General features: G+C 40.1%; 3 protein-coding genes across 3 annotated transcripts in view; all 3 read left to right on the top strand.

Annotated features, from left to right (window-relative positions):
• Positions 1–11,356: 11,356 nt before the first annotated feature.
• mmp2 (matrix metallopeptidase 2) lies at positions 11,357–27,459 on the top strand. The gene is made up of 13 exons (XM_030048323.1): positions 11,357–11,763; positions 12,148–12,374; positions 13,592–13,740; positions 14,369–14,497; positions 15,111–15,284; positions 16,040–16,213; positions 18,107–18,280; positions 18,631–18,786; positions 19,125–19,251; positions 23,379–23,512; positions 24,224–24,383; positions 24,721–24,830; positions 26,286–27,459. Exons 1-13 carry the CDS (start codon positions 11,608–11,610, stop codon positions 26,387–26,389), a joined length of 1,974 nt encoding a protein of 657 aa, XP_029904183.1. The 5' UTR covers positions 11,357–11,607; the 3' UTR covers positions 26,390–27,459.
• Positions 27,460–27,745: 286 nt separating this feature from the next.
• Positions 27,746–44,206, top strand: lpcat2 (lysophosphatidylcholine acyltransferase 2). The gene is made up of 14 exons (XM_030080040.1): positions 27,746–28,341; positions 28,760–28,902; positions 31,563–31,780; positions 32,535–32,647; positions 33,289–33,349; positions 33,852–33,910; positions 34,950–34,984; positions 35,374–35,428; positions 35,874–35,956; positions 37,305–37,430; positions 37,903–38,056; positions 38,199–38,297; positions 40,760–40,901; positions 42,194–44,206. Exons 1-14 carry the CDS (start codon positions 28,231–28,233, stop codon positions 42,370–42,372), a joined length of 1,578 nt encoding a protein of 525 aa, XP_029935900.1. The 5' UTR covers positions 27,746–28,230; the 3' UTR covers positions 42,373–44,206.
• A 6,613-nt stretch (positions 44,207–50,819) lies between these two features.
• slc6a2 (solute carrier family 6 member 2) overlaps positions 50,820–72,089 on the top strand; it is a 44,235-nt gene continuing 22,965 nt past the window's right edge. Inside the window, exons 1-4 of the mRNA XM_030080029.1 lie at positions 50,820–50,910; positions 51,344–51,819; positions 53,864–53,995; positions 58,544–58,781. Coding sequence (XP_029935889.1) covers positions 51,525–51,819; positions 53,864–53,995; positions 58,544–58,781 — 665 coding nt within the window. The 5' untranslated portion in view covers positions 50,820–50,910; positions 51,344–51,524. The remainder of the gene's footprint in view (positions 50,911–51,343; positions 51,820–53,863; positions 53,996–58,543; positions 58,782–72,089) is intronic.

Consider the following 72,089-nt stretch of genomic DNA (forward strand, 5'->3'; position numbering starts at 1 on the left):
TTGGCCTCGGTATTAAACCATTGATGTCATTAAGTAAAATTTGCTCTGAAATTTTAGATCAATTACTATCTAACAATAGATGTTTACTTACAAAATACTGTAACAATGTGCATTTTTCAATTTTTCATTTTTTCTTTTTTTTTTTTGTGCTTCTGCGGCACCTTGTCGAAAGATGAATCTAACCATTTCTGTTGTTCTAGTCTGTTTTACTGTGGAGACAGCTGAAGAGTTACAAATGTGAATGGAAACTGAATAGCTGAGTGATATAAATGCAAGAGTGGGGATGCTGTAGAAATCAATATGGCATTGCATTTGCATTGCTTTGATCATGTACAGCAGGACCAGGAGATTAAGTAATACAGATTCTGCTTGACAGGTCGATCATTAACACTAGTTTGCAATCTGTCTGTGCATCCGTGCATCCTGTCTTACACTAGGGTACGCCTTGGGGAAGACAAGTGTTCTACATAAGTGAATTTAGGAGGGCATGTGTAAGACAGTGGCTATAACAGGCCGAACAGTGTGCTAGGTGAGTGTTGCCTGCGTACGGCAACAGTTAATTCATCAGCTGACCTAGACCCACTTAAGCAAAGAGAGGGGTGAGATCAAATTCTGCAATTTCCTGGAAAAATAATCATCGGATCCTTGTAGCTGAGGATAGATGGAATTTAGGTCAACAGTGACTGTGTCAGAGGGTGACCTCTGCTCTTTGTCTCTCCAGCCAAACAGGGCTCACTCCCCTTCGCCCCCTCCTCCGGCCCCCCGCTTGCTCACCCTCCTCCCTCCAATCCGTTCAAGGATCACTCTGCTTAAATGATTTAATGCTCTGATCCAAGGACACAAACTGCAATTTCATACGCCACTGATATTCACAATGTTCTACATATGAATTTTCTGGGCATGCTCTGCCCCCCTCCCTTTTGGTCATTCAAAACACACATACACAAGACAGATCTCAATATCGCCCAGTAGTGAAAATCACAGGCTCTGATACATTACAAATACATTAAAATATAATGTGTTGGATTATGCCTTGATATCAGCTCTTATTTAGTCCCCTGTGTTAGGAAAAACACCTGTCCTCCATCCCAATAGGATCAGGGGATTAATCTTGGTAAGATGTAACACCCACAGATGGTCAGACAGGAAAAATTAGAAAAATATGCAATATGAATACATTTGTCTTGCATAATATCAAAAATGATTCATCTATCGCAGAGATTACAGCTTGATGCATTGGTGTACTTAGCAAAGAGACAAAGTTAATTTCTATATAGGCCAAATATTCCTGCCAAGATCCCCTGGAATAATAATGATTCTTCGGTGAATATTGTATAAATTAAACTTAAGCCATCTATTTGGTTTGCATATTAATATTGCCCAGGCTACCTTGAGTATTGATTCATTCCCAGTTACATTTCAATACTGCAGACACAATACACTCAGATATGTTACTGTCTGCCATGTGCCATTTATTATTTTATACAGCAATACATAAAGGGAAGTCAAACTGAGACCAGGGGATTACTCTGCTACTGCTACTGGTTTTAAGATATGATTTTAGAGTGCATCACAGGAATACCTTATCCATGAATGTCACCCATCAGACACCCTCCCTTGCTGTTTAATAAGCTTTGGTGTTACCTGAAGGGAGAAATGTGATATTGTAAAGTAGAGCAGCACTACTGCTGTTCCCAAACGGCCTGTGGGCCTCCACTTCCTCCTGACAAAGGTCTTTTTCAATATCCTGCAAACATCCCTCGCAGGATGGCGGTGGCGTGCGTGCTAACCAGCACTTAGGAGACAGGGGGCCTTTGGGCTGCAGACGTGCCCCGACAACAGGGCCCAGATCACAGGCACCAGCAATAGGAGGAGGCATCTCTTCCGTGGCCAGAACACTGGCTCATACAGTGACACACCCCGCATCACACAACAAAGGTGTTTTCATGCAGCAGTCTACATTAGTGTCTTTATGGTGAAACAAGACTGTACTTTTGCGAGCAGTCTGTGATCAGTAACGATGCTACCCACCGGTGTGCAGCTTGTTTGTCAATACAGTAAGGGAGGCTACTTTCTGAAAGGGCAATAAGTGTTCCTCAATTTTGATTGACCTCTTTAGGCAAATTGAGTTTATACTGCCTTTGCCTTTACACATACATGTTGCACTTACCAAAGAAAGATGCACCAAATCCAAAGAAGAAACCCAAAAATGAAAACCTGCATCCAGTCATGAAGTCGTTATAACTTCACTTCACTTCACGGCAAGACGCTGCATCAAACTGCTCCATCATGTTTAGTAATGGATTGAATGGTGATGCAGAAGCATAAATTCAGCTTTACAGAGGCCTGCAATTGACATGAAGAACAAAGGTACATTTTCACAATGATGATAAAAAGTAGGTTAGATAATTACAGCAGATATCCAGCAGAAACATCTAATGAAGTATTGCTGTATATCACAATATTGTCAGCATGTGTGTGTGTGTTTGTGCGTGCATGCGTGTGCACGTGTATGTGCAAGATGTTGTCGTGGTCTACTTATCTGTGAAAACTGTCAATGGCATCATTGGTCTATGATGTCAGTGCATCTGCTTCTTTTGTACCTTCAATATTTGCTTTTTTTATGTGGACATAAATAAATGATTTAAATGTATTTGATGGTAGGATGGGGGTAGCACGGATCCTCTTTAAATTAGAACATGTGATCCCCCTTCCAAAAAAAAAAAAAAAAAAAAAAAATGGAGCACAGACCAGAAATGGAGTTTTGAGAGCCAAAAACCTCAGCATGGAGTCGGTAGTGTTTATCAGTTCCTGCAGAGATACTCAGTTTGTGATATGGTGGAGGGTGGGGGCAGTAAAAATCTTTCTTATAAAACCATTTAGCAGTTCATTCTGAAATGCATCTTTCCACAGTGAAACCAGCTACATTAGGCTATGTTGTCAGACATCTATACAGAACAGCCAGTCTGGTGTCTTCCTTAGAAGGCAGCGGGGGACTTGCCAGAAAGAGAGAGAAAGAGAGTAAGAGAGAGGAGAGAGGAGAGAAAAAAAACTGTAATTCTACTCTCTCAGACTAACAAGGTGACACCAGATCAAAGTGAAAAAAAGAGAAAGCTTTATTGAATCATGCTCCCTCGCCTTCAGAGGTGACACCGAGCTTGTTATTGACAGGGAATAGGAAATTCACTTTTGTCTGGAATTTGTGATGGTGGGAGCAAACCATAATAATGCCCTATTAGGTTTAAGGGCATTTCTTTCTTTTTTTTCCCCTCTCTTTTTTTCCAGGAAGCGGGCTCAATAAAGTGAGGATTTGTTTGAACCACTTCAGATGTGACAAGGTTTGAATCTGAAAAAGAAAAAAATAATATTAAGTCCAGCTGTTGAAATTTGCTGTTTGAGGTAAAGTAGGCACGCAAAAGATACACATCAAATCAAATCAAATTCAGCCTGTTAGTCTGTTTGCACGCTGAAAGCAGATTAAAGCTGCTTACCTGGGTGTATTACACTTTGCCTGAATTAAGGCCTACGGAGCCTGAGGGAACAAGCTGCTCGAGACCTCACACGAGTGACTGCCTCTCCCCCATGCTGAGGTATCTACTAAGGATGATATTAAAATGGCAGACCTGGGTTTGATTAGTGCCGGGCAAGTGAGGACACTGGCAAAGAAATATGTCAAACACCTTAGAGAGAAAGAAGGGAGAGAAATAAATCGCTAGTACGGATTTGTAAGGTCACAAACCGAGAAATCTGTGTGATCCCATGCACAAGTTGTAAAGTAGCTCTAGGTCATTTACACTATGCAAGGTCACTACCCAAGTTGATGGAGCCAGTGTGTGCATTACAAAGTGATGTTTTTCCTTCAATCAACGAAGTCAAACCATTTGGATGCAAATTCACATTCATGGTTAGTGAGATGCTTTAATATTATTCCCTGTATAAATAAAGGTTTACATAAAGGTTTACATAATATCAGGTGTATTTTAGGTATAGTGTACATTGTAAGTGTGATCCAAGTTCAGAGTTGGGTTGTACTGATATCAGCTTTAGTGCAATTTTTTTTATTGTTTTTATTTGGCTGATCGTGAAATTTAGCTTTTTTGCAACTTATTTCTGTGATTGTGTTAATACATCTGTCAGATTAGCAACAGAACAAAAACTAACATGGTCCTTTGTTTACAAAACACTTAATTGTCTTAAGATAGGCCTGTCTGAAAAGCTGAATCTGTTTTGGGTATTTGTATTCTGATTCTTAAAAAAAAAAATCATATCAGCAGTGGTATCTGTAATGGCCACTATAGTTGGGACAATATTGGAAATTGGCCTCAAAAAACATGTTGCTGTGACCCTAGTTAAGAGAAGTATTGTGGGATTTATTCAGTGAAACCTCATCACATGTACACTACTCACAAATCATATGTTGGCAGACACCCATTTGTGAATCTAATTAGATGCTATTCTCACCCACGCCCCTTTCACCACCATTCAAACCAGGTCTGTAAATGGGTGTTAATCCTGAATACCATAAGGAATGATACATCAGATCTAGTGTCAGTATCCTTGTAATATTTCAACAGATATGGTTTTCTTAAGCATTTCATAACATCTCATTTGTTCTGGTCTTACAATTTCAATTCATTTAAATTTCTGCATTCCTAATCACACTCTCGGGAGAAAATAAAATCAGAACATTAGCAAGGAGTACTGGTGTGTCCTTTGCTTGTTGTATGAATTGTGGCCAGGGTGGGGCATTCAAGGTATGAGAAAAAATATTTTCAGCTGAATTGTCCCAGTGAAGGATACATATTAAGTTGAAGTAATAATAACCAGAGGATTTACTAATTCATGTGATGATCCATCACAAGTAAGCCTCTAGTAGAGACAGGAGTGAAACTGTCCAAAGCAGACATGTACAAACAACATAATAGCTAATCTGTGGCAGCGCTCTCAGATCTGTCAAGAGCTCCAGACAGACGGCGGTATTTCAACACCCCTTTCACTCACTTACATCATGCAGTATTTCATTTTCATCCTTCACCAGCAGCCCAGGTAAATCCAAGCAATGTACATGACTTATCAAGGCTATTCATTTACTGTGACGGCCAAATCAGAACACCACTGAAAAATTCATCCCCTACTGTCAGCCTGCACTGCACTGAGTAAGTAAAAGTAAGAGCCACAGCACTCCATAAATACCACTCTGAATATTTCAGAGTTACTAAAAGCAATTCAAGGTACCCATTCATATTTAATTTGCATGTCCTCATACCTCAAGATATCTTTGAGAGTAATTTGTCTTCAATGTGAGAAAGGCATCAATATTTCAATTTCTTAAAACATTACACAAACAGCCCAATGATGCCTTCATCACGAAGTGCAGGATTAAAAGTATGAGTCTTTGCTCACGTGAAACCTGGTAGTCCTGGGGAGGTGTTGGAAGATTGTGAACTTTGCAGCAGAGTGCAGAAAACTGGCGAATAAGCATATTTGGGGATGAACAATATCTGACATTATGCCATCACAGATATTTCTCTCACACACTCAGTGAACCTTCTTCGGCACCTAAATGAAAACCGAGTTGCTTGACATACAAAAAGAACGACAGAATTCAGGTGCACAGAAATGGAAAATCAAAAGAGAAAGGTGAGAAAAGGTGAGAGGCAGACTTAAGAGGAAAGGCAAAGAGAAACATTCTGCTGAAAGCGAGTGCAAATTGTGAAGTAGCGGGGCCAGCCCTCCCCTCTCTTGGTTATTTCCATCTGCTGTTGCCAGCCTCTGCCACAGAGTGGTGCAGACAGCGCTGCCTTGGAGTGAGGCAGGGCCAGCCCCGTGTCCTATAAACACACACAAATCATTTACATGCTGTACTCATCAAAGGCAACTCTTCCTCATCTCCGCAGAGATTTGCTGCTGATCTGAGCTTCCAATTGCATCTCAGAGCGTCGTGGCTAACCTTTGCAACTGCCAAGAATGTGATTAATTTTTTAAATACAGCTGTTGACCTATTATTGAGATGGAGAGGAGCCACAAGAGACACACGTCTCTTCTCCTCTGTATAATGGAATGCATTATTTCATCAGTGTTTACAAGGGCCTAAAAGAGAAACAGAATGAGGGAGAAAGCATTAAATAAAGCAATTCGGCTAATGTCGCATTGGGCCTTACGCACATACAAAATGTCAATCAAAACTCACAAATCTTTGATTCATCGCTGTTTGCTCTGGCACTTGCATCCGAGAGGAGAGCTGTGACACAATGTGGAGCGATAATTACCCTGCAGTGTTAAAGTCCTCTAGTGTCTCGGTGCACTCATAAATAAAATATGTCCGAGATAATGGAATTATGTTCAATAATTCATCATCAGAATGTTTCAAACCAAGTGATATAATATGTGTCACAGTATTCTGTAACACACTGCTTAGCCAAATTAACTTATCTTGAAACAGATTTATTGACAGGGTTGTTGCTGCATTTATTTACTCAGCAACCATTGCTTAATCATTCCCGCAAAGTACATAAAACAAACAGCACCAACAGATTGATTCCAAACCACTCAGTGTCAGTATTAATTACTCAACCAGGCTAACTATGTACTGTCTCCAGCATCCACAAAAACAACACTGTACATGCCATGCACTTCCTCCTCCAAAGCACTTTAAGAAGCTCCCTACACCGATTTGGAGAGAGAGGAGAGGAGTGAACGGAGTAGCAGTGGGACTGTGATATTTGTCATTCATGACCTTGGTGCTAGCCATATAGGCGGTTTGGTTTGATGACAAATCAGAGGATCTGGCGGGGTCTTTGGAAGAGCCAGAGAACCAGGGTGAGAAGAAGAGGGTGACATCCAGGGCCGCGGTCTGTTCAGCTGGACTGGGGTCAATCAGTGTGCCTGAGGACGCAGAGCCAGCTGGAGAGCCATGATACGACTGGCCTTCATGTCCAGAATGTCCCATTCCCACTCACAAGAGGAGGCCCTGTTGGCATGCTGGAGGAAGCCACTCATGCTAATAATTAATGACATGGGCTTGAATGGTGTGGGACCACAGCAGACATATTGCGGCGTTGCGTTTAGTTGCATTCACGTTACAAGTACAAATCACTGAAACTCATTAAAATTATATTGAAAATGTCTGTGATGAAGGTGACATGTATGATTCATATGCGGTGGTGTAAACATTGTTATACACGTCATCTCTATGGGTGTGCAACATTCCATAAAACTATGATCATATTTAAATCAACCATCTCACTAACAAACAAACGCAAATGGAGGAGATGCTCTTGCAATAAAAGCAACAAAACATACAGTTTCAAGCTGACACACACACATGCACACACACGTGGGGCAACTGAATCTACTCAGAGCCAAAGCACTCGACGAAGAATCAAAAAAAAAAAAAGGGAAAAAAAAAAACAATTTACATGCAAATCAAAGTTTATCGTCTCAATCTATTTATGTCTATTTCCCCTGCAAAACTGCATTCATATGCACAAAGGCATTCACTTAGCTGTAGCCCAACCTCCCATCTCTGTATTCTCTATTTGGAGTGGCAGCCCATGTACATTTAATGGGTAGCCATTCTGTTACCCGACTGTGAGAGATCACTGTGAGTGTGTCAGTTGGAGGAGATGGCAGCATGTATCAACGCATGAAATAAAGCTCCTGCTCCAAAGTGACAGGCCCTGAATATTGTTGGCAAATGGATGTTAAATTCACTCTGCAACCACCAACAGCAACTCTGGCTATGAAAAATTAACTGCACTCTGGCTAAAGGGAAGGGAAATTGCTTAGCTAGATATACCACAAAATCCTGTTTGTGAGCTATCCATTTGTCAGATGTCTTGGCAAAAAAAAAAAAAAGAAAAGAAAAAAAAAGCCCTTCATCTTTCACTATTAAAGAGTCTGCTCTCTTATACTGTCGCAAGTAATCCACAATGAGTGTGGAAACAAAGAGATGTCAAAGACAGTTAGAGTGAATCCTGAGCCTATGCAGTGCTTCAGACCTCAGGACAGAGGAGAGACACCATGGGCTTCAGGAGGGAAACTGTGAAGCTTACTTCTGCCACCAGAGGGCAGTCATACCACATGAACTTTGCCGCGTTCTATTATAAAGATCTTATTTGTCATCCTTCAGTGGATGACAGCAAACACACAGAGTCATGACCTCCCACGCTTCCGTTTTTTGAAGAAGCAACATGCTTTATACAGTTTTCAGTGTATATTTTGTTTGTTTTCTTTCTTTTTTATGAAATTATTTATTATGTTAATTTAGAATTCTCCTTTGGAGTTATATGGGAATGCAAAACCATGACAAAACAAATGAAAAAGCAACCCTGTAAACCAAAAAAAAAAAAAAAAAAAAAGAAAAAGAAAAAAAGAAAAGAAAGAAAGAATCAATAAAACATGAGGAGTCAAACACATTTTGCCAACACTGTATACCTCTAGTTAGAGTTGAGTAGCAAACTAGCTGCAAAATGTGGGAAATTATGTAACTAAAGATATGCATAAATATTATAAATATGATTAAAGAGAATATGTCTATCTATCTATCTATCTATCTATCTATCTATCTATCTATAATGTCTCAAGATGAGACATGAAACACTGGTCTAAAACAGGAAATAAGAATAGGAATAAGGTAACAGTCAGTTTTACTGATTTTTTTTTTTTTTTTAACTATATGGTAAATGTGACTCATTGAGCATTACTCACTCATGACTTACTCGTGACTTTTCACATCCAACCACCAGATGTCAACATACCACCTCAAATAACTTTTGCCCTGTCTGCAGAAAGGGGATGCTGCATCCTGCTCAGGTTATTTGGCTCATGTTTCTTCACTGGTTGTCTGAAATATTTTCTTATCTGATATCTGCAGCACACCAAGAGGCTGCAGTTATACAACTGGTAATTAACAAATGAAATGCAGCAGACTTCTTGTTTGTTTTATGAATAAACTTGAGACTTGCTGACATGTGCATGCCCTTCAAGGTATGATCAGGCTAAACAAATTCAGTGCAAATTTCATGATAATATGCTGCTGTCCCAAATGGGAAAATAAATAAACTAAATGCAAACTTACTAACTCAAAATTGGAACTTAAACACAACTTAGGTTGTGCTGGGTGCTAAAAATGAACAAAATATTGTACTTTACATATAGTAATATATAGGGAGCCTAGAAAATACACTAATAATGGAATTAACATGCATTTTATGAGCACTAGAGCACTTTGAGTGTACTATAATTGTAATAGCAATACAGTGTCTGACAAATATTTTTACTTTTCAATAGTACTCAGATATTAATTTTCACACCTGCTTATTACTATTCATGGTGAAGAGGGGCTGCAGCCTATCCCATTGTGCACCAGGAGGAAGGAGGGAGACTGATCATCAGTCCATCACTTGGCTAATACATAGACAGAAAAGAGCAGAGCTGAGATTTAAAGTCAGCACCGTCTTGCTGTGTGGCCACAGTGCTATTAGCTGAGCCACCAGCCATTAAATGATGGTGATTGAACAATTTGTAGAACAAGGTCAATTTGATAGGCCTAATTTTTGGTATTTTTCACATCATTCCTTGTTCAGCTTAGCTGCTTACCGTCAGATTTCACTGCTACAGCTTCAGTTGGCTGTGGTTTACACACTGGATGTCCACATCCAAGATTATTTGTCGGCTACTTAGGAATTACCATAAACAAACTAGCCTGTTGCTCACTTTGCCTTATTAGCACAGCCTCACTGATCATTTTCACTTCATTGCCATGGACTGTCAACATTAAACTGGCTAGGCAACCTGCTATGCTTCCCACTTGTGTTAACACATTTCCACAGTTTGTGACATCAGGTGGCAGATGTCTGAGCTTTGCCACATCACTCTTTCTTTTAAACCAAAATTACAATGCCGTACACACTAGTAGGCTAATTAAAGGGTAACACCCCAAACCCAAGTGTGTGAGAAGCCTGACCTCTCATGGTGAAAAGCAGGGTGCAGGGTCATTAGTGGTAGGTGATATTACCACCTGTTGTTATTAGATTTCAGATTACTTTTCCTATTTCAGAAGTTATCACTTCTGAAATTAATCTGTTCTTTAATGGAGATGTTTGTATCCCTAATCGTATAAACCAATGCCAACTCACCTATTTTCTCTTTTTATAGACTACAGTAGTCTATAAAACTGGCACTCTTCCTCTCCCACTTCACCCCCTCCTCTCTTCATCCTCATTGAAAACACCCCTGTAACTGCACATTCTGCAGATGAACATATCCAACTTTCAGATCAGTTGTGAGAGCGCCTCTGTGGTCGCAATCAGCTTTGCGGAAACAGAAAAAGTTCATTCAAAGCAGCTTACCTTCTTGCTAAATGTTACCACATTTTCAAACTGGAGGTCAGAAACACAATTATCCAAGCAATCCAAGCTTGTGAAAATGAAATGTATCCCTCATTTACATAAAACAACACATATTTTCACCTTAAGTTTTGATTTTGTACAAGTGAACTACCATGAACCAGGAAGCAGAACCGACTCTGTGTTTACAAGCAGAGTTTGAGCTCTCAACACCCTCTACTGGTCAGAAAAATACTTAATGCAGTTTTATCATTGCATATGGTGACAAAATAAATCTATTTGGCTCTATGCAAATTTTCTCCTAGGATGGCAAAAACATGACCTGATTGACTTACATTCATTGTCTACAGCCTTTCCCTAATCTTAACCATAACCAAGTTGGGCCTAACCCTACCCTTAACCAGTAGGCCAAAATGACCACTCAAAATATAAAAAAATGCATTCTTGAAATTTGATTTAGGAAGCTTAAATGCAGCCTATAACTCTGGTAAAAACGATGTTGTGATAACCAGCTTTAATGGGTTCAGTTCTTTAAGTAAGTCTTATTTATTTATTTATTTGACTAATAAGGGGGTAATTTAAGGTCTGGAAGATGGGGTATATAACTTTGGGTTCGAATATTGTGTGGTCTATGCTGTGGTATGACATTCTTACATTTGTGAAAGGTGTCTAATGCAGCTGTGCCAACGTCAGAGGGTCTAACTTGTATGTTGTTTAGGAGCAGGTTGAGGTACCACAGGTGAGTTCCACTGCGTACTGCGCATGTGCATCATAGTCTTATTTCAGCACCACAGGCGACAGTGGCTTTTGTATCACAGCATCTGAGAACAGCTCCCTTGGTCCAAATACTTCTTCTGAAGCATGTAGAGATAACGGCGAGCCAATTAAAAAAATACTCCAGAACCTGCTCCCTAAACTTTGCCCCATGCTCTGACTCATGTGCACTGGATATGCGGGGGTGATGGGTCGTGTGAGAGGACCTACCACAACACATGAGTAACATTTAAGTGCCCTAGTGTTTGGCTGCGAGCGTCTTCGACACTGCGCAGGCTCCTCGCTCTACAAAGCCTCGGAGGAAAGTGCATATGCAAGCAGAACTCAGAAAGTTCATGGAGCTGAAGTGCAGGATGTGCCGTTAAGGAGGAAAAAAAATCCAGAGGAGCAGAGGCAGCGCAAGGGGCTGGAGGGCTGAAAGGACTGCAACCCAAAGCGCACGGCATTCTTTTTTCTCCACCTAAGACACTGTTAACTTGTCACCATGGGGTTTCCGACGATATTTAGTTCTCGTCACATTGTTCTTAAAGTGTTTTTGGTTCAGTTCATCGCTTTTCAAAAAACATATGCTGCCCCCTCTCCTATCATCAGATTTCCTGGAGACGATACGACCCCCATGACAGACAAAGAAGTTGCCTTGGTAAGTTATAATTGTTCTTTTTCAGCAATTTACTAAGGGTAATAATCAGTGAAGTGGTTAATCGATGTGTAATACTGTTATCCTTACGAAAAAGAACTATAGTAATTACCCTGTAACAACATTTCAAAGGATAGACTACTTAAGAAATAATCAAACACTCCAAACTGTTCACTGTTGATTCCCACAGTCACACAGCAAGATAGTGTGCAGTCTTTGTTAAGAGTATAGTTAAAGTTTTTTCCTTTTTTAAAGTGTATTGCTTTCACAGAAATGGGTAGGGTCATGCATTCATAGAAAGTGGAAAAAACAACTTGGATTTTGTTGAGTAAATAACAAGCAGAATATAACATAAAGCCTTTTTTCCCCTTCACCTCTCTCCAATAGCACTATCTGAACAAGTTTTATGGATGCCCAGAAGACAGATGTAACCTAATGGTGCTCAAGGACACTCTGAAGAAAATGCAAAAGTTCTTTTATCTGCAAGAAACTGGAGAGATCGATGCCCAAACTGTGGAGATTATGAAGAAGCCCCGCTGCGGTGTCCCAGATGTGGCCAATTACAACTTCTTCCACAGGAAACCCATGTGGCAAAAGAAAGACATCACCTATAGGTCAGGGGCTTAACATTACATTTTTTTTTTTCAAAAGAGGCATTCGAGTCTCCTGTGGTTAACAAAAATGTGTGGATGTGATTGCATAGTGTATTGGAAGTGTTCCCGGAACAGTCTTACCATATCCACAAGAAAAACTTTGGTCAAATGTTTGTTTTATTGTACTTGGCGTAAGAGAGAGGTAATTAGATTAGGTTAGATTAGATTAGATTAGATTAGACTAGATTAGATTAGATTTACCTTTATTGTTCCCCCAAAGGGGAAATGCATGCTGTTTACCACATTAGCACAGTTTATATAGTGTCAGCTAATTTGTCAGTCACAAAAAAGTGTACTAACTTGACTTTGCTGTGGACATCTGAACTTTATGGTGCTCATTGTATTGTTTGATGTGACACTTCTCACCCATCTGGTGCCTATGAAGGTACATCAAACCATAAAAGCAAGAATAACACCATAAATTCTACCAGTTTTGTTTTTTCATCCGTCATGCACAGTTTGATGGCACTGCTTCACATTGTGCTGAGTATCACAAACTTAAAAACACGCCCAGTCTGTTGTTTTCTCTGAGGGATGGATCTCAGCTATGCCCTGGATTCCCCCCACCCCCGCCCTGTCTGCTTGATCCACACAGTTGTGAAGAGCTTGCATCTTGTGTCTTGCTAACACCAGCATTCCTACACAGTATGTGTTGGATCCTTTTTTTTCTGTATGAGGTTTAAAACAGAGTTCAACTGGTTTATTTATATCAGTGTTTTTGTGTGCCCTGGCTGCTCCGGCCTGTCTGTCTGTGTGTTTGTAAGGAAGACTGCAAGCCAAAGCGAACAATAACAACTGCAGGATCTAAGGCTGTGTTTAGGAATGCACAGAGGAGACAGACACATAACAGGGTTTGTGGCTGAACTCTGTTTCAGGAAGCATTTTCACCAGATGACTCATAGTCTGTTACTGGACAGTTTTTGCTGGATTCGTCTCCATGATCTCAAATATGGAGATCTCAGGATTAGGCTTTGTGTGCTTGTTTTTCAAAGCCTGAAACTCATAGCGCCACCATGGCCTGATTACACTTTTTTTTTTTTTTTTTTTTTATCTAGGAAAGACACTTTTTTGAGATGCTTGGACAGGCGAATAATTTTTAGTGGTTAATTAACCTGCATTTCGGGCTTGGGAGGGTCATGTTTTAGGAATTCAGTGAAATCCTTGTGTTTTGTCTTCAGAATCCTTGGACACACTCCTGATCTTGATGAGGAAACCATAGATGACGCCTTCTTCAGAGCCTTCAAAGTTTGGAGCGACGTTACCCCACTCACCTTCACGCGCATTATGGATGGGGAGGCTGACATCATGATTAATTTTGGTCGCAATGGTAGATACATTTTTATTTGTCAGAGTGATACGGATGCATAATGAGAGTTACCACCTGGCTGACTTATTGTTAAAACCCCAACATGGATGCTACTGTAACCACGCCTCATACTGCTAGCCCATTATTCTTGGAAAACAGTGGATCAACTAATGGGAATTGCTAGCTTTGCACAGGTTACCAGGGTCATTTCAGCTAAAGCAACCATTAGACAGTGAGTCACAGTAACATGACATTAACCTGTCTGACTGTAGCTAGCCCTGTCTAGAATGTATTCAGTAATTATAATGGCACGCAAATAAAAACAAGCTACGTCAATGGATGTGCAGCAAAAATAATATCTTCACATTTTAGACCTTAGCGCTCTATTTAGTTGCACCTGACTGATGTCATGGTTATCCCTCAGTGACTAAAATAGAGGTGGTGTCATTATTGAAACATATGACCTCTGCTATCCACAAGCTAACACACTGTTTTACTACTACCAATTAGCTTTACTTTTAACTTACAATTTAACAGGTAGGTGATTAAGAAATACAAGATAATATAAATCAAAATGTGTCTGTTAAAAAAGCTCCTTCAGTTATTCCCCTCCCCATGAGGGCTTAATTTTAACTTATGTCTCTGACAGAGCATGGAGATGGATACCCATTTGATGGTAAAGATGGCCTGCTGGCTCATGCCTTTGCACCAGGACCAGGCATTGGAGGAGACTCTCACTTTGATGATGATGAGCAGTGGACCCTGGGAGAGGGCCAAGGTACTGGAGGAGCATGACTCAGTAAAATAAAACTAGACTCTAAAGCAGTATGTATTTTTCACTACAATAATTTGTGAATCTGTGCAGATCTGGGTCATGTAACACAGGCATATAATTCTCATCAGTTTTGCATCAGTTTGCATTGACTGCAGGCAATTTCATTTTACACAAGCACCACTTGGTGTACACTTTTATATAAAGCAGCTTATAGCATCTACATTAGCATGAATGACCACAGTTTGATTTACCACAGCATAAATTGAAGAGATGACGGTTACAGAATTATACTAATTTGGGCAATTAAAATACTAATTTGACTTTCAGATATTTTCATGTGGTTGTCTAAACTTTATGCAATAGTACTGGCACTCTGTTCTCCTCTGGGTCAAATCTCAGCCATCTGGAACCTGAAAGGGAAAAAAACAAACAATAAACTGAATTTGCACACGCTATTTGACCCAGATCTAGTTGCATGTACTGCCCATTATTCAGAACCTCATGTCTGAAATTACCATTTGAACAGAAGTAATGCATTAACCTATTTTCCCATGTCCCATGATGCCAAAGAAATCTCACAACTCTAAGATGAACTCTTTTCTTAACTTTTTGGCAGTGGTGAAGGTGAAGTTTGGCAATGCTGAGGGGGAGTTCTGCAAATTCCCTTTCTTGTTCATGGGTAAAGAGTATACCAGCTGTACGTCTCAGGGCCGCGACGATGGCTTCCTGTGGTGCTCCACCTCTTACAACTTTGATGAAGATGGCAAATATGGCTTCTGCCCCCATGAATGTGAGTTTGTCCCATTGTTCAGATGTAAAACATGCAACACTGCAATGTATAAATGTATTTTTTATTTCATATGGTGTTTATGTCCTCCTTGGAAATCAACCCCCCACCCTCACATTGTTGCTAGTGGATGTATATCTACTATGTATGTACATAAACATGGCCCAGTGCTCTGATGAAACAGATTGAAACGTATTTAAAGCTGGTCTGTTGATTTTGGACAGAGCGAAAGTAGGTTGGAAAGTATGCCAGGAAAGTGATGTTTTTGTTTGGAATGGATTGTGGAATGTTCCTTTTCCAAGTTACTGTCCCACTTTATAACACTGGGCTTTGTCAAACATTTTGTTTATCTGTGTTATGCTGCTGTCCATGGTACTGATACTATCACACGCTTACCACAACTCGCTGCCAAAGTACACATGTACTAGGTTGTTGCATATGATGGGAACATAACCGTAGCCAGTTTGTACTGCAATTGTCTGTTCTGTTAAGATCTTACATTGACTTAAAAAGTCTCATTCTATGTCTCTCCTCAACTCACTTAAAAGTAACTTTAATAACTCCGACCCTGTTATTCCTTATTGCTTTTTATTTATAATGCTGATGATGTTGGAATTGCAGTCTATCCTATGATTGTGCTTGGTTCAAGTCAATCCTGGAAAGTGCTTTTTTTCTAACGTAAATATGAAATGTATAAATATTGTGTACTATACCTCTCTAATGTATATAATAACACATTTTGTATATCTTTGTTCCAGTGCTATTCACCCTGGGTGGAAACGCCAATGGATCTCCTTGCAAATTCCCCTTCAATTTCCAGGGTGAGAAGTATGAAGGGTGCACCACTGCAGGCCGTGATGATGGTTACCGCTGGTGTGCCACCACAGAGGACTATGATCGTGACACAAGCTATGGGTTCTGCCCTGAAACTGGTGGGTTACTGTCTGATCTTGTCTTGCATGGTGCCCAAGTATTGTATGTGAACAGAGTGTCTGCAGGTCCTTAAAAAGTTTCACAATGCCTTAAAATCAATTCAATAAATATCAGGCCTGAACAGTCATTAAAGACCTTGAAATTTAAATTCATGAGGTCTTAATTTAGTTTAGCCATCTGTTTCTTTTTGCCAATATGAGTCAAGTTCTTCTGCATCAGAGTCAACGCTCTAAACCACTGAATCACTGAACCTATTACCACCTTTATACCGATATGCTGCACTTGCCCGTTGGGAAAGTGCCCATTGCAGATTAACACAATTGACTTTATATTTACCTGTCATGCTCACCGGTAGAGAGAAATCCAAGAAAATCTTTGTACTTACCTGTACCAAATTCTGTTGAAAAGTAGTCAAGATTAGATGTGTTGCAGCATGCACCTTGCTATTTAACGTGAAGGAAGCTGTTGTGATAACAGTTCAAGCAATCATCCAAATAATAACCGATCATAGTCTTCCCAAAAACATAACCTCTGCACTTGGCTGAATATATTGTACTTAGCTTTGTACTTAACTGCAATGCTTATTGAATAAGAAAAATATGATTTGTCCAAAAACCAGTCTTTAAAGTTGCAGTATGCACAATTTTTGAAGGCTGTTTTAAGTGAGAGACTTTCGATATAACTGACAAAAATAAACATGAAATAAGCACAACCAAATGGACTCAACCATTATTACATTCTTATCCTAATGTTTTTGTCAGTTGAGTGTCACGAGTCCTCGCTTAAAACAGCCCTCAACAATTTTGTGTAGTGTAGCCTTAAATTTCATTACAAACACCCCCAAAAAACATTACATTTAACTCTCCGATGCCTGTAGACACCCTAATGAGGTATAGGTTTCCCCATAATGTGTGTTTCAGTGTAATTTACCCAATAATTATTGCACTTGACAGGTAACACGCTTTGAAGTAGAAACTACAGTGGCTTCATTTTTTTAATAAATGCAGTTGTCTGAAACTGTGTTAGATTGAATCAACATCTGTATCCTTACACACTGCATACACTGTTGGTGCCTGTTTTTGTGTGCTGCATGTGTGCAGTTATATGCATACATAGTAGCATACAGTGCATGCCTGAGAGTGTGTGCCTTTTTATTTGCTGTGCAGTGTATGATGTCTCTGTGCATTGATCCACAGGAATGCTCCAGCTGTGGTTTTCATTCTTCCTCTTGGTCTACTGAATGTCTGTAAAAGTGTTTAACTGTGTAATGGCAGTGCTTATTTTCCATTCAGTCAGTGGGACTGGGTTTGGGTTTAGGGTAGTGTAGGAGAGAGGGAGAAAGGCAGAGATAGTCAGAGACACAGAGAACAGAGGAAGAGAGAGGGAGAGACAGAGAGAGACAGAGAGAGAGAGAGAGAGAGAGAGAGAGAGAGAGAGAGAGAGAGAGAGAGAGCAAGAGGGAGGGAGGGAGGGAGAGGTAACGCCACTGGGGTTTTCATCTGGTTCTAATTGACTGGGAATGCAGCTGTGTTGTAAAGCCTCGTGTGACAGCTAGTGCTGAATAAGAAATGAATAATAATAATTTAAAAAAAAGAATAAAGAAAAAAAGAAAAAAGAAACAGGACAAAGCCAGTCCTGCCAGATAGAAGATTAGCAATTTGGGTGGATGCTTTTTGGATTTGTGCCCAGTGGATTAGTTATTGATGTTGTGTGTATTGTGCAAGTGCTTCAGTTATGCTGTTTTCAGCATCATTTGCAGGATTTCAAAATCCAATGCAAACCAAACTGTTCTTGGGGAACGTTTTGGTCTTTCAATGAGTTCAAAACACTGTTCCCTCCAACTGGAGGCTTTTAGTCTGTCATTGAAATGGGCCATTTGATGCCGCTTACAGCCATGTCAACAGTGGGAGGCAACGCAGAGGGAAGCCCCTGTGTCTTCCCCTTCACCTTCCTGGGAAACACCTATGATGCTTGCACCTCCTCTGGACGCAGTGATAGCAAGATGTGGTGTGCCACCACCAAAAGTTATGATGATGACCGCAAGTGGGGCTTCTGTCCTGACCAAGGTATGATGTGTTCTGACCTGAGCCCCTTGTATTTATTATTTCTTTAGCATTTATGATAGTGTTTATTTGAACAGTTCTAAAACTATTTAAAAGTCAGTTTGGTGTACTTTCCTGTGGTGTCAGGTAGGTTGTCAGATGTAAACCCAACCCATATCGTACTAGATTAACAAATATTAAACATTAAGAGTTTATTCTGTTCAAATGTAAACTATGAAACTGATATAGTTTTCCTGGGTGTTTAAAGATCATAATCAGCATTCATAATCCTTGGATGTGATGTTGAGATCATACAGAACTACTGTTGGTTATGTGAAGGTTGTCCATGTTCATAACTAGCTAACTGTTTCCAGGCTACAGTTTGTTCCTGGTGGCAGCCCATGAGTTTGGTCATGCCCTGGGCTTGGAGCACTCACAGGACCCTGGAGCACTGATGGCCCCTATTTACACCTTCACCAAGGACTTTAGACTTTCTAATGATGATATTAAAGGCATCCAGGAGCTCTATGGTGAGATTAATTTTTTACATAATTTTTGTTGTTTATGCTTTCTACTTTTATGCACCTTTGTCATGGAATGAGCTGCAAATTACCATTTCCTGAGAAGTACTGCCTTCTTTGATGATTTTAAAGGTATTATACAAACTGCCCTGAAGAAATATACAGCTTAGCACACTCTCAAGGAACTCGGCAGCTCACTCCATGGCACACCAATGTGCAACACTGCAAAATTCATATTTTAGAAACAGTATGATGTTTTCATCTCATCAAGAAGCCAGTAAAAATTCATGAATTGTATAAACCAGCGTGTCAGAGATTTAACATTTTGGCAAATCCTCCTCTGATAGGTGTGCCCACAGACAAGCCTCTGCCTCCAACCCAGGGTCCTGTCACTCCCATGGACATCTGTAATGAGCCTGTTGTCTTTGATGCTGTGGCACAGATCCGAGGAGAGACCTTCTTCTTCAAGGACAGGTAACAGAAAGACAAATTCCTAATATTGCATCATGTTTTGACCTGAGGAAGACCTCACCAAACAAACATATACCTTATGAAAGCCAAATTAAGTAGAATAATGTTAATTAAATCATGCATGGAATCTAATTTCCAGGTACTTTCCTCTTGTCTTATATCTTTTATTTCACTGACCCACTTTTTTATTTGTTCTTCCTGGTCAGTACATTGGATGTGCATACTTTAGCTCCTTGCTGCAGACCTCATACTCTGACCGTATTGTTGGAGAGCGCAAGTTGTAATGCTAGATGGCTAATGTTTCCATTAGCCGTCTGACTCATACATTTGCCGTCAAGTCTGTTTGATCCTTGTTAAACCCAGCTAGTACGCATTGGCTCATTTCTGAATTTCCCGTCTGTGATCTACAGGAAGAACACACAAACATAACCCAATACCATGCTTTGCTTCATGACTTGTGCAAGTGGTGTGAGGCAGAAGTTTCATAACATAATCCACTACTGAAAATGGTTCATTTGATAAGATTTTTTTTTGTTTATTATCATTTATTCTTAGAGTTTATTACCTTCTTTGGGAACTCGCTTGTTTTTAAAGTTGGGGATTGTGAGTTTTTAATTTTTATCCCCGTGGCATGGTGTAATGATTAGCCATGAAAAGAAAAGCGACTTATCTTACACTCCTAATAACCAAACGAGACATTACTCTTCAGTATGGTCTACAGTTATCCACTGGCGCCAGTGAAAAGAAGGTCTTGTAAACTGATGTCTTCTGGCTGACTTAGAGTAGAAGAGGAGCTTCATGAATTGCTGTGGTTTGGTCAGAAGTCTTTGTGACTCAGTGAATTTTCTCCTAAGAGGGTGAACTGGTCACCACGACAGCTGAATTCTGTTTAAGACAGATTTCCCTGCAGATTGGTTTGAACAAAAAACAATAACCTGGTATGATATGATCGCCACCTTATAAATATAATCTCTGTTGTTAATGTAGTATCAACTTCTCCTGCTACTGCCATAACATCCCCCACTTGTAATTTCAAGGTTAGCAGGGTTGTATATCTGTCATGGCTATTTTCGAAGCCTGTCCAAAGCAAACAGGGCAGCAGACCTTTTTACCGAAGAGTGTAGTCATTCAGTTTGCCTGGCTTTCCTCCCCTTGAGTTGGAACTGGAAGAAACCACCCACAAATCCTGCTCACAAATCCTGCTTTAATACAGAATTACTTTTCACCTTGCTGTGGCTCTCTCCATGCATTAGCAGTGATCAGCACAGAAACGCCAGAATGCTCTGTAGACCATGAAACTTTGTCCCATTATTTTGATTCTGGGCTGCAGCTTTACTTGCTGAGGCTTTAGTTAAAGCTTTACTCTCTTAGTGTTTTCAGGTCAGTAGATTGTGTGGAATCTTGTGAATTATAAAATGGGCTGTATCATATCATATCTTGGACATAATGTTATATCATACCATTTGATTATCATCAGTAATCTATAGATGCAAACAGGCCAGTATATTAATTGTGGTGCAAGTTTCTTTTTATGGCTTATCAGCATCGCAAATTAGTAATTCTTAACATTTTAATGCCCCAACCTGCAATTTGTGTGACATCCCAGCAGTCACAAAATGGCTGAGTCAACACAAAAAAGCAAAGTAAAACTACACACTTTTCTATGTGGTAGGCAATTTATTATTTGTTTCAGGCCACTCAGGCTCTCATCAGGTCAGATAAGTCGACACAGTCTGCAGATTAAAAGTAGTTGAGTATATATGATCCATATTTTGCCATAGGGACCATTAGGACTCAACTACATTGAGTCTTTAGAGAATATAGACTGTGTGGAATCAACTATTTTGTGAGTGTTTAATTTTGTGAGGATTTAACACAACTTGTGAACTGGGGCTTTAAAATCTGCTTAAACTCACAACCCACTCATGTGAACACACATGTGAGCATGACTATGCTGGCCAATCATTTATTGTAACCCTGGAGCATCTTTTCCTCTAATGATGCGATATATGGAATCATCATTATTTTGTAGTTGTGGAAGAGCTAACACTGCAGTGGTATTTGCACTCCATTTCACCTTTGGTGCTACTGCAGTGGTGAGATTATTCCAGTCTTTGGTTATTTGCAGCTGTGTCATTGTCACATAGTTAAACTATCAAAACCTAGAGCAGTGTTCTCTCTGTGAGGAAATGTGTATTGGTATGCCATGGAGTGAGCTGCTGAGTTCCTTCAGAATTTACTGAAATATGAAGAAAATAAATGAGGAGGCTTTCACAGAAACTTATAGCAATTACTTAATTTAAATTAAGCTTATTTAGCTTTTAATCAAACCTGGCAAACATCACAAGACCTCACTATCCCAAGTTTGAACAAGTTCAGTAGTTCATGTGATGGCTTTTACTCTGGTTTAGTGTGCCTTGAAATTCTGTTGTTTTTGGAAAAGTGTGCCTCAGCACCAAAAGGTTGAAAAGCACCGACCCAGAAGCATGGTGCAAAATGAGGACAGTAGGAGACTTGAGGCACTGAAGTGCACACAAGTCTGACTGAAGTCTGGGAAGAATGAAATTTTAGTTTGGGCCTGTTGTTGTAACCTCCACAGACATTACAACAAGAAGAAGAAGACTTAATTAGTTGCCTGAGGGCCATGTCATGTCCACAAGCTGCAATACAAGCTAACTTTTTATAGCATCATATAAAAAGTGGTGCCCTCCAGGCTGCAGCTAATGTTCACCTGACTGACCTGTGGTAAAGGGGGATCCTCTTTTCCCTCACGGTGAGCATATTTATGGTGTCAGACAAATCTTGACATGATGGGATGAGTAATGCTTGTAGTTCTCACTGAGCTCAGCATAAAAGAGTATTTGTCTGTCTGGAGACTTAAAAGAAACATAATTACTGTATAAAGTCTGCCACAAAGTGATAGCTTGTGCAACCTACTAATTGTGTATTTAAGGCTGTATATTTAGAAGACACAAATATTCGCAGGCGCCTGTTGCAAATAACTGCCCATGTGATTGTATCATTGCATTTGTAACTTCTATCCTTGCAGCAGGCCAACATATATACATTTAGGAACAGTGCTCTTAGTCAGGGGCATTCATTGCCCTTACAGTACTAGTTGGCTTCTGTAAGCAATCTGCCACCCAAGTAGATTTACACTAATGAGCAATGAGCTTAATTTGTCAGATGTGTCATAGAGGTATAGTTGCGCTGTAAAGACCTTGTGCACAGAGAACTTTTTTCCTATAATATCGCTTCCAAATGGATTATCATGCATATACAAAGTGGTTATTAAATGTAATTTCAGATGAATTTAGCCATAGGCCTTAAGATACCAGGCAACAGTTCAAGGAAACACAAGTCTGAAACTGTTAATTTGATGAATACTTGTGGTTTATTTGTTTGTTTTATTCTCACATGTGGGAAATGAACATCAATCACTATCTTGGCTGTCACATGTTGAGATTAACCTCATTACCAGCTACTTAAGCATATGACAGATATACACCAGATAACACATTTGGAAGTCATGTTCCACTCTGAAACCTAACTGGCTGGTAAACCAAAGGAATAACTTTTCCCTTTATTTGATCGTCCACTCAAGAGCAAGACAGGAAAGTTTGGGAGCAGGAGAGAGAGAGAGAGAGAGAAAGGGAGGGATGACATGCATTAAAAATGCTGTGGTAAACTCAGACCAAGAAAATGTCTCTTCGTTCATCATGACAGATGAACACAAAAATATGGGAATGTGATATCTGTTTTGTGTCCTCATCTTCATTTAGTCAGTTATTGGAACTCATCTCTCTGATCGGCAGATGTGTCTTTTTATCTTAAAAAAAAAAAAAAAATAGGTCAGTGGAAAAGAGTTTGGGAAGCTGCTGTTGTTGTGCAGCTGTGTATTGGAAATTCGGGCAAGATGGGTCTTGTTCCGCTGGCGTCGGCAGCCCTGGCCCTAACGAGAACCAGATGCTCATGAATCAGACCATTGTGGCTGCCTCAGCCAGTGAAGCACTTGCACTAAACACCCCCACCTCCCTGCCATCCCCCGCTCTAGCTCTTTTTCACTCACTCTGTTTTCATCCCTGGCTCTCTTACCTTTCTCTCACTCTGTCTCACACTCTCTCCCACAGGTTCCTGTTCAGGTCAGTCTCCAGAAGCAAGCCAACTGGTCCTATGCTAGTGGCCACCTACTGGCCTGATTTGCCTGCCAAGATAGATGCTGCCTATGAAAACCCACTGGAGGAAAAGACAGTATTCTTTGCAGGTAGAGTGGAGAAATCACATAACGTTACCCTGTGAGTTAATGGAAAAAAGGGGTTTGAATAGTGGATGCTATATTGCATATGGAGCCTGTTCATTTTATCTCTGCTGCTATGGTGATCAGAGAAACAGACACAGTTCCATTTCCATGAGTAATGGAGGGGTGTCTTCACTCCTTCACCACTGGGATTCTTTTCCCCTTATTGGTCATCTATTTCCAAGAACTGAAACATTAGGAGAAAGAGGAATGTTGGCTTAGTGCTTTTGTATGTGGTGCACACTGCAGACACTTGAAATATTCTACCATACTTATTAGTGGTTGATAATGCGTGCCTTGCATGTTAGTATCATGACAACCTTCCTGAATCTTGAGTAAATTTACATAATATATTCTCCAGCTTCTAAGACACTGAAAGCGGAGCTTGTTTGGTGCATACTCACCTCTGCATGGAAGTTTAACTTTGGCTAAGGGAAGAGCTTACTACTTTGCTTCCTTAGTCCCCGTCACTTTTGCAACCGTAATCCAATCTTCATTATCCAGACAGCAGCTAATACTAAACATATCCGTATATAATATATTTGGATAGTAGTCTAGTGGGAGAAAAATGCCCTCTGCAAATGGGGTAGTACTTTGTTAGGACAAATGCAGCATTGCATCAGTAGGAAGACATATCTTCAGTGTTGATTTACCCACTCTTTCTACTCTTACTCCTAGGCAATGAGATGTGGATCTACAAAGCAGATGAGTTGGAGAGAGGCTACCCCCAGAGGATCTCAAACCTTGGCCTCCCCAGTGACCTCGAACGCATAGACGCCGCTTTCAACTTTAGGAAGAACCAGAAGACTTACCTGTTTGCTGGGGACAAATTCTGGAGGTGAGGCTGCACATATATAAATAATAAAGCCTGCACATCCATATACAAACCAAAAACCGGAGCCACACCCTAGGCTTGTATTGGTGATGTCATTGCCTGTTTATTACAGTGCTGTGTTACATCTGGCTCCAGTTAGTTTGTTTGCTATGACTTACTTACTGGATTGTAAACCACATCAGCTCCCACAGCTCTTACTCAACTTTGGGAAACACAGTATCGATGACTGTGTGCAGCTCTTTCAGCGCCATGGAAGGGTGCAGCATGTGTGGATATGATAGAGAAAGCTTTAGAGTAGTCTTTAAGGCACTGTACAAATCTACTTTGTTTTTGTCTTTAGGTACAATGAAGTGGAGAAGAAAATGGACCCTGGCTTCCCCAAGCTTATTGCTGACTCCTGGAATGGCATCCCAGATGGCATTGATTCTGCCTTCACTCTGAATGGCATAGGTAAAAAAAAAACAACAAAAAAACAAAAAAACAAAACATCATCTGTGATCATGTGGTCACCTTTTTTTGTATGAGTGATGCACATATGAACTGTTGCAAAAATTAGTATATGAAGTATTCACATAAATTGCTGCAAACACAAACTAGTCTATTTCATACTGAAAATGTTTTCATCCCAAACATTTATTTTGATTTCACTCCATGTCAATTATTTTGTTAAGGGCTGTAAAATCAGTTTAGGAATAAAACAATGTCTCAAATCCCTGTGCTACAGTAGATGTAGTGGAAGAATAGGGATAAAAGTAGCAAAAGCCCCTTGTGGGACTCCCCCTTTGTTTAACTCTGGATTATTCTCTTTAAGAATAGCAGAGCAAAGGGAAAGGGGTCTGTGTGGAAATGGCCACGGGGCTTCAATTAGCATGGGTGGTGCTGTCTGTGCCAGTTCACCGTCTGCAGACTGGCATTCCTTGTAGTTAGATCCCGGGCAAATCCAGTCAGCTCCCTCATCATGCCTGGCACAGTGCCTCCAACAACAAGACTCCTCATATACCAGAAGCTCTGCAGGCACTGCTGACGCCATCTAGGCAGAAATGAACTCTTTTAGAGGAACTGATTACACAGTGAAGATGAGGAAATAAAACAGACAAAAGGGAGTCCTTGTAAGATTTTCTGCTAAGTCTTTGTTCATAGGAGACAGTCAGAAAGGAGAGCTTTTGTTTTACATTGGATATTGAATGATTTATTCACTGTAGTCCCTGTAGAATTTATAATGTAATCATTTCTTAATAATATATATATATATTTTTTAAATTTATTTATTAATTGCATTTTTTCTCATTTGCTGTAACTCCTCGCTATTGGTACTGTCACACTAAATGAAAAACGTGTTTTCGCTCACTGGCAAAGTACAGCCTGGTGAATTTTAAGTATGATGCCTGCAAAATTCCTCTGTGATCGTCCACTGTCACTGTCAGCTATGTCACTTTAGGTTTAGAGGTGGTATGCAGATTTTGGTTTATGGCAGGGAACCAGGGATTTTTCCATTACAGCTCACCTCATTGCTCCTTACATACATACAGTGCTGCAAGTGTCACATAGTGCCTTCGTCACACAGTGAACAAACACAAGATTTACATAGAGCAAGTCTGTTCCCCTCTACAGAGGTGCCTCTGTATGCTTTCTGATTTGCATATTCAGAAAGAGGTGGCTCAGCTTAGGCTCCAGCCGAGCCTGATTGGAGGAGGCAAAGGGGGTCATATACCTCTCATCTCAATTGATGACAATGAGATTGATTTGGAGGTCTCTATGGTTTTATACAATCTGGATTTTGTTCTGTTTGTGTATGGTAGTTTTTCTTATTTTTTATGTAAGGAATTTGTTTGATACCACGGGAAATGGAATGAATGAGTGTTGTGAATACTTTTAACATGCAGTTCTTGTCCTTGTGTTCCACAGATTACAGTTACTTCTTCAAAGGTGGCCACTATTTCAAATTGGAGGACAGTAGCCTGAAGATTGTCAAGTTGGGTGAAATCACAAAGGACTGGCTTGGTTGTTAAACAATGCTCAGATAATTTAGCCATTGGGCCTTCCTGTGGTGACCTCTGGCCTCATGAGGACGCTGCCATGGTATCGCACACACCTGGGGGTCATCACAGTGCACACGGTTGTCGGGTTTTGGCCCGGGAACTCTGCACACTCTCCTGAGAGACATGTCCCATCCAGCCTGTATAACCAGCCCCCAGCTTTATAGAAAGACACCTTGGGACCTTCCGCATAGGCTGAACATAGGCAACTGGATATTTGTTGTATTATTGTGTGATGTTGACATTTTATTTGTTATGCTGATGCAAATCTGTTACAATATGTAGGCTGCCCCGTTTTTTTTTTGTTTGTTTGTTTGTTTTTATGTTTGAAACTCAGACATCAGGTATGTCCACACTGCATTGAACCAAGCAGTGCTATTCTGTGCTGTGAGATATTGCCATTTTTATGCAAATTTGACTCTCAAAGGCTGTTTTACACCATATGAGGAATTAGTGTTGGCTTACAGCTGCTTCTGTGTGTCCACAGTGTACAAAGTGCAGTTTTTTTTTTAATGTACCAGTGTTTTAATGAATACGTAATTGTTTCATTGTTGTGAAATGCATTTGAAAAAATGAATTTGCACAATGTACCTTGACCGAAAATGGTGCTTTAGAAAATTACTTTTTGCATATAGTCCTATTCATATATTCTATGTGTAACTATGTCTGCTGAGACTACTTGTGTTCTGGGTGTCAGAAAGTAGTTTTCACAGGCAAACATTATTCTCCATTTTGGTTAGCACTTTGTATAGGACTATACGAGGGAACTGGGCAATATGGAGACCAAATTATTTTCATGGCAACTCCATTTTGTATTTTCCTTCACTAATGGTACAGAATGATTAAAGGCACAGGTTGCCTACAGAGGCTGTATACGTTTGCTGCATGATGGAATCATGACAAGAGTACCACAATAGTATTGTTGAATAATCTTTTTATATTATCTTTTCTTTTTTGGGATTTAACTCTACAGTCATTAGTGATTGTGTTTTGTTATGTTTTGTTTTTTATGCTTGTGCACTTTGTCCCTCTGTCATCAATAAAGATGGTCAATATAAGGTTCAGTGGTAAACAGTTAAACACCTGCTCGCATAAAAGAGCATTAAACTGATTAATAACGGCTTCGTTACCAGCCAAAAAGCGTGAGTATCCAGGAAAGACGCCCCATGCTGCTTATTACTTTACTTCACAGGAATGTGGTGGCTTTATTTTGTAGGGAAATAGCCAAATCAAAATTCTTGATGAAATCGCGCCATCTTGTGGACATTTGTCATGGGTGTAATGCACAAATATCACGTCATGACGTCACGTTACGTCCTTGAAATTGCAGGCCTCGTGTTATTTTCTAAAATGCACCTCTTGACAGATAAAATCATTGTTTGAGATTTGTATACATCCATACTTAAACGGCACCATTTTCTAAACTAACTGCAGTGCACCGACCTTTGTTAAATATGCTTTTCTCTGTTTTGAGGGATTTCTTTAATGGAGTAATCACAAATGAAACGATAGCATTCTTCAATAACAGAGACGCTTAAGTGGGTTTAAATGGTGCAAAAGGGTGCAAATTCGACCTTTTATGCAGCATACTGTCAGGGACAGGACCGGATCCCTGCAGGCGACATTGGAGGTGGAGCTTGAAAGTAACCGGAGAGCGAGTGTGGTCACGCAGTCGCCCTTCTCTGTGCCCTGAGCCATGTTACAGGCTGAAACTGAGAGGGACAGGAGAAGAGGGCTCACGTCGAGGAAGTAGGATGATAACATAACCTCCACTTGACAGAAAAGTTGACAGTTTCCCCGTTTCCGGAGCTGCAATGCCGCCGCAGAGAGTCTTCGCCCTGCCGAGGCAGCAATCTCTGCTTCTTCCTGCGGTCACCAACCCGTTTGTCCAGGACACCAAGCTGACCAGGGCTACCATTATAAAAGTGAGTATGACTCCTCTTTACCTTCACAGTGATGTTTGTACATTGTGGCAACGAAACAAGCCTTTCGGTAATGTCGTAAGACGGCAAGGCGCGCCCCTCTGGTGATGTGATTATACAGGTAGGTTACCGTGTAACCAGGGCCTAATCTTATCCAAGCAAAGCCCTGCTAACGTGCCGCGGAAACAATGGGGCGCGTTGTTGTGGGTTTTCCAGAAAGCCCCCCAGCAATGTGGATTTCTACAGCCGTGCATATTTCTGCTCTGTGGTGTGTTGCTGTGAAAAGCTGACTCTGTAACTGTAGCGGTTGTGTATTTGCAAGCCATTTGCATTCTCTCTCTCTCTGTCTCTCTCTGTATGTGTGTGTGTGTGTGTGTGTGTGTGTGTGTGTGTGTGTGTGTGTGTGTGTGTGTGTCTGCAGTGTATCCTGCGGGGCATCTTCCTGGTCCCTCTCAGATCCATCCTCCTGGCGCTGGTTCTCATGGTGACATGGCCTGTGGCTGTGATAACCACCTTCATGCATCCCCTGAAAGGAGCCGTGGAGCCAATGACAGGCTGGAGACGGTAACCAGGATACATACACACTCACTCACACACACCCACACATCACCCCACTACTGCTGCAGTACAACAACCTCTCTCAGTGCCCACGCCTCACCGTCCAAGGGCAACTAACTGACCATGGAGATCAGCATTAACTGCACAGCACAGTGATTTTATTGAAACTCATCTTAGTGACACTGAAATGTTAACATGCACAGACACCCGAATGTTTCATGTAGCCTGCATCATTCGGGTCAGTGCATGTAAAGGTCAGACTTTGGTTAAGACTGGCAAAATAAACTGGTATTCTCGGTTTCAGAACACCCTCTCTGAAGTTTAAGGGTTACTGTGGTACGTAAACATATTTCACTTTTGTTTTTTTGCTCTACATGCAAACTCAGGCGTGCACAAGCTTTTGGGTTAGCCTACGTTTTGGTAGGCATGCGACCGATTAGGCTACTATTGGGATTGGGAGTGGGATTATCATTTCTTACCCTCCTAACAGATATAAAACGTACTGCTCAGTCAGAGAGGGAGGGGAGAGCTGGCCGAAGAAGGTTTTTTGTATTTTTTTTATTTTTAAATCCACACTTCAAATAGAATTTCTTGGTTACTTGGTGTTACTTGGTATATTAATCTTTATAAGGGTACTGCATGTCAGGGTTTTAAAGTTATGTGAGCAGCTTAATCAGAACAAGGCCTTATTAACCAGAATATGGCTAATAACTGCATTAGTCTTTGTATGTTACGCTTTGTGTTGAAACAGTTTGTTAACCAATTGGTCAAGCAACATAAAGAACATGCACAACATAAAAAACATACACTATTAAAAATAAGTAATAATAAGTAATTTTAAGACATCGTTTTGGCTCTGGCGTAGTCATTTATGATGAGCATTTGTTATTGTTTTTAACATAAAGTTAATCATTACTTGAAAAAAAAAATCAATATATTTGTTTATATTGAAAGTAATCATTAGCCTCGTTTGCCACTGGTACAGAAACATACTGACAGTTTACAGAGTTTCAAAGTACATATGGGGACGCTTGGCAAAGGGCAAAAACACACGCGGTTAAATGGGACAGTGTATCCTGAGTTGTGGTCTGGAGTCCTCTGCATAATATTAAATATAATGTCACTCTGCATTTCACTCATGGAGTAACGTGGCACACATTATGACTGCAGCTAAAGAGGGGAAGGGACAGGAAATAGTTCAATAGTGTGTTTTTGCCACAAACCTTGAGAAAATTTCCTGAAGTAAGATGCAAAAGAAGCAAGGTCTTGGTGTCTTTATACACTGAAAAGGGAAATATGAAACAGCATTTTCTTAAAATACCAGTTCCTGCTGTGACTTGCAGGGCAGTGGCAAAAGAATGTGCATCTGCTTGCACTTTTGCAGAAGCATGTTTCTTTAGATTTTGTCTGCACCACAGCCATTATCTTGTATTTTGTTTAGTTTCGTTTCCCCCTCAATCTGGGGGGGGCTTGATGACGCTAACTCACACAGTATATTTCACAGCTGTCAGGAGTGTTTTGTGAGTTTAGATTACAGTGTTTTATATAACAGTGAGGAAACAAGGTGTGCTTGACGTGCAAGAGAGAAAGCTTATCTTGTCAAGGTCTTGCAAGCTTACTGTTTTATTGCTCTGCTGGGAGCATGCAGTTAGTATGTTGGTTAAGGCCATACATGCAGAAACTGTGTTTTAGTCTCAGTAATATACAGTAGGCATCATTTAATGTTGTATTTGGTTATTGACGTTTGCTTCTCAGTCATGTCACAGGCGTGCATCGTCTGTACAAAGATTTTCTTTGACAATCTCATGAATTAAATTGAACCATTGGTTCATCAAGGTTTACCACAATCAATCAATCTTTATTTATATATTGTCAAATCACAACAAAAGTTATCTAATGACGCTTTACAGGTAGAGCAGGTAAAGACCATGCTCTACAAATTACAGAAGATACAGCATGCTCTTGGCGACAGTGGTAAGGTAAAACGAAGAGTGAAGGGGGGAAAATTAGGAAAGAAAAAAGTGCTCAGAGCATGATATGAAGTCCCCCGATAGCCTAGGCCTATAGCAGCATAACTAAGGGCTGGTCCAGGGCAACCTGGGCTGGCCCTAATTATAAGCTTTGTCAAAGAGGAAATTTTTAAGTCCACAATGTCCCAATCAGTACTGCTGCTTCCTGTTCTCCCCTTTTCTAGTTTGAGGAAGTGTGTGTGTGTCTTTGTACAATCTCCACAAATAGTTCTTATAGAGTCAGTGCAAGTCTACTTTTCTAACTTTTAGCTGTGTGACCAGAAGAGCGGAGCCACTGTCTTTAAAGTAACGTTTCACCCAAACACACAAAAACAAAAAGGAAAACATATTTTCCCATTTACTCCTAGTGCAGTCTATTAATCTGTAGTTTCTGTGTTATTTAGAGACATTTCCGTCAGACTGTATGGATGGATATATTGCACTAAAGGCAATTGGGGGAATTTCTATACGTATATATCGGGTTTTAAGTGTCTCACGCAAGAATCATAAACCTCAGATTAATGGCTGCTAAACTGGTTTAAACTCAAACTTAAAAAGAAAGTTATACTGTCCTGTGTTTATTGCATGCCTTTTAGCACTACGAGAGCATGTCCTCACGTGTTTACTCTTAAGAAATCTGGTTGCGGTTCTCTTCAGGTTTATGTGTCGGAGGGTGATGGCTGCCTTGGGGAGGACCTACTACTTCTGCATGGGCTTCAGAGTGGTTGTCAAGGGCAAGCAGGTCAGCAGCAGTGAGGCCCCCATTCTGGCTGTGGCCCCCCACTCCACCTTTTTTGACGGGATTGTGTGCATCGTAGCAGGCTTGCCCTCCACCGTGTCCCGTGTCGAGAACCTGGCCACACCGATCTTTGGCAGTGAGAAACCTTTCTATTGTTTTTATACAAGAAAATAGGATGGGGTCTGGGCTGGCTGCTCAGGGTTTGGCTTTTCAAGAGTCTAGGCATGATGGTTGGCTCTCTTGTTCTGATAACGTCCAGTATGTTTTTTGCTTATCTGTATCTCATTTTAGTATTTTAGGGCCATCTGGGTCATTGTTCAGTGTGCATGGCTTGTCTGATTAACCTTGCAAATTCATATTTCCTTATGGGATATCAGTCAATTCCAAGCATGCTCTTGTTTGACAAACACCCTTTTAAATTAGGCAAATAGACCTTTGTGAATTCAGCAGCATCTGTTTTGAGCAGGGAAACATCTTGTCTTTTGAATGCAGTAAGCTGGACAGGCAACAGGATCCCAAATGAGGAGAGTACAGTTGACCTGATAGGTAATAATAATGATAAAACAAAGTTACAAAGGACTAAAATAGCAAATTATAATAACACATGGGATGAGCAGAGCAAAATTAGACAACATAAAAGAGATAAAATAAGTTTAAAAAAACAATTAAAACAAATAGGCTATGTAAAGATAAAACATAAAAGATAAGCATTGCATCTATCTTTTTAACACCAGAGACACCACAGACGTCCCACATAATATCATCAAAGCCATGAAATACACCATGAAGATGAAATAACCTGTGAAGAAATAAAGAAACAAGTGGTAACGGATTTATCTTCTAAGCGCGTGTGTTTGCATGTGTTGTGTGTGTGGCCCCTCTTCATGCAGGGTTCGTTCGCTGCCTCCAGCCCGTGCTTGTGTCGAGACAAGACCCAGACTCCAGGAAGAACACCATCCGAGAGATCGACAACAGAGCCAAATCTGGGGGCCGCTGGCCACAGGTTTGTCACAGCACAACCACACATACACATGTTTATAGGACTTAGTGTCTCACACAGTGTTTCACGCTGTTTGTTTCTGATGTTCATTTTTTAATGCACTGGCCCGCAAATGTAAGTTAAATGTATATCAACTTCATGTTATTGCAAAAATGTTCTTGTGAAAACCTTGAACTAAAAAAATCTAATGCCGGATGTTACTATGGGTTTCAGACTTCCTCTGTTGGTTTCAGAGGCCCTCGTTCATAATTAAACTTCCTTATTTAAAATTGTTAGAGAGTTAGGCAAAGTACATGCCATTCCAAACAAGTTCAAAAAATACAAGCAGTGTTACTTGAGTAAAATCAGAGAGTAAGAAAAAACAGAACTGGTGGCCCATAACGACTAAAGCACCAAGGTTGCAACACTTATTTAGTATGAGCCAACAACAGATTAACTGGCTATTTTATTGCAGCTGAATGTCTTATAGGAAATTACTTTAACAGATAAAAACCAAATTCCTGTTTTTGTTAGTCTCAGTGTCGCGATTGCCAAATATCAACACTCATAACAGAGAATTAATCCTGTTATTTGTCACCTTAGTTCTGTTTTAAACGTCTGTCTTTGCATAAGGCAGCAGTCATTAATTGTGCTTTGCTCTCCAGGTTCTGATATTCCCTGAAGGGACGTGTACAAATCGCTCATGTCTTATCACTTTCAAACAAGGTAGAGTATGCAACAAATACCACGGCTTTGAGCCAACTGCTAAAAAGTGCTTTGAGAAACAATTTAGATTAATAAATACAAATACGATTGATATGAGGCAAGGATTCAGGGAAATAACATTTGTATTAACCCTTTTTAAGGAGTTTACAGCATTAGGTGAATTTATAATTCATATAGTGGTCAGACCTTTCTAGCACTTGATGCCATGCCCTTAAATTTCTTTTGCATGAGAGTTTAACATCTGCCTGGGAGGGAGGGAGGGAGGGAGGGAGGGAGGGAGGGAGGGAGAGAGGGAGAGAGAGAGAGAGAGAGAGAGAGAGAGAGAGAGAGAGAGAGAGAGAGAGAGAGAGAGAGAGAGAGAGAGAGAGAGAGAGAGAGAGAGAGAGAGGAGAGAGGAGAGAGAGAGAGAGAGAGAGAGAGAGAGAAATGGATTGCTCTGATGTGCATCATCCTAAATGACCCTTGATGATGCTCTCTCTGTCTCTCTCTCTTTCACCCTTAGGTGCCTTTATCCCAGGTGTCCCTGTGCAGCCTGTGCTGATGAGATATCCCAATAAAATGGTGAGTGATGTCAGTTGCAATACAGCAGAAATGTGCTACCCTTCACCTCAAAAGATACACGTTTCACATTCAGTTCCAAACTGATATGGTATCCTTGAACAGCATCTGTGCATGCGTACTACATACTCAAAGTGTGAAGCATGTCTCAGTGGGTTACATACTCATCAGCCTTTTGCATATTCCTATCAAAACAAAAATGTAGACATCGGCAGGTGGGTGAATTTAAGCATTTCACAGGTATTTTCATCCTTTCACAATGACCCCCATTTCATTTCTTATTAATCTGCACTGCACTGTTAAGACACCAAAGACGTGTAAGAAATGAAGACATCTGAGTGTAAGCAGCCATAAAGAGAAAGTGATAGCAACAGTAGAGACTTAACCAACTTGAGTGTGTGAATCTATATGCATATGTGAGAAGAATAGGGGTACTTAGATCCTTTAATCTTTCTTCTTTCTCCTCTGTAGCACTTTGAGATTGTTAAATGTAAAGTGCGTTACAAATAAAATTTATTATTATTATTATTATTATTATTAACAAGTGCTAATTTGTCAGTGGTAGTGATGCCGTTATCTTCATATGAACTCACTGCAGATCCCACTGTCTCTAGAAGCTCAATACATATTTAGGGCTACGCAATATATTGATATTATGTCTATCATTTTACAAGACTAGATATTGTGTAACATTTTTAAAGGCTGCATTACGGTAAAGGATGCAATTTATTAGACTGATGTAGCTATTGTGATATTTGCCTCTGCCTGCTTGGTCATCGTATCCACGTTAGTCATGATTGTTAATCTGAGATTTCTTGTGTGTAAACATCTATAATATAATATTATAGATTATTATTTTTCTATAACATAATATTATATATTATTATCACAACATTGATTTTGATGTATTGGCCCAAACACATTGTGATATTTGATTCTGTGAAGATTGCCCAGCTCTACTAAGAGGTATTTTTTTATTTTATTATTTTATTATTATTAATGGTTTTGTTTTGTTTGCTTTTTTTTTTTTTTTTTTTTGAAGGATACAGTGACTTGGACCTGGCAAGGTTTCAGCTCGTAAGTATGAGTCATGTTGTTACTGTTTGGATGAAGTTGTGCAGCTGCATCTGTTCTGATGTGTTCACTGACTTTGGCAAACTTTCTGATGTCTCTTGAGTAGCTTCACATTGCATACTGTGTTGTTTCACCTGCAGTGTGCATGTTTGGGAGTACGATAACTAGTGGAACTAGCTACTTTTTCTAACAGGTCCTCATTTTCATTATACAAATTACCACTACTGCACTAGTGCACTCCACTGTGCTGCAGTTTTCACCCTGTAGAACCCATCAGTATTTTAATGCAGAATTCAATACAGTACATACCCTCTTTACTGCAACTTTTGGACTTACTGAATTGATAAGATAAGACATACTGCACATTGTGTTTTTTTTTTTTTTTTCCACAGGAAGACCTTGCTGCTTCTTACACTTTCACAGTTCTACACCACAGTAGAGATAGAGGTAACAGATACTCAGTATCCCTGAAGAGAGTGAAGCCCCCACTGTAACAGTGAAATAAATAGTCATTTTTGATTAGCACCATATAACACTGGCAAAAAAGGACTTAGAGTAGGTTTTGAATGGGAAAAAATAAAAACAAGATGATCGTTTCTGTTCAGTTTGACTGTTATGAATGACTTGTAGTTCTTCATTTAGGAGCTGCAGCACCTTTGGGCCTAATGATTTATTTTGATTTGGGAATTGCAGTAGTCAGTGTTGTTTTTTTTGACTAATTTTGCAGCTTTACTGACAGTATCATTATGTCATTATCTCTCTGAGTTACACAGGAAGAAGATAACTAAGATAAATACATGACTTATAATAGCTGAAATGTGAATGCAGAGGTTTGGGAGTTCACTTTGTACTTGACCTTCTTCATGACTTTGTGACTTTTTTCTTTTTAAAGTTCTTGCCTCCACAGATTCCCACAGAGGAGGAGAAGAAAAGTCCATCTCTGTTTGCTAACACCGTGCGAAATGTTATGGCTCAGTGAGTGTTCAGTGTATTTGTTTAAATGCAAATCTGTACCTGCATAAAGTAGTCTAGTCTTTCTCCTCTGTAACCCAATTGGGGCAGCATATCAGGGCTGAAGTTTTACACAAAATTTGTGTAATATTTGTGTAACACTTCCCACCGAATGGTGCATGTAATTTAAAAGATATGTGGAATAGGTTTTGGATTACAAATGAGCAGCATTGCATTGGATTGTGCCTGACACTTTCCTATAGTCCTTACTCTAAAGAACTTAAATGTACCTGGAAGTAAAGGAGATCCCTACCACCAAAATAATAATTACAGTAGTATAGACCTATTGTAAGTGGGCAGGTAGAGATTTAGTGGCTTGCTCGTCATCAGGCAGGAACAGTCCTCTACAATAAACACATTAGCTGCAGCCTCATAAGCAGACAGATGATTCCTGCTCCCTTGTTTATTCATACAGTGCAACCTGAATCCAGTTTTTGTCATTTCCGGCACTATTCCAGCGCCTGTATTCAGCTCCACTAGTCAGAAGTAATATAAATCCAGTGTAAACTTGTACTCGACACCACTGCTATCAAGTAATGCATTTGCCTCTATTACACAGATTTATACAGTTGTTACTTTAATGTTTAACATTTAGCTCTTGACCACAGATAAACCAATTTATAGATAATAGATCTTACTAGTCATACACATTTTGCATTGTTTGCATGTATTTAGCCTATGCCACACTATGCAGTAATCAGTTTCATCAAGATATACGCAGACAGGATAACTGCGTGTGAACTACTAGTTTTTTCTCGTTTCCTTTGATGTTAACCACTTTGGTTTCCTGCATGTCCTCGATTCTACACCCTACATTTTGCAAAGTGTTTTACTTCCAGACGGTGCCACAGTGTGGAATGAGATTCATCATTGCGTCCTTGGTGGCAAAACAGAGAACTGATGTAGGGTTCTGCAAGTCATTTCAGATTTGTTTCAGAGAAGTTCTGCTCTTTACTTTCAGGTAGAAAGGAAGTATACCACAAAGAAACAGATCTGTATATTATAATCACAATTTATTTTCCATCCAAAGCACTGATCATTTTGCACTTTTTACCGATATTAAATTAATGTTGGTGTATAATGTGTCTGCCCATTGCATTCAAATAGCTGAGAGCCCCCACCTGCTCACATTACCTTTACTGAAGACAGAAATAATGTTTTGGGCTTTTGTGGTGTTTGCCAAGTCTGATATGATGAAGGCTTCTGACAACATAGCATGAGCAGAGATTTTTTTTTTTTATGCAACCTTAGGATTTTCTGAACACTATAATCCCCTGCCTCACTGAAACTGTCCATCCTTGTCTTTCTGCAGGGCTTTGGGAGTTCCGGTGACTGACCACACATATGAAGACTGTCGTCTTATGATCTCAGCTGGGGAGCTGACACTGCCCATGGAGGCTGGCCTGGTGGAGTTCACCAAAATCAGCCGCAAGCTCAAGTATGAACTTCTCACTCAGGCATACTAGTGACACCACCAGAGGGCGAATTTGTCAGTGTGGCAGTTGGACAGCCAGAATGTTCACCCTTCTAGTTTTTGAACTTACCCTTTAGATTGTGTGCATGAACCCTTCAGATCTTTGTGTAAACGTGCTTGCCTTGTCTCATCTTAGAACTGCTCCTCTGGTTTACACCTAACAACTTTGTTACAATAAAAACTGTCATGTAAACTTTGAAAATTACTGTACATCCCTGAGTGTTTGGTTAGCCCATAGATTATCTTATACAACTTTGAAATCATGGAAAAATGCAGTGTGTGTGATTGTCATACTTTCACATAGCTAACAAGCGTTAACCTGAGTAGCATTTGAGATATTGGCTTTGACCTGATTCCTTACTGACCTAACCCCACCTTTACCCATGCCCACCACTTCCTCACCACAAGTCCTTGTGTCCTACTCGGTCTCCCCCAGCCTGAAGTGGGACAATGTGAAGAAGGAGTTGGAAGGCTTTGCAGCCATGGCTACCTCCTGTAAGGGAGGGCGCATCAACATTGAGGAGTTTGCCAGCTTTCTGAAGCTACCTGTCAGCCCAGCCCTTGAAGAGCTGTTTGCGCTGTTTGACAGGGTGAGAAACATGCATATCAGTTATTAGCATTTGTTCAATTTGAGTTTTATACAGAACATTTTTGCATTTATATTCATATCTGTGGCAATTAGTCTCTGGGTATGACTATGTTTTTCCCTGCTGTTTTTATGGCCCTGTTTAGAATGGAGATGGCACCATAGACTTCAGAGAATACGTTATAGGTGTGACCATCTTGTGTCGACCGGCTAACACAGACGATGTTCTTCGCATGGCTTTCCAGGTAGGACAGAAATATTCTGGAGTAAAAAACAGCTTCAGTATCTTGAAGTCTTTGGGACCTCTTTTGCTCCAGCACCATCTGAATTATTCAAGGCATAAATTCATCAGGATGATAGAGACATTCCCAAAGGATCATGGTCCATACTGATTAGGTAGTCTCATGTGGACATCCTGCTTTTTTTTTTTTTTTTAGCACTGCATTCATGCTACACACATCCCATTCGACCAACCAAGGTGCCCTATTGGGTTGAGATCTTCAGTCATTGTCATGTTCCTGAAATCATCTTGAGACAGTGGCACATAAAAATGCTATACGTTTCTATCTGATAAAAAGGTTAAAATATGGTCGTCTATTGATCCACCTGGCTAGCAGCAATGTTTAGGTAAACTGTGGCATTTAAACAATGCTCAGGTGGGACAAAGGGCCTATTGTGGGCCAAGAGCGTATTCCCCACAGTAGGTTTGCGTGAGATAAAAGTAATATGATTCAGCATGATTTTGGGAGGCCAACACTGCTTCTCATTCTGTTGTGTTGTGCTGTGACAAATACATGTTAGAACCACAGCTGCTATTTGCTGTTATTGGCACATCTATTAAAAATTGTAGATGCTTGTCACATATACAAAATTGTGCATTTGCTATTCTGTCATGTTGGCAAGATGGCAATTCTTGATTAGAAAAAAAAATGCTGCTGCTATTTGATATTTCTTTGGGTTCAGTCTAGATGAGAAAAGAGAACTGGAATGGAGTTTGGACTTGTCCACCATATCTGTTAACACTAAATGGCTGTAGTCATTCCATCTGCTAACACCCCGATATTGACCACGGAAGATAGTTCTAGATGAACTGGGGATGCAGTTACAAAAATGTTGCTATGGGAGCCAAGACGAGAGTCAGCTCAGGATAGTGAATATACCTCAATACAAGTAAAAGGAGCAGGGTGAGGTTTGGTGGTATGAATGCACAAACTGAACAGTGTTACAAGACAATTTCAGGAGACATGACTGGCAGAAGCTTTGTGAAACTGCTCTCATCACTGACAACAAGCAAAGTGTACCACCACTGAGGCATATTCCATACATAATTGTGAAAAAGCTTAGCCAGAGGGAAAATTACCTTTATTTCCCAACATGCTCAATCCATCTACAATCCATCCATCTTATTTGAAAAAGCATAAAGTAGCAAAACAGGCATTTCATGTAAAGGCCATTGCAGTTGCTGTAGTCTAAGAGCTTCTTTTCAGTGGATATGGCAGCAATAATATCATATCATTATCTTCGTTTGAGTCTAGAGCTGTGCTGAAATGCCACTCTGCACATTACTGGCCATACTCCAGTTAAGGTCTTATTTGGCCTATGCTGTTAACATGCATATTTTATACCATGAAAATGAGTAACACTATCTCAACAATTGCCAGAATATTCCCATCTATGTGCATACTGCCTTGTCCATAGATAAAATCCTTCACGAGCAAAAAGTATGAAAAGATGCTTGTGAAGCTGGTGGCTCCCCTCCCTCAGTATTACGTCAAATACAAAGGAAAGGATTGGAGACCGTAATAGTTATTGCAGTAGAGGGCAACAAGTTTTTTTTTACGCTAAAGGTGATCCATAACATTGCACAAATCTGAGTCTGTGCAGATGACCAAAAAAATGAAAGGAATAAGGTCTTTTCCATGCAAAAGTAACTCATTAATATAGTAATAGTAAGCAAGGCATTTTACCGGGTTTCACGTAATCAGAGTGCAGGCTTAACTGGGTTATTCTAATGGAGCACCGATGTTTACGCTTTTGATCCACCTGCTGACTGAATGGATTTATCACACCATTCATAGTAAACTGTAGACACCAGTGCCATAGTCCCAGGAGGGCAGCTGTTTCTGAGAGGCATAGTAATAATAATAATAATAATAATAATAATCATAGTACGTTTGATAGTACGTAAGATTATATATATACAGTTTATAAGTTGTGTAAATGCAGCATAAATGGGAAACATTATAAATATGATAAAAACAAGGTAAAAAGGGGAAAAATAGTATAATGTGTCATTTTAACCCATCCTTACTCTTCAGCTGATGAGACACTACCAGAGCACAGTAGGCAGTTTCTCAGAGCTCTGCCAATAAGAGGGAACAGAGGAAGCTTTCATAGAGTCATGGATAATGTCAAGTCAACAATGTATGTCTGTTCTGTTGAAGTCAGAAGACTTGGAGTTGTTCTTTAACAAACAAATCTGGCTCCTCCCTTTTTATGTGACCTGAAGCGAGTTTTATTATTGCCTAACTAATTTAGGATTAACTGGACTTTACTGTTATTTGTGCTCCATAAGCTTTGTCCTACCCATTTTGATACTTTTAATGTTCAGTTTTGTTCTTTGTGTACTTTTTTATCTCTTCTGACAATGAAACATAGCATTTTAAGTGAAATACAATTTTCTTCCTTGCTGTCTTCTCTTATTTAGTTGTTTGACACAGATGAGGATGAGAGAATCACCCGGGAGGAGTTTACTGCTCTGCTGCGCTCGGCTCTGGGTGTATCGGATCTGAACATGGCCAAGCTCTTCAAGGAGATTGATGCTGACGGCTCCGGCTTCATCACTTTTGGTGAGTAGGCGCTGTTAAAGGCTGAGCAAGGTCTAGCTTGTAGTTAAATTTTTTATGAATTGCCCATGGGATCAATCTTTTAATTTATTTATTTAAAGAAAATGGTTTATTTATTTATTTACTGGATAATTTGGTCAAAAAAAATCACAAGTTAAGCAAGATGATACTTTTGTGATACATGAGAGACACATACACACACACACACACACTCACGTGCACACACGCACACACACAAAGATTTGTGTAACTTCCCATTAACTGAGTCATATAATCGCTTACTGTCATACTTAATATCTCAGAAACTATGGGAAATATTTAAGTGCTGCCATTTTCACAACATAAAAAAAAAACAAAACATAGGCCTTGGTTAACATAAATGGAAATACTGTGCTTGTATTCCAGTCTTCATAAAATAAATGAGTACAGTAAGCACCAAAGCAATGCACTTTGGCAATATCAGGGCATCAACATGATAAAATTGTCACATGAACCTGCATAATGTAATAAAATAAAGATGACAGTGAACACAGACTAAGCATCAAGTACTGTTGGTGTACTTTATTTTCCAGAGTTGTTTTTATTGTGTTCTTCCTACTAAGTATGTAAACCAGAGGTTCAGGATGAAAGGGAACTATAGTAGTGAAGGCAGTGTATGCTCAAATCGTTGCATCAGTTTTGAACTAAAACTGTAGAGGTCAATAAAGGTCTTAGTTTGCTTAATGCTTGTTGAAGACCTTGGATACAGTGTGAGATTCTTAGGTAGGGTCTTCTTGGTCCTTGGAGGGTGTGGAACACCAAAAATATCTGGGCCTTTGTCCTCTGACCTGAGGCCTCTGATTGATCTGCCTGACACTGAAACATTTAAAACATTATCTTACAGACACCTTTGTGTAAAAATTTAACTGTTTCATTCCTTTATGTTCCTTTTTATATTACTTACCCGTGATTAACTAACATTTGAGTTTGTTTATATCATCTGGAAAACATAAAATATACAGAGCATTTGCATTTATATAAAAGCATAAAAGCATAATTACTTATTATTAAACCTGCTATACAAATAGAACACCTTACACTTAGTAAATAAGTTAAGTTGTTGTTATATAATGTATAAATGATGTTTCAGCATTTTCTTCAGGACTGAATACAGGCATCAGATATTTACTGTACTTTGATAGATAAAAGAGAAGAGAGCCTCATACAGAAATAGCAGTAAACCATTTGGATTGGGAACTTCCCACATTCTTGGTTGCCCTGTATCGTCACTCTCCTCTGTATCTGTGATTTCTTAGCTGAATTTCAAGCGTTCGCCAAGAGCCACCCCGAGTATGCCAAACTCTTCACCACCTACCTTGAGCTTCAGCGATACCAAGCCCTGCAGAAGGTGGGAGCAGACGATGTGGAAGAGGCCAATCACACTAGTTCAGGGGACTCACAGGAAGACAGCACCTCGGATAAGAAAGATGACTGAAACAAACACGGACTCTGCTTGACTGCACCGACAGACATGCCGCTGTGTCTGCTGCACTGAGAGGGCAAATGCAAAATGTCTTTTGCACTGACTGATTTTTAGCAAACTGAAATCTTTTATCACATGCAGAGCCATATGATGAAACAACTCGTGCTTGCCTTTTTTATAGACATAGTTGGTTTTTTTTTTTTTTAGAGTGCTGCTATTGTCAATTTTAGTGCCTTACATAGATTTTCAAGAGCTACGGCCCCCAGCCAGAAACTCCTTATTGCAGACCTTTTAGTATCTGTTCAGTTTTGTGTGTATTCCTGCCTTGCTAATGTGTTCAGTAGACAAAATAAATGAAAAGTTATTAATAGGATAAAAATAAATATTTTATTTGCATAATGGATACATGCCATTCTGTGGGCAAAAAAGTAAAGATATGTAATGCTTCACTTAATGTTATTTTTTAATTCAAAATCCTACAGTTTGTTGCAAAAGCCAATAATGCTTGTGCATTACTCTACTAGTATTACTTTTCATTAATGATTATATGGGGTTCATAGAAATGCCAACAAACAGATTTTTTTTTTTTTTTTTTGCAAATGAACTTTTCTGATGTGTAAGGAAACATCCATGTTGGATCTTATCTTAAGAAGTGTGTCATGTGGATCCCCAGCTGTGTTTTAATGGGCCCAACCCTGCATATTTATTAGAATTCCAGTGTCTGTGATATTTCATAATCATTACTATTAGGTATTGTATTTTTTGTTTTGTTTTGTTCTTTAAACTGAACTGCCCTGCTTTATCATTGCCGTGAATATCCCTCTGTATCCTTAGTTTACCTTAGCTTGGATGTAACCAAACGAGGAACTGTATACCTATGATTTGTAAATCACTAGAAAGAATGCCAGACATCGGCCTTTTCATAAGGAGAGTGCTCTCATGCTTGTGTTTTGTGGTATAATTAGTGTTTGCTTTATTAAGATATACCCAATCTGGCATCCCACAGAGGTCTGTATTGAAGTTATGTCTATGAAGAGCCTACATGCTGTTCTTAACACTTTTTTCCAGCACTCAGGGACACAGACCTTGTAAGACGGCTGTATAATTAGCCAAAGGTTTTGCTTTGCATGTGTTTCTATTTGCATTTCTATTGAAGAGTGTTGTTGCTGAGACAGCAGCATGTCTGCGCAGCTTTAAGTCTACTAAAGCACAGCAAGCACTGAAAATAGGGCAATTTGTGAGCAAAAAGGCAACGGTTCCTGTTCACAAGAGCATACTCCACAGGGATATGCGTTCAGATTAACTAGCTGCATTGTTATTTATTTAGCAGGGTGCATTGCAATTACGTGAGTTTTTGTTAACACAGCAAAATTTTGCCTTTTGCAATAAAACAAGAGTACAGTTTCAACTCTCTCCCGACTTGTGTTTTTGTATTTCACGGCGAGGAAGGTGGTAATGAGTGTGCCATAGGCTTTGTTTGTAATAAGGTGTGAACGCAATAAATGTGTTGGGGCTGTGTCCTCTTGTTCTCCAAACCACCACCAGGTGCCAGCAGCCATCCATTTCAACCACTCCAGTCTGTGTCTGTGTCTGCTCTTGCACTGCTGTGCTTGAGAGAAGCAGTCTGAATTTTAGACCATCTTCACCTCACTTTTTCAGGTTGTGGGGAGAAGAGGATGGGGTTTAGGGAAGGGTAAGGGTAGCAGGGTTTCTAAATCCTCAAAGAACACTTGAATTTCAATGTCGTATCTTCACGGTTTGAAAAATGCTTGGATTTTCAATGTGCTTGAAACTGCTTGACATTGTAATCACATTACTTTGATATTAAATTGCTGGGTTGATAACACATCTGGAACTTTGTTGCGTTCTCCTTTCAGTTTGTCTCCCTTCTGTATAATGTTCTCACTAAATGTAATTTTAGTTGTTTATAGCAAAATAGCATCCCATTTAATGTGACGATGAAGGGAAATAATAATTTTGAGTATAAATATTTGATTTACCACAGCTGTAAGGTGCTGGATAAGCTGGAAAATGCTTGAAAAGTGTTTGAATTTGATTTAAGATTTGGTGTGGGAAACCTGTGGTAAAGAATAGGCATATAGAGGTGGGGTTTATGGTTGGGGGTATGAATCACAGGGATAGAAGTCATAGGTAAGAGTTATGGATGTGTCCATTGACAAACATCATTTAGCAAAGGCAATGAGCCCTATGTCTATAAATGGCAATATGATGTCTAGCAGATGTTACACCTGTTACAAGAACTTATGCACTGAAACCTAAGTGAGGCGTGACAAGTGAGGTGTGACATGACTGATATCAGGTACAATCTTCCATGTTTCCACAGCAGTGGAAGATAAAGTGAATCTTAAATCCTTCACAGAAACATTTTCTTTTCAAAATATCTATCATCATTTGTTCAGGGCAAAGCACATTTCATCATTATTCCAAACTTTAGACAGATATCTTAAAAATACCATGCCATTATGAATGATGTGTGGATCTTGCTTGATATGTTCCTTCATTTGGTACTCTTACATGGATATTAATGTGCAAATACTATGACATAAACAAAAACATCTTAGACATTGCAATCTCCTTTAATTTACATGGACGTGTTAACAATAATCACATTGACAGATCCCGAGGGAATGTTTAAATGTTTGTTTCCTTATTTATTTTTCATTCTTTCATTCCATGTCTTTGCCCACTTACTCTTATTCAGGACTGGGCTGGAGCCTATCCCGGCATGTATTCACCAGACGGTAAAGAAACAGAAAGAAGAAGTCAGTCCATCACTCAGGCTAACACAGGCTAGCAGGCTCATTCAAGCTTCAGGGATTTCGGAGTCCCAAAACTACCCAAAGCATGCAAACTCCATACAGAAAGGACCTTCAACCCAGGACCTTTTTGCAATGAGCCTCTTAACCACCCTGCCAGAAGTCAGGCACTATAACACTAACAGCCAAGAAGTGGATCTGTGATGAGGCCATGATGTACTGTTGCTCTACTATTGCTTTAAACACATCAATACATGTGCTGGCGATATGCTCTCTCTCTCTCTCTCTCTCTCTCTCTCTCTCTCTCTCTCTCTCTCTCTCTCTCTCTCTCTCATACACACACACACACATGCACACAGGAGCCTAAGATGAATGATGGAGGGCGCTTCATTAAAAACCTGCTGTTAGACAGACTGTGATTACCAGCTGTGATTTCCACCTTCAATTTGTTTTAACCTTTTCAAACGTACAGAGTCCCATTTCATTTTAATCACAATTGATGAGATGGCATAGAATCAATTAAGTCACGTTGTTGCCGCACTTGTTTTCCTTCCCCACCCGCAGCTCCAGCTCTCCTCCTCTGCTTTTTAAAGCCCTTTCTCTCCTCTGCATGGCTGTTGTATATTGCTGTATCCATTTGAGCCCCGCCTGGGGTGATTCTGTCTCAGTAGATTGTGGGAGATATACATCCGTAATCAGATTTGGCCTCCTCAGGTCCTGAGAGTGAGTGAGCGGCCTCTGTTTGTGGACCGAAGCTGGACACAGGCCTCATACGGATGGGGAACTCACCGTGCCATGCTGGAAGGAAAGGTCAGAGCCGACAAGCCTGGCTGCTAATTGATGTGGCACTATTGAGTACCTCAATTTCACCAGGTAGCTTGGCTCACTCAGGCGAGATGAGGATCAGTCCTGAGTTCCACTCCACAAGTTAAGACCCAATCAGACAATTTTTAAACAATTTTGCGGGTATGTTATTTGAATGTTTGACTTTTAAATAAAGATATTATTTATTTATTTTACAAATTTCTGAACAGATTGCAACTCTGCAAGTTCAATGCTTAAACATGTTAGGCTATCTGCATAGGTCTATAGTCCTTGTATGTAAAACATTACACTACAAGAAGGCAGCAGAGCTCAGCTGTTTGCACATGCCCCCTTTCAGCATTGATGCTGTCATTAGACACACCCCTTTCAGCCAATCAGTAGGGAAAGTTGCTCAGTGCTGCCTTGACCCATGGCCAACCATCCCACTAGGTTTTGTGTTGTTAAGGGGAATGCGTTTGGGAAAATACATCCCTGTTTGAGCTCAGCCCCACTTTCTGTCACACCCCCTTGAGGCCATTTGGGCCAAAAAGTTAAACCCCTCTGTCCTTGTGCTGAAAATAAGAAAGTGTTCTTAGTCAATATGGCTTGAAGAAGGTTGGCTGGTTGGTTGTTGGTTTTACAGTATTTGTGGGGACATTGTAATGACTTACAGTCATTCTCAACAGTATTCCCACACACACACGCACGCACGCACGCACGCACACACACACACACGCACGCACGCACGCACGCACGCACGCACGCACGCACACACACACACACACACAACACAACACAACACAATAAAAATGCTATTTGTCTAGCACCTTTCAACATCTTTCAACATGCACAAATGGATTATTATGGATTATTAACATGTTTCTCATATAGCTGCAGAAAGATATGACATTTGCTAAACTGTTAGGCGTGTTTATCTTTACACTTAAGTGGTGTCCCCAATGCACACTATGCACTTATTTTAGCCATATTTTGAGGGACATAGGGCTACAGTTAAATTGACTTTAATGATTTTGCTGCATATAGTGCAGTCATGAATGCATGCACTCACTCATCCAAACATCCACCCACAGCCACCCAACACACACACACACACACACACACACACACACACACGCACATGTCTTGCACCACTGCTGGCTCCTGCAGTCTCCAACCTGGCCAGCCCTCTCCTTTCTCAGAGTTCAGCCTTTCAGGGAGAGCCTCAAAACCCCATTGTTAATGTTTCCTCATCGCATGGGATGACACCTTGCTGATTTCCTCTATTCTGTTATTCCATCGCAGAAGCGATTGTTCTTCATTTCCCATGTGATGGTTTGGAAGAACAGTGAAGGTCTGGCTGAGGGTGAAAGCTTTGGGAATGGTTCAAAACATCAATGGCCCACCGGTGTGTGCTCCCATAGGTTTGTTTTCTTGCTCATTGTTTTAGATGTTTCACATGTCTACCAGTGTGCATGGTTATTTTCCAGATGTTTTCTTGAAAGATGAACAGTGACTTTTCCTGTGTAATAATTCAAGTGAAGGTCAGTGTGCGGTTGGACAAAATATTTTCATGAAGATGGATAGTTTGGCTTCAGTGTGAAGATAAGATCAGCAGAATAATATCCAGTCAAAGACGCCAAAGTAGCTGTGATTTTGTTGTATAGATTTCAAACAATGTTATATCCCTGAATTGTCCACGAGGGCCTGACATAAGCGAAAACATGTTTAGTCACGGTCAATGTTCCTCTTGGGCCACTGGGAACCAAGCGAGGACAATGGATGAAAATATGAACTTTGTGTGTCTTTAAGTCAGTTATGGGTGAACCTGAAAGCAGGGCCCAGCTATTATCTTCATTCTGTACCTTGACACTTGTCAATCAATCATTTTTTTTCTTTCATCTTCTTTTTCTTCTTTCTTTAGGGATTCTCCAGACAAATAACGATTATGCCTTCTGAAAGAGTGAGAAGAAAACTGTGGTCTGCAATCATCCTGTTGTCAAACCACCCCCTTTTTCTGCCCTTTAATTAACTACCATTCACCTTGTGTACACCCAAATTTTTCCTCATTCTCTTGCCAACTGGGGATTTGAGATGTGAGACCTGGTCTTTCTACCCAAAGATGTAGCTCTTTCAAAAAAGACCATCTACATTTTACCTTTATTCAACAAACCTCTTCATGCGGAAATGACTGCAAATGTTTCTGTCCTTCACATTACCACTAACTCTCTCAGTTAGAACACTGATGCTGTCCCAACTGATCAGTACTTCTTTTCCAACAAGCTCCATTTCAAGCAAAGGTTGCAAAGGTTCCCAGTTACCCAGGTCTTTGTTTTAAGAATATTTGTGGACACTGAAACCAGATATTTATGTAGTTTGATCCATAAGAACTGAATGAAGCATAGTTTACTGCTGTAGTCTTCATGTTACTGGCTTAAACTTCTTCATGGACACAGATAGGCCACACTTATCAACTGTGCTACATGCATCTAACTTAAAAAAAACAAAACAAAAAAAAAACTGCTTTCAAAGACTGAAACCTGCTGCTTCTCTCTCAGTGTTCGTGAATGTGTGTGTGTGTGTGTGTGTGTGCACTGCAGCATTGGTAGTGTAAGGAATAGGCAACAACTTAACATTGCTGAGGTGCTTAAATATTTACATATGTCATTAAAGCCCATGCACAGAAGGTTAATTACTCCAAGCATATAGCGTGACCCTAAAAGATTTAAACAAGTGAGCCTCAAGGGGTGTGGAGCAAAATAAACCCTACTCCTTGCTAATACCATCACCTAATCACCATGTGGCTGTCACAATGACCTGGTATTTTAAATATATGGAATGACAGGGAAACGTGCTGATCTGTTGTGAGTGACAGGTTCGTTTTTTTCTATGCATGGAGCAAATGTCCTCAATTTCACAATGTCATGCCTTTGCGAAATTTCTACAGAACAAGCACTTTCTAAATGTAAAACATGGGCTAAAATATACAATTTTGGAAGACTCAATAAAGATGTGTCATAACATATCTGACAAGTGGCTTAGTCATACATTTCACACTGTCAAATTAATAGGCTTTTTCCAATGTGGGATTGACACAAATAACAGAGTTAGTATGTATCACTGAGAGTGAAACTGCAAGGCCATCTAAATACTGGGCTACAGGTGATAGCTGTGTGTTTGCTGGTGAGGTGCAGGTACAAATGTATTATTCCTGTTGATGGAAATGTCTTATTTGGCAGTATAAAGAAGCAGAGTTGCATATTTGAGCACTTGCATACATATAATTTGTATGCACTTTGTAAGGCATGACATGGGGAAAGTATGAGAGAGAGAGAAAGAGAGAGAGAGAGAGAGAGAGGAAAAGGCAGAAAGTCAGAGACAGAGGTAGAGATCTCTGTTGTGACCCCAAACGGATGCCTGGGTCAAATCCAGAGGGTCGTGCTGTCACAGCAGAGAGGCCATGTCTTGTCTCATTAGCCTCTCCTCCTGAGGTCAACATGTAGCCCAAGGCTGAGGAGAGAGAGGGGAACACAGTAGATAGAGGTCTTCAGGACTGTATGCACCAAAAACAGGGTCCCTGCTGGATGACAGAGATAAAAGATGAAAGATGACATCATTCTACCTTCATTGGTCCTGTACCCCTCAAAGGGTAGGGCATTTTTGCCATGGTTGAGGGTTCAATTCCCACTTAAGCTTGCCCATCCATTATAATTGTGAATGTACATTGTAAGAACTTTGGGTGAAAAGTGTTTGACAAATACACGTATGCTGTTACTGCTGCCGTGGAGAGGGAGGCAACTCATGGTGACGGGTGTATTTTCAGATTCTCTGAACTGTGATGCAGGCTACATCTAAAAGGTACATTTTCAAGATTTCATTTCCCATTGTGAAAAACACACAGCAGTGAATAAAGTGCTCATTCAGAGTTCTGCATACAGAATTTTTACATTCATGAATCAATAAAAATATATACACGGACACAACATGATCCAAATACACTTCTCTGTATGACACAAAATGCGGAGGAATAAGTCTAACTCAAAAGAAAACAACACTAATAACACATCATCCATACTTATTACCTGGTCCTTTGCTTTACCAGCACTACAGTTATTCAATCTTTACAAACAAAACGCCCAAAACCAGCCCTCTTAAGGTTTTATGAAACAAGCACTGGAGAGCTTTAAAAGGACATTCATTGACTTTAATGGGATGAACTGATCAACCATATCTAATAGAAATCGTTGCCCTTGGCAAAAGCTGGTGTAGAATTCAATTACACATGGAACACAGTGCTTTTACCGCTTCTTAGAAAACTGTAATTCAATCTGTTTACTGCGGAGAAGAAACAGATAAATAAAGTCCAAATTAAAACATTTTTTAAAAAAAGTTTTCTTGTGATATGTTAAATCAACCACTAATATAAAACTAAACGCAAAAGGTCTTATGTGACTTGTAAAGGCCAATGCTAAATCAAGCACTATAAATCCAGTGTCTGGTTGCCAAACTCTTACGTGGCAAACTATCACAGCCTTTTCTTTAAATAGATGAACACCTCTGTTATCTATAAAAATATGCTCCATCAAAGAGATTTGCACTAATTCATTGGTAGGTGAAGCCGTCATTTCATGTTCCACTTATCATGGATTAATCTTAGCACCGACTGATGTGGCTGGCTTCACACTGTGAGGTCAGGCGCAGAAGCACAAGTTTTGTGCACACTTCTTCCCAGCCTAACAGCGGACATGCCAACTCGGCGTCAAACTGGAGAAAAAGTGTTCAGTTATAAAATATCACGTGGAAGAGAGAGAGGGAGAGACAGAGAGGGGGGGCTGATTTAAAAGCTCACATTTTATATCGTATCTGCTGGAGAAGGCGAGTCTTAAAGTTCCTTTAGAATGGGCAGTCTTCCCTCAGACGCATCTGGACCGCAGCAGCAGCGGCTCATGGAGAGCTGTCCCTAACTTTACAAGTACGGACTCAGCCCCTCTGATTTCAGGGCTTTAAATTGCTTTCGTAACGGTGACCTTTTCAACTAACCATTTACCTTTCTGATTATCTGCATGAATAGTGTTTTCATTTTTTGATAATGGTTTGATTGAGTATATTGTTAAGTGCAGAATGCGCTTTACAATTTATGCGCGCAGTGACGTAGTGAGGAGTTTGCAGCGGAGTACCTTTCATTTGGCACCTGCTGTTGGTGTGCATGATAGATACACTTATTTTAACGCTATTCTGTTTTTAGAATACTTAGGTATGTCGATGACATACCTAAGTCCGTGTGCTTTAGGAGGAGTAATGTAACTAATCCCCCCAACATCCAACAGCATTTCTGTTCAGAGAAACTTTACGCACATCATTTCAAACCTCTCCAAACTTTCCCCCCCTCTTTCCTCCCTATTCAGCCCATGTATGCGGAGGAATCAGCTGTAATATCCGGAGAGAAGTCACTTATGCGGAATTTGCCAGCGGAATTTGCTTCGTTATCACTATCCAAAAGCAGCGACACCGACATCACCTTCGCCAATTCCTCGGGGGCCGTGAGAGCACCGGGCCGGCGTGGGCTTCACACGCACCATAGAGAAGATGAACATCCAGGTTCTGCCAGAACATAAGCTCTCGTCGGTGGCCCCGCTGAAACAGTGCAATGTGGAGAAAAAAGAAGTCGAACTGATACTGGTCAAGGACCAGAATGGCGTCCAGTACACCAGTTCCTCCATCATTCCTACCCCCAGCCCCCGTGCTGGTCCTCCGGGATCCTCCGATGAGGAACGGGAAACTTGGGGCAAGAAAATAGACTTTCTCCTGTCGGTCATTGGCTTTGCAGTGGACCTGGCCAATGTTTGGAGATTTCCTTACCTGTGTTACAAAAATGGAGGAGGTGAGCGAATCAAACTAAATATGAGGTCTTCACTTTCTCTGATTACTCTGTGCAGGCATGGGTAGCTAAAAACTGTAGAGTGACACCATAGGACACAACCCCTCCGCCCCTCAAAAAAATGTTAGTGATAAAAGTACCATTATGTAGGCTACATGTAGGTTACTATACTGATAACAACAGATACACTACAGTAATATTATGATATTTTCCTTTTTCATGTCATTTTGTTCACTTCCATATACATGTACCAGCAAGTTTCTGTTTTTAGTTTCATTTGTTTCAAATCCTACTTTAGTTAATTAAGCACTATTTTAGAATTCCTAGCCAACCATTGTGCCTGTTTCAGTCCTTTTAATCCTGTAACAGCCTTAGATGTATTAACGGGAAAGTGCAATTCGCTGCTGTGATGAAAGAAATACCTTATTTCGTGAAGTCATGTGCATGGTGAAAACTCACTGCAAGGAATGCAGTGTAGTAAGCGCCTGTGAGGTTTGACCTGCAATCTTTCAGACAACAGGAGGACTCCTCTAAGTAAATGATTAATGATACGGTTAATGAAAATCTGATTTTGAGACAGATCTACTGTATGAATAGTTGCCAAACTTGTCATGAGAATGCCTCACCTGAACTCAGTGAACAAAGTATAACACCAAACTCACTAAGTAATTCATGTATGAACAACAAACTTAAGTGTGAGGGGACCCAAGCTTGTTTGATGACAAATGCTTTGATAAAATCACTAGTGCCTGGGTTGAGGGTTACTCAGCATATCAGAGTCCAAAAGCAAAAGATTATTGATTGGCAGCCAGGGGCTTTTTTTCCTCTCTCAAAACTACTGCAATGTGAAGCTGCACCGTACTGTAATAAAACTGCACTGAGTGTGTATGTTGAATGAACAAAGGTTTTTTTTTTTTTTTTTTTTTTTATCACAATGCTGCTTTAGCCTTCAACACTCAGGACAAAGAGTGCTCACTAGAAGGTGTGCCCTGTCCCCTGTTTGCCTGCATGTCCATTCACGTGGTGAAAATAAACCCCCAAGGGGTCAACTCCACAACTGAGCTGTCATACTCAGTTTGACCAACAGCAAAATGTTTTCATTACTGTTTATAATGTGGCATTTATGATGAACAATGCCATGAACAATTCAATAACGAGAGGTCATTTCCTCACTGACTGATTTACTACTATGGTGCGGCATGGACATAGCTGTGAGCTGTTTGAACATTGAATTATGATGTGCTGTTTTTCCTTGAATGTCAGAAGTCCTCCCTCCTTTTCTTTCTCTGTATGCACCTGGTTTGTTTTTGCCTGGTGCTCCGTTCAGAGCCTAGCTCTTTCCAGTTATACATGATCCATCCACCTCTGACCCTTGCACTCTTTACTGCAGGTTGTATGTAACATTTCCAATCCACAGATTTAAAGGAAAATCCGTCCTAGTGCACGTTATACTGTTTAAAAACAAAACAGGGATTTGTGTCACATTTCTGGCACCGTTTAGTTGTTTTAGAGAATAATTCTGTTTTTTTCCATCGATAAATTATCAAAAAAAAGATGCACACAGAGAGCAGCAGTGCAGTTAAAAATGAGCTCAATGCGAGGAAAAAAACATACCCCACATGATTTTCTCACTGTGTATTTGTTCAAAATTGCTGCAAATCAGTGATTGCTCCTTTGTTTTATTTATTATTATTTTATTTTTTGTAGCGGTTGCCACTGAAACCTCAGAGATAACACCTCTGTTTTAGACCATAGAAGTTTTTTTCCCTAATAAATGCTATTGTTGCTGTGGTGAGAATATCTCCCAGTGACATCAGTAGATTTACTTTTGGCCTGTTAGGTACAGAATAACAAAAAAACAACACCAGAGATACGATGTAAATCACCTCTCCCTGTTTTGCAGTGTTAATGTGTTTTAGGCTGGATTTTGCCGGTGAGCTCAGATTCCGTTTCTGCATTTTGTGTGTCTCAATCTGAATAGCTTAAATCACTAAAATGTAAAATAGAAATATCAAAAGTTGCTCCAAATGTATTTCTGTCTCTCCAGGTGCCTTTTTGATCCCCTACATTCTGTTCTTGGTCATTGCGGGGATGCCACTGTTCTACATGGAACTTGCCTTAGGCCAGTACAACAGAGAAGGGGCTGCTACAGTCTGGAAAATATGCCCTATCTTTAAAGGTGAGCTACAATGCGCGCACGCACACACACACACACACACACACACACACGTATGTCTTTTCACTTTTACCTCTCCCCCTCTCCCTCTCTCTCTCTCTGCTCATAACTGATTCCACTTGCCACTCACTTGTGCTCCTCCCTCTTTCTTTTGGTGTCTCACCTTTTCAGTTCGTCCCACCTTTCTCGTCCTTTCCCCTTTGCAGGCACATGAGTGTTACCTGTGCCAGCTAATTTTTTCTGTCACATCTCCCCTTTCTTAGTTTCACCTCTTTGTGCATTTTTTTTTTTGCTTTCTCCTTGTTCTAGGCAACCTTTCCCCCTTGTCTACTTTTTCAAATGCCACACAGATGAGAGTTGGGATGCACACAACTATGGTAGTGTCCATGCTTTCGTGCAGCGTGCCTCTGCTTAACATTGAGTTGCAGTCAGTTTACTTGCAAGCCAATCAGTTCAAAGTAATACCAGAATGTGAAACACGTAGCACATTCAGTCTCAATCATCTGTTTTAAGTTTAGATGGGCCAACTTCTTTGACCAGAGGTTTTAAAAGCATACTTTTGTAAATCCTGATGTGTTTTTGTGTGCGTATGTTTTGTTTTGCCAGTGTGTCAATTAATACTATTAAATGTCCATTATGTTACTGTTTTGTATTCTAATACGTTTGGATATGAGGTTTGGTGGGGCAGAGAGATATATACCTAATCACACAGCCCATGAGCAAATATACACTGTGAAAAGAAAATAAAAAAAACACAAATACTTCTACGACTAATCATCATCATCATCATCATCATAATTTTTTAATTTGCATAGTACTTTTCAATAAAAATCTTAAAAGCACGATCACACTGGTCCTTCATTGTCAAACCAGGGACTGCCAGAAGGGCCTTGCTAGAGGATGGGGGCTGAAAAAGGTTGAAAGGTTTGTAATATAAGAAGGTGACCAAAAAAAAAAACAAAAAAAAGTCAGTTGTAAAAGTAATAGGTTGCCAATGAAGGGAGAGGGGGGTAGGGTGGGAGGGGGTATTCAGTTTTTCATGTTCACTAATAGTCTGAGTTTCAGACTATTTGTGAACATGAAAGGTTTTTCTAATTGAGGGAGGACTATAAGAAGCTGCAGTAATCTATGCAAACATAAATCTGTGGATAATTATTTCAGGTCAGTGTAAATATTTATAAGATGGTAAAAACAGTACTTCATGACCTTTTCCACCTGTGTGTAGAGGTAAAAAATGCAGTTAAATATATTCTTATGGTTCTGGCTTAAGAAAATAAAATACGTAATATTTTGCTCATTACTGTATGCTTTCATATGACAAGATGGAATTATACACTTATAGAAATGATGGGATAGAGGAGGGAAAGCATGCCGTTACTACACAAGGCCTTAAAAAGTTTAAGAATGACTCTCCCTTTTAACTCTTTCAGCCTCTTGTAGAATTATTAAATTCTGCTTTCACAGAATTTTATAGATGTAAATGAGAAATATACTGTGCTATGTATCTGAAGGAGATATCTTCAGAGGTGGAATCAGGGATGAGATGTTTCAAATACTATTTTGTACTTTAGTCATCATTTATTGCCTGCTCTGATAAATAAGGAAAACTCCATTTTTTTCTCCTTGTTTTTATTTCATTGTATTCGTAATGCTTTGAAGGACACATTTCAGTTAGTATACATTCATTTAAGGTGCACAATATATTTTTTCAGCATCGACATCACAATGTGCGCATGTACAATAGTGGTATTGCAAGATGTGCAATGTCAAGAAAGGCAAATTTACTCAAACACGTCATGCTACAACTTTTTTTGTTGCTTTTCCATGACTAATCTACAAGAAAAGTCCATCTGACATAACATAATTTTATCTGATGTAAGGTTCTTGGATATACAGAGTTTGCAGGCTCTGCGTACACAGCGATTAGTTCGCTATGTACTCTGGTAACAAATTGCACTTGACTGGTTTGCCAAACAACCAGAGCAGATCCCGCTACTCGCCGACCACATCCTGAAAATGAGCGCTGCCTTTTTGGTTGTTTTATAAACTGATCAAACACACCCTTTCACCAGAGCACATAGCAAGCCGACCACTGTACATAAAGAGCCTATGTATCACCTGCCTGTAAATATGCACATCCCGTGCTGTTCTACAACAGCATGGGATGAGGTAAAAAAGTTAGTTTCATGGACTGGACATTGCCCTAATAGTAGAAACACTAAACACATACACTCACAATACTTGCAATATCCAAATCTATCTGCACTTACAGAGTTTTACCATCCTCAGCCAAGCTGGGATGGCTCTTTATCTTCCACCAGGCAGATTAAGCATATATTTGAACATCTTTAGAAATGGTAGGTCACATGTAAGTAACATAACTACAAGACATCAGTCCATTTGTAAAGTTTATTAAGAAACACATTGAATATGCAGGTGTCAGAGCTGCATATGTGGAACTGAAAGTGGAGTCCAGTCTGATTTCTGGAAGGGTGGCAGAGGGCTGAAGCAAGTATAGCAGAAGTAGGAGTTTTTTTTGTTTGTTTGTTTTTTGTTTTTAAGAGGATAGACTTTCAAAGTACCCATTTACTCCCATTCATGTTCAAACAGCACAGAAAACAATGTCATGACTATTACATTCTAAAGGCTGAATTTGCAATTTGTGCGACACCCAAAGCCATCAGAAAATGTCTGTGCCATAATATAGTTGAGTCCACATGATCTGCATTTGCCCATCCATCCATACACCAATAAATGCAGACAGTGTGGGCTACATTAACTCTATAGGGAATGCAGACCGTATTGACTCATTCACTTTGGGACAGCTGGGGTGATGGTACCCAGTTAGAAATGTGAATTTCTTACTTGGTATTACTCTTGAGAACTATCCTCTCCATCCACCAAGATTTAAGAGTTCCTAAAAGTCAATAATTGTAATAAAAAAGGAGTTTTAGGGGCTTTAGAGGTTTTAGCTCTCCTTGTAGGGTAACAATATTGTCTTGGCCCTGGTAAATAAAAAGTGAAAATATCCTGCTTGTTGGAACTAGTTTGAAATAGCTATGGGTCTTACTAGCACTACAGCAATATGTTAGCAAATGTTTTCATAGCTAATATTGCACTACAGCTTACTGGAAATGAACATTTTGGAAACTTGTAGCAGTAGAGCTGATGTTATGTGAGTGAGTGACAACTGCTGCCATTACTAGCTAAAGCTCCATATTTAGCAGGAAACATTTGCTATCTCTAAGTCATCTGATATAAAATCCCTGTTTGTCAAAGGGATGGTCCCTTTGAACTATGTAGAAGCTTCACAATGAAACATAGGTTAACAGTAGACTGTATGCATGTACACATACATTAAATATTCAGCATTCCATAAGTGACATTCAGGGCCCTATCTTGCGCCAGACTCCCTAAACCTGTTATTTGCGGATTTAGGATTTAGGAAGAGGCGTTCCCCCGTAAAAGTTGCTATCTTGTGCACCTCCCGCTATCCGCAAAACACCTGCGCTACCCGCTATATTATGCATAGGCGTGTTTTGGGTGTTACGCCAGTTAAACCAATCAGTGTGCCAGGTGCCACTGCCTTTAAGGGCAGGCTGCGCTATCCTAAATCCTAAATCCTAAACCCGCGATGGAGAGAGGGAGGTAGATTTTCTCAGGGGTTCTACTGAGGCTAAAGCAAGTTGGCTTTATATACATATTATATATTATATTATAGGCGAGTTAATTCAGGAGGTGGAGCCACATGTGTCCAAGTGGACGTGTCACAAGGTTGTACTGATTGAGTAAAATCCCCGGGTCACACCACAGACACACAAGAGGCAGAGGTGGAACTATGTGTAAACTAATTTATTGACAAGGTACATTGGGCAAATAAAATATTAAAAATAAAAATAGGCTATAGCACAGCTGCTGGCTTATGATAAAACAATAAAACGTGCTGGCGTAAGTGTCCAATTAAAACAGTCCTCTAAGCCTCTAAGCAGTCTATATGAGTAATACACTCAGTCCATTCCGGCGGCGTCCCGGTATCAGTCCAACCGTGTGCGTGGCGAGGCTCCGTCGGGGCGCGCATTTAAGCCGCCTGGGCGCGCTCTCGTAACAGCCCAAACTTTAAGGATAGCGGATAGCGGGTAGTCCTGACCTAAAGTGTGTGTGCAAGATAGCAATTTTAGGGATAGCGCATGAAACACGGACACACCTCCAGGCGCAAATGACGGAGTCGGCATAACGGATAGCGGGTAGCGGGTGGCGCAAGATACCGTTTAGGGATAGCGGAAGTTCCTAAATCCACAATTTGCGGGTAGCGGGTAGTGGCAGCGGGTAGCGGGTGGCTCAAGATAGGGCCCTCTGTGTGCTTTCAGCTGTAGAGGGAGGTTTAAAAAACCTGTGTATTCTTCATTAGGAAATTAGAAAAAAGAAACTACAAAGTGTTGTGCAGATGTTGTAGTAGTGTAATATGTGCAAAAATGGGTTAATAACAGATAGCACAGTATTATATAGGAACATCATAAGGCAGCATCATTTTGTTGTCCATTTGCTTCTCAGGTGTGGGCTACACTGTGATCCTCATAGCCCTGTATGTTGGCTTCTACTACAACGTCATCATCGCCTGGTCTCTCCACTACCTGTTCTCCTCAATGACTGCCGAGCTGCCCTGGCTCAACTGCGGCAACAGATGGAACAGCGAGAACTGCACCGACCCCAAGAATATCAATGGGTCCCTCCTGGGCAATGGGACGTCCTACGCCAAGTACAAGATCACACCTGCAGCAGAGTACTATGAGTGAGTAATTTCCAAAAATGTTCTTGGCCTGTCCGTGATCTGCACACACACACACACACACACACACACACGCACACAACACACACGCACACACAACACACACGCACACACATCAGGACCTCCAGTTGTATGCTAGAAGTTGTGTATCCCACTGTGCAGATGGTTATAGACCATGGGTTTTTCTGTGTAAGCTTGATAAAAATCAAAAAAAAAATAAAAAAAAAAATTCAGTTTTCACTGGGGTCCAAATGGGTGACTGATTAGGCTGTGTGATCATTATAATTACCCTGACCATGAAAAGTGAATGATTGTGATTAGAAGCATATAATTAGTCGATTCACAACATAACTTTGGTTGAAAATCCTTTAGTTTACTTCAAGTCATAGATTTCTTAGTGAAATTGCTGGAAGTGTATTCTCCACTGCTGTAGGCACTTTCAATGGCGAGCAGCAGAGACCAGAACATCAGACTGGTGAATTAGGTCTAAAACAAATGCAGGTAACACTCTGACATCCTCTTGGCTTATGGACCCAGCAATACAGCAATAATTTCATTATGGTGTTCCATCCACTGCTGTTAAAGTTTCTGTCTGTATTTCTATCATTTGTAAATATTAATTCCAGTTTTTTGTTGATGTTTGGAAGATCATTTATCCTACACAAGAACAGTCAGAAAAGCATATAAAGAAAAGGAACAGTTCTTTCATCTGTTCAAAAGGAGAATTAAATCCTGTCCCACCTGAAATCCCAGCACCTTTACCCAGTGACATGAAAGGAGGGCACAAGTATGAAACAAAATTAATCACCTGACAACTTTTGTAGATCACTGAAATGGTCAACAAATAGTTGTCACCTTTGGAAAAACTTGCCAGTTGAACTCCTCAGAGAGCACTTTAATTTTACTTCATAAGGAGAATGTAATATCGATGTACAGTTAGAAGGAGGAATGGAGCGTTTCCAGATGAAAAGACTGCTGCAGTGTGCCAAGGGGACACTGGCACACTTGTTCAAGGGTTAACAAAGACAAGTTCTTCAGTGTTGGCAGCCAAATCACCTTAACCTTAACCTTTACCTGAAATAAGCTCAATTTCAGTCTTATAAACCTCATGCGTGGGGCACAGTGGTGGCTGAAGTGGTAGAGCATGTATCATGGACCTTTAAGTCCCACGTAGCTTGGGTTCAATTCTGGGCTGGGTCCTTTGCTGTTTGTCTTCTTTCTGTGCCCTCTATTTCCTGTCTCTCTCTACTGCACCTATCCAATAAAGCAGAAATGCCAAACCAAACAAACAAGCAGACATGGTTATCAAAAGAAGTTCTGAACCTTGGAACAAAGCCTGAACATATGACTAAGCTTGTGGAGTGAGCTGTGGCAGGAAATAGAGCTGAAACACAGTACATAATCTGAAAGTAGCGGAAGAGATGGGATCTGGCAAGACATATTAGTCAAACAAATAGGGATTTTTTTTTTGTATTATTTATATACAATCAATGGACAGTTGTAAGCCTGCTTCCCAGTAGTCTACACGCAGCATCAATAATAAATGTGCCATGTCATTGTAGGCAATATGCTATACTCTTAGAATAAGTAGAATTCTTAGATTACCAACATGTCACGAAAATTATCAGAAGGTAATCAAGTCAAATCCTAACATTCCTGACAATAGACGTTGCAAGAGCAAAACATTACAAAACAAATTACCCGCTACTGTTTTTTTTTTATATATCTGTTGCTCACATGCAGTTTTCTTGCTATTTCTGTTACGCTCGGATTGAGGAATTGAAATTTACTGGGAAACAGTATTTCTAAAGTCATAGTCAAGAGTCAAGCTACATTTGGTTTTTAGTGTTACGAATGGTACGAGTATGTGTGACCCCTTTGCCATCTTCTGTGTGAGGAGGATGACTTCTTAATGAAGCTTCTGTGGAGAACCCTAAAGATGTTCAGTTGTTAGCAAGACCCAGAGTTGAGGTGTTCAGTGTATGTGCACATACACAAAGGTGTGTATAAAAAGCTCAAATGCAGTGTTTGAAGTGCATGAAAAAGGCCTATCTGCTTGCACTTCAAAGACAGGCAGCTTTTGTGAGGATTGACTCTATGCAGCCCAGAGGAAGTCTGTGAAATAACTGGGACAACACAAAGGACTTGCCTTCAGCTGATGTGGTAACAATGAGGCACAACCATAGCACAGAGCGTGCATCACAACCAACAGTTCAGCGCATTAAAGTTCCTCACCCATATTGCTGTGTTGCATAAATGTCTGGCGTGTTCATTTATCAGTATTCATGAATTTCCTTCAACTTTATAATTCATTAAACCTTTACCACCAATTAGTGATGTCTCACGGCACTTACATGAAAAGTTATGGGTTTAAATGAAAGCTGCAGGCTTTTGAGTCAACGTGGATTATATTAACTCAAAATATTGATGAATTCATCGTTCATCATTCATCATCATAGGTTGTGTAATATTGCTCATACAGCAGTATTACACAACAGAAATAGGGCCCATAACATTAGTATGTCTACTATTGATTTCAGGTGGATGACAACCCTCCATTTTTGTGAAAACAATAGTAATGTCATTGCGCTTTGAGACAGACCTTACATGGGTCCAAGTCTCTGTTGCAGATTATAAACCCTGGCCATGACAAGCTTTTCGAATAAGAGCAAGGCCCAGCTCAAGGCACAGCATGGGACAACAGGGACAACTGAATCAACAACTATGTCTCCTCATCTCTCTTCTCCTCTGCTGCAAACTCATTTGCCCACAATGAAACACACTTTAAGCCAAAGTCACTCAAATTTTACAATAGGACAGCACGTCGGTTGTGGATTATTTGGAAGGTTGTGTTGCTTAGCTTGTGCTATTGTTTGTAATTCTAGCTGGTCAAGTCGTACATGGATTACTTGCATGGTCAAAGCAGCTTGCAGGTTTGAGACATTTCTTTAAATTTACTACCAGTAGCATTTTAAAGCTGATGACTGTGGCGACTTCTTTGACCCTGTCCTTAGTATGTTATGTCAGCTGTTGCAAAGACGACTTGACGTGACTAACAAAAGTCATGTTTGCTGCCAAAGATTTTAGTAGCTCAAGATTGAGCAACCAAAGCATTTTATTGTGTAGAAGTGTAGAATTTATGAAGTTTGCCCAATGCTGATGATAGTGCTTGCTCACATTTTATTAAAGGATTTAATACATGACGTTCACATTACATTTGTAACTGGTGGTTTGTCAGCGCTGGCAAAAAATACATTTGCTGGCAAAAGTTTGAGTTACTATTAGACTGAGCTAGCACAACAGTTTTTGCATGACAGTTGTGGAATTCATTAAGTCTGGGCAACGCTGACACAGCATTTTGGCTGCTAGTATGCTACTAATCTTCGTCATACATTGGTAAATGATGTGGTTCTCTTGATTGATCCAGGACTGAAGTAATTTTACCCACAGAATAGTTAGTGCTGCATGGCTAGCTGGATACCGTGGGATTGTACACCATTTGTACTTGCTTGTGCATTCATTTCGAAATGAAGTGCAATTCAAAGAGAGTTGCCCTTCTGTTTTGGTTGAGGCCCTATCTTTGTACTTTAAATCAGGCCTGCATATTTTGACCCAAATTGGGGCCTATCGGAGCCGGACAAATACAGTATGAAAAGAAAATGTTGAAATGAAGAATAAAGAACCATTTAAAAATGAGACTGCGGTCTTATTTCACTTTGGCTTGTATACAATGCAATCAAAATAATGTTACGAATGACATACTGGTGTAAAAATCCAACACTCAAGGTACACTGCTTTAGCCAAGGTCTGATCTAGATTATTGCTGGATCTCTGTCAGACACGAAGACCTCGAAACTGGTATGTCACTAACAGCATTACGGACTTAGTGACAGACTTTTTTCACAATTAACATAGAGCTGCACCCTTGTCATGTTAATGCCTACAGACACTACACAAGCTTTATGCTGTTCGTAATGTCATAATGCCTTAATTGACAAAAGCAGATTTGGAGAGGGAGGTCCAATACTACTACACAGAAGAAAAACTATGACCTTTCCATGTGCCATTGCTTTTTCATATTTATTCAAAATGTCTACTAAGGAAGACAAGGTAGCAGTTTCATGCTGCAATGGCTTTTAAAAGCCTATAATGTCTGGCTAAATGATGAGATAAAAATAATGTTAAAAGACTATACCAGTGATTTTGAATGTTGGGCCCATTTACTCCAATTTATCCATATTTTACATTGCAACAAACCATTTTGTAAAGTATTTCGTAAATCAGGTACTAAAGATAATAGATAATATATTAACATAGTATCAGAATCCCTTGATTTTAAAATTTGAATTTTTGGTTTAAACACATTTGATAATGCTGCAATTCACAAACTACAGAACTGATAATTTGCTGTATAAAGCAGATGTATAAAGCAGGAAAATGATATTTATGTTGTAAAATACAACTGCTTGCTTTGGGAAAAGCTTAGCAGAAACATTTTGTAGATGGCTGAAATGTAAAATCACTGGCATGGTGCTTCAACAGAAACATACAACAAAACTAAATATGTACATCCACCTTCTATTACTTTTGTTTTTATCCATTAGCTTCACAAAAATATGTTTGGGAAAGGGTTAAAACTCCTTCTGCTTACGGTGTGTGTTCTTCCAGCCAAGCATGCTGAGATCAGCTGTATTCTCAGAGAAAGTTATTTATTCCACAGATTTGTAGACCAATATGACCATAATTGTTCACATTTTTTGTGAAGCTATTGTTAATATTCTTATTAACAATTGTGGGCAAATATCTACTACTTTAGCTCTACTACTCTAGCTCTACTGGGCTGAAAGACGTACACACAGCCGAAAGTTTATGTTAATGTAACCACAGGCCTATCTAAATATGATTATGTGTTAGCGTTCCCATGCTAATCCAATATGTAAGATATTCGGGTACTTCTTTTGAAAATTGTTAATGTAAACACTATATCATGTATATAATCTAGTTAAGTATGTGGATAAATACTTGCATTGTGTCCTTCGATATGGCACAAGGGACTGGACAGTCTAAAAACAATGGAAACAAAAACAGACTGCAGAGACCAACATTACATGGAATATAATTTTCACACGCCTTAGCATGTTCAGGTTTTTTAAAGTTTAGATGCAGCAAGACAGAGATAATGGACACATCACTAAATGCAGTATATGGACATTTTTCCACTCAGTCTGTCAGGTACATTCATTGAGTTTATTATTTCAACATTTGTATTTTGACAGGGAAACAGCACATCCTTTTTGCTCTTTTTTTTTTGGGTTAGCTTCATAAAATATTCCTAAATTTGGGAAAATAAGTTTTCTTTCCTCTCTTTCATATTTCTCCCACATTAATTAACATACAGTATGTCATCCTTAACATTAATCCCTCCACTTTGCCATATTCCTATTGAACCAACCTGGAATAGAAGTGGGACTGATTGAAAACTGCATATAGGGTCAGGAATAATTGCTTGATTGCGCAGTTATTGATGAATTTATTGATTTATGAACGTTAACTATAGTATACTTTGCAAAGAGAAAAAAAGTTTTTGATGATCAGTATTTTCCATCTCATACTTAAGGTGTTTAAATACCCAGTCCATATTTTTAGCGTTTAAAAATGAATTCGACCTCATGGTGTGTCAGTCACGTTTACACACCGACTTTGACACTTTTGTCCGTCATCAAAGTTTTTGGGAACAGGTTCAATTTTCATGTTTTTTCGCAGCAAGCTTAATAAATTGATTGAACAATTTAATAGACTGTCAACAAGGTGTAAACACTGCGTGCATGAACTAGGCAAGGTGACCGCTCAGCCCTTACACACAACTGGATCTACTGGGATCGGCACAGCATGGAAACACTGAGACTATCAGCTCTGCAGAAAAGTATGATAAACAGTCTGTCCCAGGACAGCTGTGGACCAGAATCTTGTCTGTATGTCGTAGTGTTTTGAGGCTGTGTCCTAAGGACCTGCAGATGCAGTTGAAAGGCTGATCATCATAGAAATTGAAATGAACCGATACAGTTTCTGTGGTGTGCACCCGATGGGCACAATTTGAATCGCCTATCAGTCTCCTTGCTGCTCATGACACCTTTTTGCAACACAAAGAATAATAAAACGTATTGTACTCAGTGTGCAAGGATAAACTGAATAAAAAGACGCATACGAAAAATATGGACCTGGCGTGCAAATGCCACTAGTCTCTTTCGGACCCCACTCATCCTCTCATATGTTCTCACACACCAGTGGACTTTGATGTATGTCCCTCTCTTCTCAGCTGTTTGAGGATGTGCTAAGTCCTCATTTCCTTTCCTATTAGGACTTTATTATTGGCTTCATTGATCACTGCTGGCCTGCAGTCTTTTGGTGGCACATTGCAAATGGCCTGTGAGAATAGTCATTAGTGACACAGAGCAGGTGTCACTTACAATGCATGCTCTGGCCCTCAGTCACTACAAAACCACTAATGACAGACTTCAAATCATAAGGAGAAGACGTTCAACCACAAGAGTAAAACTAAGGAGCCTAATGTACTGGACTTAACACAAAATAACTGAGGAAAATTTTTAAAAAGTAATTTAAATCACCAGTATAGTTGTTTTGTTGTAATAATGATATATTTTAAACATTTTATGGATGGATTCGGTAATCTATGATTTTTACCAACCTCAAAAGCCATGAGAAGGGTATCATAATGTAGGAGCTTCAAGACAGGCTGTGTGTCCAGCCTGTACTTGTGAGAGTCGAGGAATGAAGGGGAGACATTTTACAGAGTACGTTAGCATGCCACCATAAAGCGGCAAGTGAACCGACAAAAGCATCTCAGTAGCTGCCTGACACTACTGAACATTTTCAAATGACCAGAATGCTGTAATGCCCGTTTGAATGAATGCAAGCCAGTTGTCTTATATTGGTATGCAAATCTGAACAGGAACAATTCTAAAAGACCAGTGATATAAAATGTCAATTTCAAAGGGAAAATGCGCACAAAAGAATCCGCCAACTAATGTGCCATGGCATATGTACGTTAACTTTTGAATTTCAGACAAGAAGACATAATTGCAACTGCGTTTGAATCTGTGGCAGAAAGACATGATTGCTCGTCCGTACTGGAAAAAAAGGCAAGATTCCAAGCTGAAGCAGCTGTTCATCAGAGGAGTGAGGAGTTAGCACTCAGTTGTTGTATAAAACAGGTTTTTCAAAGGTTTTGAATCACCATGAGAGGTCCTTCATCATATAGTCATAACTGTGTCCAGAAAAATTTTAGGCTGATGGGCCCAGTAGTATTTGAGATTAGCTGCAGACAGATACATGTACGCCAAGACAGATTCGCATGACAAAACACATGGTCCCCTCCAGGCTGCTGTCTGGTGGAGATCACATTACTGCTCTGTCATTTATTGTAATGCCTGGTCATGGCAGCATCATCAGCTTTTGTTTCAAACCTGTCCGCAAAATAGTTTTCAAAGCCAGAAGTACCAGCACCTTGGCGCTCATTTGTGCAACTGTTCCACAGTAAAAGGCTGTACAGGGAGGATGTAAAGGATCAGCACACCAGAGTTTCCCTTTGTAAATCAAAATGAACTTGTAATTTTGCTGATGTGAATGACCCTCATGTCCCGCCCCATTAACATCCATGATTAGGCCTAAAATAATTCATCCTTCAGACACACAGTGGATTCACATCCAGGATTAACATAAAATTGGCATGTCATGCTTGTGAACTGATGTCATTTACTGTTGGTTGTGATGGTTAACATGTGCAGGCATTAATCAGACAGGGTATGGCTCCATTTGATTTAGGCATAAAAAAATTTGGTTGATTTCCTCCACTCTTGTGTGTGAAAGCAGAATAGAACAGAATATGTTTTTAATGTAATTGTACAAGTACAAGATAATTAGTAATGAAACTCCCTGATTGGTGCTGGTGTGACGTAGAAGGCAAGTTGTGAGGAACGTACATTCATTTTAGGATGGTGCTATAGCAAAACTCATAGTCCCAATAGAAACAGAGAGCATGATTTCGGTATCATTAGTGTGCTCACTGGATCTTCCTAGTATATTTTGAATTTTCAGAATTGAAATTTTGGCCAAAGGATGGCCCGAGACAGAATGTCATCAGGCCATCAAAATTAACAGAGTTTACCCTTGAATGAATGAATGAATGAATGAATGAATACCCTTCAGCCTATAACACACAATCCTTGACTGTACTATTTGCTTTCACAGAACAGTTATGATTTTATAGGAAGAATATTGTTTTTATCTCAAACAAAATGCTGAACTAAAGTGGTGATTACCATTTTTTATTTATACTTTGTGAAAAATAGGATCCCCAAAAGAAACTTTACAGCCAGCTGTTCAAGCGTTTGACGGCTCATACCGTCTGTCTCGTGGTAGCTTCCTCATTTCTGCTTCAGTTCACTCAACTCATCTTGTGAGAATTATGTGGTGAGGGGTTGAATTGGTAACCTTATGAACAGGTTTTTTTTGCAAATCAAAAATTAGGCTGTTGAGTTGAAGGTGCATGGTCCTTAAAGTGGCATGACAGCTAGGCAGAACATCTAGAATTTGCACATCTCCCTATCTCCTGGGTGTATCTGGGTGAAAAACTTTAGGCATAGTTACTCCCACCGTTTACCTGGCTTGATTGATTTTTTTTCACTTTGACAAACAGAGCACTGGGCAGAAATCACACGAAAAACACATGTTCCCCTCGTACTCTGGCTGGGTGCCATGCCCCTGGTACACCTGGGGCCACAGCACTAGTACACCATGATCTCCAGATCAGACATTTAACCTCCCACTGGCCAGCAGCCAGCCACTCACTCTCCAGCCTCCAGCCATCCTTGACTTCCAGGCCAGACACCCAAACCTGACCCCAGCCCTAAGCCTCCAGTGACCACCAGCCAGCCAGCCACTGACCCAAAAAGCCTCCACCCCTACCCTAACCCTAACTCCAAGCCAGACGCTCCATCCTGACCCTAACCCAGCAATGACCACCAGCCAGCCAGCTACCCTCCCTCCAGCCTCAAGCTGTCTTGGACCTCCCGGTAGTAATATGAGTGAAGCAGATTTTGGGAGGGCCCATATACTGGAACTCTTCAGGGGTCCAGCCGTTTTTGTGGGTGGATCTGGATGCAATTGTGCCTCATTTGGCAGTGTTACAGCACTGTTGGTTGTAGTCATAAAGTGTGATCGGTTGCATTTTTGAACACACTCAGCAATGATCCTAGGCATAGAAAACATACAAAGAAAGGCCTATTGGTTGTTGGTCAAATGATTGGTTTTGCAGAGGAGGGATTAACAACTTTAATGCTGAGTGTGGCTGATCCAATCAGAACACAGCTTAAGTTTTTGTTCCTCCTGCCTGTGTTTGATTGGCAGGCTTCAGCTGTAAATGCTTCCATCTAATATGGAACTTTTATGGAACTTATTTCAGTCCCGACAAGTGAGTTATTTTGACTTGCTTGCACAGATGGTTGGTTCTACCAGAGTCACGGCAATAACGTTATTATGGGGTATGGATGTAAAGGTATATTGTTCTAAGGTGTACCATGGTAAAAATCAGTTCCTTAACCGTATGCCTTTCCCTGTAATATCATGGGCACAGTAATGTTCTTTGATGTTGCTGTGCAAGGCACTGAACGTTAATACAAAGGGTTAAATTTAACTCAGCAGAGCTGCTGCTGAGTCTCAAGTTGAGAGGGTGTGAAACATGAAAATGGATTATGGTCGAAAATGCAACCCCTAAAACTCAATTTTATTAGAGTAATTGACTTTTAACAACTTTGGGATCCTGGTGGATGAAGAGAGTACTCTAGAATAATACTGAACAATAAAATCCCCATTTTTAACTGGATTTACCATCCATTTAAGGAAATGATTTGTGTTGCAGTTAGATTATGTATAGGAGGCACTGATGAATGCGTGGGTTCTGAGAAGTCAGCCCATATTGGCATGGTTCATCTCATTGTTGGGTGGAAATTTTGTTTGCTTTGGCACTTGCACTTGCAATGGTAGCCAACTTGAGGCAGGTGGAGACTACTGTTAAAAAGTTAGTAATACCTCTACCAACTGATCCCTTATAGCCCCTTAGTGATTGGATGCTTTGGCACATGTGTTGGGGGTCAGTGTTATTACGTGGTCATCAGTCCTCTGCTTTAGCACAGGCTCTTTTCAGATGGGATCTTGTGACAGTGCCGTATCACTGGACTTGAAGACAGCATAATGTGACTTCAGAAGATTCTGGGACTCATTATACATCAAGTGTTTCTGGTTAGCAGCACCCGTATGTGTTTGATAATGATGAACATTGTCAACAGTTATTTATGTACAATAGTGCCATGGCTGTACATTCCTCAGTTTCTGTGTATTCCTCGTGTGGTTTTCTGGGTGCATAAGTCCCAATATCCTGCTGTTCTGAGGTGGCACCCACAGGCCAGATGTTCACAATTTGCTCTTCTTGGTGTGGAATGATCTGAAGCATTTAATCCCTTCCAAAAACACTCCTTTCAGTCAAGAGAAATCCACTGATAGGCCTCTCTCTGCACAGAAAGGACTTCACAGAGCTGAATTATGCATACAGTTGCCAAAACACGTATGCACACACACAAACATAGTCCTTCACTCTCTCTCACACAGCGAGAAAGAGATGCTGACATTATGACCAATAGACTTACAGGATCTTCTATTATCTCAAACTCATCAGCAGTGCAGGCCTAATGGGACTTTCACATTGGATGCAACAATGGCAGCCCTGTATGATGAAACCCATTATTATTTCTGCCATCCACACAGCTGTCAGCAGGATAACTCAGAAAATACCGGATGGATTTGCATGAAACTTGGTGGGAAGGTTGGTCATGGGCCAGCAAAGAAAAAATTAACTTTTGGGTGTGGGACTTGGTATAAACAGGGCCCTAATTTCCAAATGCAACCACATACCCTCACAAAAATTGGTGTGGAGTGTGGTCATGGGTCAAGGGAATCAACTTTCCAGTGTCAATGGCTTAAAGGGGCATGTCCTGTGTCAACAGTATTGCTGAGAGGCAGTGTGGCTCTACACAAATAGCTGCAATCTTAGCAGATGTATGTGTTCTTCTGAGTGACTTCTGAGTGACTTATTGCCATTGGTAACTTATTGTTACCAATGGCTTTTGATGTGCAAAGGCAGAGTTTCGATTTTTCAAGAAAAATGCTCTGCACAGTATAGCATGAGGCTTGGCACGCTTGTATCCAGCTGATGCTGCTGAACCCAGTGACAAACACAGCAACTTGTCAAGAGCAACTTAACACACCAACAGAACACCAGAAAATAGTTTAGGCCTACAGCAGTTGTCTAATCGCAACACATTGCGACCGCAATAGAAAGAGAAATTAATGATCCATGATCCATAGTAATCTGCCAGTAAAACGACTGACTCACCAATGATTCATTCATTAATTTCTTGAAAACGCAAGTTGCATGGTACACTTTCAATGTGGGCAAACCTCTCTATTCTTGTTAATAAAATGAATTATAAATAAATGAATTAATTTTCAGTTGATAATAGAGCATTTAGTTTGCTGTGTTGTATGAAAAAATCATACTCCATTTTTAGGTGGAAAAGATTTTGTCACACTCAGCAGTTGTCGTTGCAATGGCAGAACAATGAAGGCTGATTTTTTCCTCCCCGGTAGTAGACAGATTGACTGTCTAACCAAACACTGTTGGCCCCATCCGTCGTCATAGAGAATCTGGGTTGGAGACAAAAAGATAACTCAAAGAAGATGCAGAAATTCCCTGTGAAGATTTTCCTTGTGGAAGCCAATCAACTACTCATCTGTTCCTAAAGTCACATTTTGAAGCCTTAAAGGGACGCTCATTGATTGGTTTATAAAGAGTGACTGTGCCACTAGATAGCCTGTTATTTAGCGAGCACATGTATGCGATAGGGCATGTTAAGGTAGAAAGAGCAATGAGCTGTGGGAGGGGCACTCACTCTCAAGTTCAAAACCAAAACAACATTTCTGTACCATTGGCTTCACTCTCAAAGGCAATTCTGAGCGCCAGTTTAGGAGGGTCCATTTCAGCTTTATGTGACTGCCCAGTTATCCCTACAGGTGCTAAGTTTTATATCAAACAACTCAAATGGAGCATGTAAATATTTTATACAAAATACATAGAAAAGGCAGGAAATAAAACAAACTGAGAGACTGAAAATCTTGTGAAGTCAATTATTGAATTACAGTGCTGAATGTACATGTAGAGCGCAGGATAACAGGCCTGTAATGGATGCAGGGAGGCAGAATTTAGTTGTGCATGCTGTGTTGATGCCGTACTACAAGAAATCCTTCCCTGCTCAGCCAATAAGCATTTGATTGATGCACCAGACTGCAGATATGCCCAGCCTGTAGGTGAGATTTTTGGAGGGTGTACACTGGCTCTGCAAGCCTTTGCAAGGCTACAGCTGCTCAGAAATGTGTTGCACCACAGAGACGTTTATTTACATCTTTGCAGAAGCATGATTACACCTTCAGAGCCATTTTCATTGGGTGGCTAGACAGCAGTTCTTAGAAATGCATATTACATTTATTTCCTATGCCACCCATTTCTGATTTTAATAAGATAACTATTTTTTATGCATTAGTAGTATTTATTCATTAGGGTTTTACTTCTAAACATGTGTTAAGAGGTCTAAGATCATTTGACTGGATTAAACTCATAACCTGTGTCCACCTCATCCTCTCTCCTCCAAAAACTCTTTCATGCAGTTCTTGATGAGAAGGTATATTATGATTTTTAACATAGATGTTACATTAGAAAGCAGTCAAGATTTTACATCAGTGACATGATGTACAGCATTGTCGTATCTGACAGTGGTTAGAGATTTTCTTTGTGATAGGATTTTGACACCTATTTAAGCATTAACTACAAAAAAACATCAGATCAGTCATTTTGAAACAACGCATAATATTTTCTGTTTGCAGCTGTCCTTATTTTGAAAAGTACTGAAATGTTCCATTGAATAATCATAATCACAACTGAGATGATCAAGCTGGTATGACTTCAACACAGTAGATTTGGATAACATAATACATGCTTCCAAATGGCTTGGATTTCTCTGTCAGTGATAGTCATCATGAATGTGAATACAGACACACACCACAGGGCTGGTTTGATGGATGTGAATGTTTGCCCAGTCCCAAGAGATGAACGACACCTCCGAGCATCTGCTGTTATACTATACTATAAAAAGATAATAGGTTGAACAGTCTGTAATATGTTCC

This window comes from Myripristis murdjan, chromosome 3 (genome assembly GCF_902150065.1).
Source record: "Myripristis murdjan chromosome 3, fMyrMur1.1, whole genome shotgun sequence".
NCBI classification, from domain to species: Eukaryota; Metazoa; Chordata; class Actinopteri; order Holocentriformes; family Holocentridae; genus Myripristis; species Myripristis murdjan.

What these genes read in the sequence shown, in the direction of transcription:
- mmp2 (XM_030048323.1), top strand. Translation starts at nt 11,608, where the DNA reads ATGGGGTTTCCGACGATATTTAGTTCTCGTCACATTGTTCTTAAAGTG. An exon ending in AAGAAAGACATCACCTATAG is followed by an intron (nt 12,375 to 13,591) that starts GTCAGGGGCTTA and finishes TTTTGTCTTCAG; the next exon opens with AATCCTTGGACACACTCCTG. An exon ending in GGGCTTCTGTCCTGACCAAG is followed by an intron (nt 18,281 to 18,630) that starts GTATGATGTGTT and finishes AACTGTTTCCAG; the next exon opens with GCTACAGTTTGTTCCTGGTG.
- lpcat2 (XM_030080040.1), top strand. Translation starts at nt 28,231, where the DNA reads ATGCCGCCGCAGAGAGTCTTCGCCCTGCCGAGGCAGCAATCTCTGCTT. An exon ending in GGCCACACCGATCTTTGGCA is followed by an intron (nt 31,781 to 32,534) that starts GTGAGAAACCTT and finishes CTCTTCATGCAG; the next exon opens with GGTTCGTTCGCTGCCTCCAG. An exon ending in AAAATCAGCCGCAAGCTCAA is followed by an intron (nt 37,431 to 37,902) that starts GTATGAACTTCT and finishes GGTCTCCCCCAG; the next exon opens with CCTGAAGTGGGACAATGTGA.